The sequence below is a fragment of the Dipteris shenzhenensis genome, chromosome 20 (assembly GCF_047967505.1).
Source record: "Dipteris shenzhenensis isolate YYH24624 ecotype China chromosome 20, Dip_SZ_1.0, whole genome shotgun sequence".
Lineage (NCBI taxonomy): Eukaryota > Viridiplantae > Streptophyta > Polypodiopsida > Gleicheniales > Dipteridaceae > Dipteris > Dipteris shenzhenensis.
In genome coordinates this window covers 1,322,895-1,394,983 of record NC_141615.1, presented here as the reverse complement: position 1 = coordinate 1,394,983, position 72,089 = coordinate 1,322,895, and the positions used below count along the sequence as shown (strand labels likewise).

The window sequence follows — 72,089 nt, the reverse complement described above, 5'->3', positions numbered from 1 at the left end:
CACACCCGGCCATCACTATAATGCGACAATTGGAAGCTCTCCTGCTTAGCAAACTCTCGAGGTATGTGGAGGTAGCCCCAACGTTTCTCCATTATTTATAGAGGAGTGCGAGCCAGAACTATCCAAATTCGAACAACAGTCCTGATGCACACCACTGGGGCTTGCCAGAAAATGGACTAGCATAGAGCGACCACATCCTTGGCAACGGCCACCAAATGATAAGGGATTTCTGGAAAATTGTGACGTCTCTCGAAATGGTTTCATAACTGCCCCTCCACCAAAAAGAGCACTTGAATTGGGAAGGGCCTATTGTAAGATGCATGAGAGCATGATGGTTGATATGCAAATGTGAGTGTTGGCATTGCAATGAGAGACGTGGCAATAGAACTCAGATTGTCTCGCTCGAGTTTCAAAAATCATCAAAAGTGCAGTCTTCCAAGCCATCCGAGATACTCGGGATTATGAACATCGACGCTTACAGGTTGAAGTGGTTGTGGTTTGAGATTCTGCCCAGAAAGGAGGAGGAGCGCCATAGCAACTTTTGCTTCCGAGAAGGAACGGAGCAGAGGAGCCTACTGTGCTTGCTCTGATCCAAATTGCATGGCGAAATGGAGCCTCTCTCGGGAGCCCATGTCACAGAATGGTAGTCAACGTTTGTGAGCGGAGAATTCGGGTGGATCGCTCAGTCGTAGAAGTTCACCCCATAAACGGAGCATAAATTTTGGGTATGGAGGCTTTCAGGAAGGTAAGCTGCACCGAGTCTTGCAGGAATGAAGAATAGTCAGGGATCCTGTAAACAAATCCTGGAATCGGGAATTGAAGCAAACTGCGCTTCTTATGCATTTCTCTTACGGTGGTGTGGTAACACGAAGCCCTTGCTTTATAAGAAGCGCCCGTTTCATTAGGAGCGCGCTTGAGCGACAGCGAGTTCGCGAGAACCTCCTTGTGCGTACTTATAGCGAATGTAGAGCTCTCGAAGATGCATGTGCATTGTTTGTCAACTCGCATCAAGAAAAAACTGTCTCGTGGAATGTCCTTATCAGAGCCTATGGACGTTATGGAGAGGCTAAAAAGGCCCTTCATCTCTTCGAACAAATGCAGATACAAGGAGTACTTGCAGACGAGTTCACGTATGTCAGCTTGTTTTCTGTATGCGCCAGCAATAAAGCCCTATGTGAAGGCAAGATGACTCACGCCCTTATTACGGGCAGCAGGGTGGAGTCTGACGTTGTTGTAGGGAATTCTTTGGTCAACATGTATGGCAAATGTGGCAGCCTGGTGGACGCAAGGAAGGTGTTTGCAAAAATGTCCGTCAGGGATGTAGTGTCCTGGAATGGCCTCATTTCAGTGCATGCACAGAATGCGCAGGCTAAAGAGGCCCTTGAACATTTCTTTCAAATGCAGCTGGAGGGGGTGTTGCCAGACAAGTTCACATTTGTCAGCGTTCTTGATGCATGTGCCAGTCAGGCAGCCCACCTTTATGGCAAGCACATTGAGGCTGTCATTTCGGTCAATGGCTTTCATTCACATTTTATTTTGGGGACTGCCCTTGTGAACATGTATGGGAAATGTGGCAATCTGCAGGATTCAAGGAGGGTTTTTGATGGAATGCCTGAACGGGATGTGGTCTCTTGGAATGCTATGATAGCAGCTTATGGACAAAACGGGAAAGAGGAGGAGGCTATCGTCCTCTTTGTCCAGATGCAGCTGGAAGTGGTTCTGCCTAACAGAGTTACATTCATCAGTGTTCTTGAAACGTGCGCCTCTCAAGCTGCCTTGCTCAAAGGCAAGAGGATACATGCCCTCCTCGTCACCATTGGAATTGATTTAGATGTCGTCCTAGGAACTGCTCTTCTCAGCATGTATGCAAAGTGTGGCGGTCTAGAAGATGCATATACAACTTTTATTAACTTGGACAACCGGAATGTTGTCACATGGACAACTATGATCTGTTCGTATGCCCAGCATGGACAGGGCAAAGAGGCGCTTCGACTTTTTGTACAAATGCAGTGTGAAGGAATAAATCCAAATGAGGTGACCTTTGTCAGCATCCTCTCTGCCTGTAGCCATGCTGGTTTGGTGGATGAAGGTTGTCTCTTCTTTGTCTCCATGACTCGGGATCATCGTATTACACCTCTAGTAGATCATTACAACTGCATTATTGACCTTCTTGGAAGGGCAGGGCGACTAGATGATGCAGAATATTTGACCAACAACTTGCCACTCCCCCCGACTGTTGCATCTCAGATGGCGTTGCTGGGTGCCTGCAGATACCATGCTGATGTTGAGCGAGGACAGCGTGCTGCAAAACATGCGTCTGACCTGGAGCCAGAGAACTCTGCACCTTATGTATTGCTGTCGAATGTCTATGCTGCAGGTGGTAGGGTGGAAGATAGTTGTACTCTGGCAAACCAGGAATCTGGGTGCAGCTCAGAGTAGGACACTCGTAGGATGCATGCAATGGTTTAGCTAGCAAAGGTTCATTACAATTGTTAACTTAGAGATTGATGATTAATTGCATTGGACTACACCTAACATTCGGTACATCTAAGTCATACTAGTTCACTTCTATGTATAAGTGTGTTACGATGGGCATCTGTAGGTATAGGGAAGTAGTAACAGTATGTGAGAGATGCACTCGGGACTCAAGATGATGAGATACGGCTGAGCCTCAAAGGAGCCATTTAAGGTTTAGCTGGGCCCATTGCACCTTGTGCTGAATGAGGAGCTAAGGTGCAGGTGCTGTGATGCTGTGTGAGACATTAGCTGAAGGGAAGGGAGTGCTAGCTGAATTGTGTGTGTGTGTTGGGGGGGGGGCGGGGGGGCGGCTTCAAAGAAGAGCATACTGAATATATAAAAATGGCACGTAGCATGAATGCTTAGTGTTAGTGCTAGACCACCATGCCACGCAAGTATGTGGGATAATACCCATGGTGCATGACAGGTGGCAGTAGAACTAAGCAAACTATGGTACCAAGAGCGTATGTATCTGTGGGATAATTAAATTGCCTGGAACACATGGCAGTCTCCTACAGCACACCAATCTGTCATATCTTGGCCTATAGTGCTCTTATAGGACTAAGTTTGGGGATTTGATACTGGTGAAGGACTTCAGAGTTGCTTGGAGAGCTGGTGAGAGCTGGCGCATGCTTGACACCTTGTCGCCTCCCAGCCATGTCCCCTTTGCTCCATTGCATGGGGTAGGGGTGGGATTGTCTACGTAAACTGTGGTATGATTCAGTAGATAAGACAAGCTGTCTAAGCTAGGAGAAATTTGAGGTCTTCAATATGGAGGTGGTACAGGCTGTGAATGCAAGCCTGGAGGAAGGGGCCGTCCCAAGGCAAGTGAAAGTCCAGGACATCATATGCAGACAGGGTACGGGGCTTATTGGAAAACACGCCTAAGCACATGTCTCAAGCTCAGACACCGTTGTCAGGATAGCAATGGCCTTGCATAACTATAAACAAGTCATGTAATGTGAAAGATATGCCAGGACACTACAACCAGTTATTGCACTTCAATGTGTGCACACAAGTAGATAGAAGGCACTTCAGATCTAGGAGTGGGAAACTCACATGTACACCCAAAAGAAAAAATAAATAGATGTAGAAATCCCAAGTACAGAACCTGCCAGCAACTGTATGAACCTCTGTAGCAAAACATTGGCTGAGGTATGACACCCAAAATGGCAATGTATGCTGCAACAAACTGCTGTAAACTCTTCCTCTCTGCCATGTGCCCCTTTGTAGGATTCAGTAGCTGCTCAAGGACAAGCTCTTACTGTTCAATATGCTCATGTCTATGCACCCACAGTTGCTCTCCTATTGGCTGTAGGTATGCACAATATGGTGCCCTGGAATGGTAAAGAACTGCTGCAGAATGGACTGCTCAAGACCCCCACAATGGGGCCTTTTATAGGGCACAAGGCCCTTCTGTAAATGACTGATGGTCCAGCATATTGCTGACCACTTCTAGGGGCTGTTGACCGACACCCGACCCCCCTATGCTGCTGCCAACCGGTTCTACAGACTGGCCGCCCTTTCCAGGTCAACGAGGAGATGGTTTGGGTCCTATAAAAACCCCTCCGCTAGGTGCATTCTGCTGGGCATTGTCCAAGCCCATCTCCCCACTTTTAAAGGCCTAAGACTGGGCAGACAGTCCACAGAAGCATCTGTTGGTATCAATGGAGGCGGAAGTCAATGATACACCTAGTCAAGAAGGCAACAAGAAGAAACTTAATGAAGTTGTCAAGGATGGACACTCTTTTGAAGGGAGAGCAAGAAAAAGAAAAAGACGTGCTACTACTTTGATATGCTTGAACATTTGGTGGAGGATTGGTGGAAGGAAAAGGAGAATCAAAAGAAAAAGAGGAGGATCAATCCAAGGAAGATGACCATGGTAATCAGAAAGCAAACATGACTTGTTGAGGAGTTGTTCTTGGTGGCTACCCCTAGTAGCCCTGAGATTAGATATGTGGTAACAATGCTCATGTCTAATATTTAGCCATGGTCAAAAGATTCAATATCCTTTGTGAAGGTAAAGGAACAGCAGTTGTTTAGAACAAGGATGTGTCATTTTCTCTCTCCTTCTTGCGTATTTCTGTACACGCCACTTTCACAGATAGGTGAAGTTGAGACTAAAGGTTTCTCAAGGAGGACTAGAGACATGGTGCTTCATAGTGTTGGTGATCTAGTTGAAGACTTTGTTGGCAAGGTCACCTCCGCATCTGTAAGCCCCCATATGAGGAGAGCATGGGGGGGGTGAACCTAGGGTTTGAGAGACTGACACATGAGCAGCAGCATGGCTGCCATGTGGGCAAGAATCAAAGAGATGGAGGGTATCCAGAGCTAGGATGGATCTGCAGCAGCAAAAGGCGAAGCAGTAGCCAGCGCAAGGAACCCGGAATAAGAGGCGATCACATGGTGCTGACATCTGCAGGGTGTATGGCTCTGTACGGCCCTGGAAAAGGGCCTGGCGGATGCGCAGTTATGGCGGGATGTGCAGGTGCAGATGTGGAGCAGGTTTTGGGTCTGTTTGGAGGCCCTGGTTAGGGCTGGAGAATGGGCACCCAGGAGGGCAGGAGCAGCAGCAAATAGGGCTGCAAGGGACTGACCCTGGGAGGGCATATTTATAGCCCATATGGGACAGCCAGGCAGGCCTGCATAGGGACTGGGACCCTGCCTTGAAGTGAGGGCCAAAGCCCTAGTTTTGTAGGCCAGGGGCCCTGGTTATGAGAGCCCTTTTAGGGCAGTTTTATAGCAGCCTGGTTGGCCTGTTTGGGTCGGCCAGATTGAGGCTGCTGGTCAGTTTTTGGGGCAGCCCTTGTGCCCTATAAAGGAGAGGCATTTGGCCTCATAACACATCAATTGGAGCAGCCCTCAACCAGCAGATAGGAGCAGCAGAAGGACCTACCTTGGGCCTACATTGAGGAGGTGAAGGTGACCCAGAACAAACTGCAGACTAAGCTCGAGGTGCTGCCCACCTAGGCTGGCTTCCGGACAGCAAGGTGGAAGGGATCTAGACAGAGAGTCTACATATGCTCGAGGTGGAGCACGCGGGCTCAGAGATCTAGAAGTGTTTGGCGTCTAGTAGGAGAACCTGTTGGTCTTGTATCCTGTCCTACTTTGTGGACAGATGAAAATATAGAGAGTTGCTTCTATATTTGTCTCTAAGCATTGTCTATTTACTGGCTTGCACATCTATGCGCATAAGTTAAGAAGTTTGTGATTCCACACCCCACACGCACACTGTGTGAGCTCCTGGGCATTAATATCAGTCTTCTGTTGTGTGTACCTCTGTTGGGTAATTTCTAACAGACTTTGTGTGGGAGACGGCAGAGTCATATTATTGGAATTGAGATGCCTCCTACATGCCACTATGAGGGCAATAAAGCAAGCTACAAGATGCTGGATCAATTGTCAACAACTAGTGAGGTGTATGGGTGATAATTAAAGGATACATGTCCTACAAATATTATTAGGATAGGATTGTATATTATAAGTTTTATAATTTAAGGTTTTGAGGGGCCCACCAATCCCATGTCACTATGTGAGCCATCTTGGATTCGAGATTTCTCCTCTATGCTTTATAAACGAGTAAATGGGACATTTTTGTGATTCTAGCATCTATACTTGCATGTCATCTTGTGTTCTTGTTTTACGCTTTCAAGTTATAAGATATCAACAAAGGGGCTTTGAGGGGCCCACCAATCCCATGTCAATATGTGAGCCATCTAGGATTCAATAGCTTTCCTCAATGTTTTATAAAAGAGTAAATGGGACATTTTTGTGATTCCAGTAGTTCCTCTTGCATGCCATTTTGTGTTCTTGTTTTAGGGTTATAAGGTAATAACAACAGGAATTTCTTGAGTTGGTCTCCTAAGGATAGGCAATTGGTACTTGTTTAGGGTTGCAAGTGGGCAGCAAGGAGGCAAGATGCTTGGCAAAAAAGTTCTACATCAGCAGATTGCTCTAACTTGTGCAAGATTAGAGGCAAATAGGTGCTACATGAGGAGATGGCTCTCATTATTGGCACATCAGTCTGCTTGTGCAAGTTAGAGGAAATAGTATGATCAGGCTTTTGATAGGCTTGACATTGGAGCCTACATAAGACGCCATGAATTTAAGGGGAGTGGACAATATTTAAATACCAGGAAATTTGGACTATGACCAGGTACCGTTTATATACTAACCACTAGCCCCTTGCTTAGTTCTCAATGTAACTATACTTGCACAATTGTGAGGGGGCCATTGATCCGTTCCTCGAAAGCCTTCATCATGCTTTTACATTAGTAGCTAGGATTATAGCCTAATCATATAGGATATAAAGACTAGATGGCCATATTGTGCTTACTTGTAGAATTTGGAGCACTAGAGATACACATACTAGTGCTACTACCATACATCGTGTGACATGGGGATTTATAAAGGGAACCCAACCAACCCAACAAGAGGGAGAAGAGGGGAAGATGTCTATGGGATTATTACTTCAATGCCACATGACTTCACAACATTCTCGGATTAAGCCATGAAGTTTGCTTGGGTTGAATTTCTATTTCATTTGCATACATAGCTCTTGATAAAGTTATGTACTATCCTTCATAACACTTTCCAACCTTAGCTTTACAATCTCATAGGTCTTGTTGAGTCCAATATGACCACCCCTGTGTGGAGTATAACTCCTTTAACACCAATAGTTTGAAGGTTGAAGAGTGTGCTAGGAGTCTTCTATTCTTTTACCATATCAACCCAATTTTAAAGCAATACTTTGAAAATTTTGAGCTAGTAGATTCTCAAAGAGTTTGGGGTTGAAGAGTGTGCTAGGAGTCTTCTATTCTTTTACCATATCAACCCAATTTTAAAGCAATACTTTGAAAATTTTGAGCTGGTAGATTCTCAAAGAGTTTGGGGATTGTTGTACATTAACACTTACAAGACCAGATTATGCTTACCTTTCTTGTACTTTGTCATAATCATACCTTGCATGAAGATCAACAACCTTTCCTTGCTTGGGAGAGATAGTAGACTTAGGTAGCAAGAGAATTCTATGGCCATACAAGTTTTGTATTGATCAATGTCTAAGAAAAAGCAAGACTACTATTGGCACTAGATTGTTCCAAGATTTTATCAATCATTTGTTCGAAAGGTACAAGAGTTAAAATTTGTGAGCATCAAACCCTTGGTTGGTGAAAGTTTAAGAGAAATGGCAACCAACTCAACAAGGAGTATACACAACCAAAGAATTTTCAATGGATTATGTTTTTGTAAAGAGGCAATTGCCTGACACTAACATTCAGTATTTGAATTTAATAATGGAGTGGGGATATTCAAAAGCATCAAAATGTGAGCATTACTGCTCCAACCTATCAAACTCCACATTAGGACCCATATTAGTTATGTTTTTTTGAGAATAATTTCTCAAATATTCACCCAGATAAAAATAATAAAGCACCATATTTTTTTCATGTTGAACAATAGATGATAGTGATTTTAGTTTCCCATTTTCATTTATGATCATACATACCTTCGCTCGAATAGCTCTTGCCTTGCATTTTGATATATGGTCTAGTGCCTGCTTTTCCCCACACTAATAGCTATGACCACCTTGAAATGTCCAAGCTTCATCTTACCCATCTAGTCATGTGACTCACCAAGGTCACACACCAACATCATATGGCAAACTCCACCTGTACTATCTCATGTGGGATTGAGGGCTTATTACTCCAAATCATCTTGGATCCTATAATTAGTTGTAGCCACTCAATTTTCCTCCACTCTGTCCTCAAGAGATCGCCTTCCTAAAAGGGTGCTGCATACATGGCAGTTCGCCACTAAGTGTTGAAGAGCCAACCCTTCTTTGGTGGATCTACAAGATGTGCTTGGAAACACGGGCGAAAGCACTCTATCCTTGTGTGAATTGTGCCATGGCTGCCTGAGACATTGTGAAGATGGATCCTGTAAAAGTTGCTCCCATTGTGAAGATGGGTCCTTTGAAAGCTGCTCCCAGGTATATGTAGGACTACACCATCTCCACTGGATCACCTCGGTAAGTGAAGCTATGTCAACGAAGCATTGTGTTTGAGGTGTTGAAGATCATCGCCATTGTCTTCCCAAGGTTTACTGTCAGGTCTTTATCTCTGCAAAAAACCTCTCAGGCCTCTAAATGCCTCTGCAATCTTTGGTGAGTCTTGATTGCCAGTGGGCGCATTGTGCCCATTGTAGTTCGGCTTTTGACTGTGTTAGAGTGCACCATCTATGCCATCTTTCAGATAGTTACATTCATCCATAGAGTTTGGAACTTACCTCATTGGATACGTCTGTGAGCCACCTTGACCTGTAGTTGACTTTTGCTCTAAGGTGCCCACTTAGTTGCTCGGCTATCACAGTTCGCTCACACTTGCCTGACCATCCGATCCATCATGGTCTGGTGGCTGTCAATGAGGCAATTTGTTTGGGTGTTCATCGAGATCCTGGAGGAGAGGAACAAGTTGTTGGAGTTGAGCATACCGCTCTAACTTCGCATGTAGTCTCTCAGGATTATTTTGTTCCTTGCAATAGAAGCAAAGAAACAAAGGCCTTAAGATGCAATTTTGGGTTGTGTGAGCAATAAGAACGTGATGGAACTTGTCAAGACGTTGAAATATATGTTATAGGAAGGAAGGAAGGGGAAACCCATATACCTTTTGTTAATGTTACAATGCCCCTTCTTCCTTGTCTTGTTTATTGTCACCCCTCCCCCATGAGTTATTTTCCTCATCCCTTGCTCTGTGTATTACCCCACTCCTCCCTCATGATTTGTTATGAATTTTCTACCCCTTATGCTCTTAGTATTGTCTAATTTTTATTCCTCCCCTAGTATGAAGTTTCCTTGTATGGTTTTCATGTATATGAGCATATGCAATGCATCCAAGTACCTCTGAGATGCCCAATTTTTATTTTGGGACTCATATGGGTTTTGTAGGTAGCCTATTCAATAATTAGTTGGCTATCTTGATGATGGATTCTATCCAACAGTGAGATGGCATATGCTTTTCATTAAGCATTGCTCTAGTAATGCATATTAGTCTTTGTTTTTTCTTTTTATTCACCTCCTCTATTTGATTTGAGGACTTAATTTTTTTGCTTTGATTTTCTACCATTGCTTTCTATTGTTTGTTTGGTTTTCTACCTTGGCTTTGTATTCTCTAAATTTCTGAAGGACTTCTAACTTGGATATTAGAAAGTAGACCCAAAAATATCTACTGTAGTCCTCAATGAATGTTACATAATAAATTGGTCCATTCACACTTCTAGTCTGTGCATAACCCCATATATCATAGTGTATCAAGTTGAGTAACTCTTGCTCTCATTATGCTTCTGCTAAAGTTGGTCCCAGCTTGCTTTCCAAAACAATATGCTTCACAAAACTTTCTAAGAAAGCTTATCCTAATAATTCCAATTGCCATATTCTAATGTCTGACTTGTGTTAAAATTTTAAAATTGACATGTCCACATCTTTTATGAAATAATTTTGAAATTTGCATTCATTGATAATACTAACATTGCATGATGGTTTGGTATTGATGCTAGCATTCTTAATAATCTCCCTTCTTTAAGTATTGTTTCAACAAGTTGATATCCTTTAGATTTGTCTCTAATTATGCATTCATTTCCATAAAAATAACACTATACTTTTCCCCTATTATTTGTCCAATGGATCAAAGATTCTTGCTGAGTTTTGGGACATAAAGAACATAATTTACTAGTTCTTCATCTCCTATAAGATTTTCCATAGGTACCTTTCCTTTTCCTTAGATAGGAGATGGTGTATAATAAACTATATAGACCACATTCTTGCATCCTTTCGAAGGTTGCATTTTTGTAAACCATGCCTTATGTTCTATCATATGACATAATGTACCACTATCCTTTTCCTTAGATAGGATTTGGTGTATTGTCAACTATCTAGACCACATTCTTGGATCCTTCCAAAGGTTGCATTTTTTGTAAACCATGCCTTATGTTCTATTATATGACATAATGTACCACTGTCAACATACCATGGGACTTGACCATTTTCTTCTACATTATTGACATAATGATTGTATTCACTTTTTGATTCTATAGCAACTTGCATTTGTTCATCCATACTTTTAGTAATAATTAACATGTGTGCTTTTAGGTTAACCATACATGTCACTTTGTTGACTTGCATAATGACAATGGCTGCGTCTATAATATGAATTAGGGAGAAGTTGTAACTATGATATACTTCTTGAAATTCCCAATTTATCTCTTTTATACCTCTCAAAATTATACATTTAAGCCAATCATTGCATAGATCATGAAATTTTGAACTTTTTTTTTTCTAATAGCTCCTCAATCCAAGGTAAGGAGTAAAAGTTATGACCCCTTCTTTGTAGACCCTCCAAGGGTATTCCGCAAGTGGAATAGGGTTGGGGCAAGCTCGTCAAACCATGTTCCTCTAGTAGAATACACTTGGAGGCTCTATTAAAAAGCGATTATATCTTTTTCTTAGCTCAGCCTGAGGAACTATAAAGAGGAGATTTGCTCAAATTTTCATGATCTATCTAATGGTGGTGAAAGAAACAAAAGGGTATTTGAAAGTCATAAAATAAGTCACCACTTGGACATTATATATGGGCATCATATAAAGGTATATTTACATCTATCTCTATTCATCAATGCTTCATATGTACTTACATATTCCTTGAAAAAATTTGGAATTTTATGCTCCATGAAAATGACTTGAGACTATATATTTTGAACCTCCCACCTTTTGTATGCTCGTTGCTTGAGGGCTTTTACTTGATAGCGACTAGGCAAGCACAAGCTAACTACAATAGTAGGATAGTGAACATGCAAGAGCAAGCCAGTAGTGCAAGCTTCTATGACCAACATGCAACAATTCAAAAATTACTATGAGCAACATAACATAGCAAAGAAGAAAAATGCAATTAGCAAGGTCCCACATCATCATTAACACATGGCATTCCGCATCACCATCACTACCATGTATATTTCGGTTACTAGTGCCACCTAGGCACACAATGCCTTGCAGAGATACACTTGCCCTTCTAACAAATAACACACCATAGTGTCACCTCATCATTGTGCTTCAAAAGACACCCCTCCAGTAGCACACAATTGCATGTGTACACATGAATGCCACATCATCTGTTTCATGCACATATATACTTTGCATGCATTCTTTAATTTATTTGACACCAAATTGGGCCTCTAGGTCACTCCATAAAACCAAATCCACAAACTTCCAAATAGATACTTTGGGGCAACTAGTTTCTCAAATAAATATTGAGCAACATATGAGACATTAAAAAAAAGGGGTTTTAGGCTCTCAAAAGCCACATCCACCCATCTTGATAATTGAAGTCATACTTCTTTTGGAATCATTCTTAAGTACTTTTGACCACTTTTTGGGAATCATAAGTATGCGACATCAAATTTGAATACTATTTTGGTTAAATTTCACCATACCTTGCTCAATCTTGATCATAACGTAGCTCTATCTTCACCAATAGTTTTAGCAAGTCGAAAGTGACATTTTAAAGAAAATTTTGAGAATCTTGTATCTTTTTAGGTAGCATTATTCAAAAACATAACTTTTGGACTTGGTCACTTGTGTAATCTTAAGACTTCAATAAAGTTGGACAACTCAAATTATGGTCCTTGGAAATAAACAATGCAAGGAATTCTTGTTTTGCATTATAGATGGGAATATGGTAGTGGTACAATACCCATATCATCCAAGTTATCCATTGATACAATTACAGAAGCACAATATGAATGTGATGCGAAGGACAAATATGCTTAAGCAAAACATACAAGATGTTATGCATGGATAGTTAAATACAATTAAAACATCAAAAGAAGCATGCAACATGGTTGCAACTTTGCATGAATCAAATAATACTTCCAAGATTTGCATTGAGAAATCTAATCAATCAAAGCTTCTGACATAGCAATGAATCAAGACATACCTATGTACTAAGAGTTAAAGACATCAATACAAAGGTGCAGCTATAGGAGAGACTATGAAGTCTTTAAAAATTGTGACATCATCCTCAATGGAATCGGTGAAGGATATGAGAATTTAGTTCAAAACAAAGAAATTCAAAAGCATGTGCCAACATTGGAAGAACTACATTTTATTGGGTGATGAATTCAGGACACTAGCATTTCAATCCAAAAAAGGGTCAAACAATTCAAGATTTTGTAGCCTCTAAGAGAGGTAAAGGAAGAGGTAGATCAACATATAGAGGAAGTGGAAAAATGATGTTCGCTCTGTCCCAAAACTCAACAAGAACTTTGTTCCATCAACAATATCATCAAAATCAACATCAACAATATAATCAACATAAATAATAAAATAGAAACCATGACCATTATCAGCATCTACGAGGAAACAATTCCTACAAATGAAATATCCAAGGAGGGGAAATTCTTGAGCAACCATTCAATGTATCTATTGCCACAAATTTGAGCATTATGAAAGAGACTGCAAAAGGAAACAATTTTATCAAAGTGCTGAACACAACATCAAAAGAGAAACCTTTGAGTGAGAGGAAATGCTTATCAGTAGGGACCACATTTCCTTAACAGTACTTAGGTATGGAAAATTGAGAATATTTTAAAAATCTCTCCCTTGCCTTCCCATATTTGATAATATAGTAGAGATGAATTTATGATCGATTATAATGGCTTCAAGTATGAGGGTTTTCATTATCTCTTTCCTACTCATCCAAGGAATATGGTATACATTGTTACATGAGGGCTTCTCAATACTTTAAATATGGGATTGCTAAAGCTAAGGGAAACTCTTCCAAATCCATTAATTTACCATAATCCTCAAAAGAGAGTATGGTAGGGAGGGATTTATAAGAGTTTCTAAAGTGTTCACTATTTGTTCATATATAGATAATGTTCTCTAAAATGAAGGAATTAATGATAAATAAGTAAGTATATGGTTCCATATGAGAAATTGAGAAAGAATTACTTTGAGAAATATGCTAGCAAGGTTGGTGTCAGAAATTATCGCTTGGACTTTTTTGCTTGTAGGTTTTTGATGGAAACTATGCATATCCTTGTCTATTGCTTGTAGTAGGCCAGTTGCTATAGTATATTATGTTGTAGAAGGGAATCAGGACTTAGGTATTTCCTTAATACAAAACCTTAGTATGAGAAACTAAAGACTTTTGTAGATAAAAGTTGGAATTTGGCCAAAATACTAAGAAGAATTTGTTGAGAAATAGGACCTCTAATCACCCTCACATGCTCAGCAAAAAAATGTACTCATTAAAATCTCTCTCAGACCAAAGGACCTTCACAAAAACAATTCAACTCTCTCTCATACTCCCTCATAACACTTAGAACTTTAAAGATGTATAACATGGTCTCCAAATCTCTGATTTGGGAGCTTTTCAAACTAAAGGAAAGACCTTGTCACTTTCTACACAATGAAATATATATATTTTTTCAAAAGAAGTAAAATTCTATTAATGCTTGAAAACCATACAAACAACTTTCAAAAGGAGATGTCAATGAGAACAAAGGAAACATGTTTCCAGCTACTATAAGAACAAACACCGATTTTTGGATCTCATGGCTCATCACCTATAGAGATTCTAAAATAGCAACCATGATGGTGGTCTATACACCCAACAAATACTCCTCACGGGAAGGGTGTAGAATACTCCTGTCGGCCATGTGTGGCAAAAATGCTTCTACCTCTCGGTAGTTGTTCTCGAGCCTATAGTACCATGCTTATAGATGGCACATAGATTGAAGATGTTATCCTACCAAATGGCTACTAAAGTAGCTGTTAGAGAAATATCTAGCCTCCCTTCAATCGGCTGCATCGAGACACCCAGACATTCCAAGCAATAATGCTGGAAATGGTCTCCCACACACCATCCTATGAAAGAGGTGGAGTGGGAGGGCTGAACTGCATCATGAATCTCCATCTGAAAGACCTGCTAACCATGTATCCTGTAAGTCGAAGTGATAGGGTCGATCGCAAAGGCATGGACTGCCTCCGTGAGCCACGCTACCATCCCCCACGTGAAATCTTTGCTCATCCTCCGTGTGCTAGCAACAATCCTAAAGGACGCCAACCATGTCCATTGTGCGACTAGGTAGCCCCATTGATAGGGAGGGATCTTCTCCAAAACTCCATCCACACAGCCAGTGCTTCTGCCATCTCTTTGTATCTGCTCTAGCCTAGGCCCCCATGCACCAACAACCAGAAGAAGTAAGAAATCTTCCACGAGTGCGAACCTATCCAAAGCGGGGCCAAACGTGGCCTATGACCTCTAACCAATGGCATTCCCTTGGGGGGGGCCATGCTGCTACCTTAAGTTGGAAACTGCACCCAATGTGGGTAGTGTACAAGGAAAAGGAGAACTCCTCAACCCGGTCCGAATTCCCTATACGAGCGGGCCAAAACCACTCTCTTGGATCCCATTGAATGTCACATGTGGATCTGCCCTCCCAAATCCATAGGCACCACACTGATCCCTTCGGGGTCAATAAGACTATGGAGGGATCGATGTACCAAGTCTTGCCTAAGCGGCCCACATTCTTGACCCTCTGCCACTCTAGGTCCTCTAAGTCCACCTTTGTCTCCTTCTCCAACTCCGACTTAGCCTGCAGTGAGCCCTTGGTCCCACCCTATAGAAACGAGACTAGTGGGACCCAAGAGACTCTTGAAAGAAGCGTATCCAAAGTGGTACCCCCATCTGAGAGAATTGTCCTGACCAGCAACGGGGGTACCAAGGGCTTTGTAATCCCTCCCACTAAGAGATTGGGATCGCCTCCTCAATCTCTTGCATCATGGTTCCTTGGAGGTAAGAGAGGGCTTGTCTGTGGGCCTTTGTCTCTGTAGAAGTTGTCTCCCAGTCCCAAAGGATTTGGCTAGTCCCCTATCCCACTACACCATGCGAAATGAGTCCACTACCCGAGCATGCGCCCCTCCAAATCTTTGACCTCTGGATGCCAAATGAGTGGTTATCTCTCAAACTCCTCTCTGCATGACTACCTAGCATGTATGAGTCCTCCTGCCAATCTCAGCCACACTCTATAGAGGCTCTTCATCAATGAAGAACTCCTCCATGTTAGTGGAGTCTCAGAGAAGATCCATCTATGGGACTGCTACCACTACCCATCAGTGCGAGGCCTGTTCCCAAGAAGCCCTCGTTGGAGTAGGAGCTTCCAGGGTTTCACACCTTGGGTGAGGCCTCTCACTACCAGCTTGCCCAAAAGGGCTCTGCTCTACATCTCTGGATCAAAAATGCCCGGGGAAAAATCACTGTCTACTAGACCACCCTGGCTCTAGTGTCATCATAGCTTCCCAATGCAGCCTTGGTGAAAACACCAACAAGAAGCAATGCACTAGATGTGGCAAGGAGTACCTGGCTCACCACTAATGCTTGACCTCCAAGCAAGAGTTTAGAAGAGCTCCAAAAGCGACAATTCGAGAGGGGAATTTCATAAATTTTAACATTCTAGTGTGATGTTTTATGTTCAAAAAGTAGCATGCATTGCTTACTTTTATGGTGGTTGTCCTACCCATGATATTGTGTGAGTAATCAATTGTCTTATAGACAAACAACAATTTCTAAAAATGTTTGGCAATGTTTTTCAAGGGTCAACAACGGAGGGGTGGAAGAAAGGGGTCAAAGTATGTGTTTTTCTTGTGCAATTTCCATTTTCAAGGCAAAAAAATAATGGGAAGAGGATTCTCCCTAGAGGCCATGATATCGCGGCCTCTTGGGAGGCTCCTCTTGCCAATTTTATTTGGGCCATAACTTAGTCAATCGGACTCCAAATATGGTCATGTTTGTAGTCAAAACAATCGGAATGATATGAATGCATACATTTTTCATGTTAAAGTGTCAAAATTCTAGATATTTAGAAAGTTTATATTTATCTTTGTTTCATGAGAGCCGGACCTTATCAAACTCTATATTTAATTATGACCATGGATTTTTCTCATTTAGAGTTTGGTTCCTTGGTTTCCTCCCTCCATCCTAGAGGTGTATACATGGTTGACATAAGAAGGTGATCCATATTTAGTTAGCATCATCATGGTCATAAGGTGATCAATAATTTATTAGTTCCATAGTTTAAACATTTTATTCATGTGATCATTTGGTGTACAAAATGGATCAAATCATGTCGGTAGCATAAAAATCAATGAGCTACAAATAGCTGTTTGTGAGGGATTTTGCTAGAAGGAGCTTCTATATCATCGGTAGGAATATTGTTGCCATGTATGTAACTCCATAAAATAAAGAAACCCCTTCAACTCACATACTATCTTACATAATTCTGAGTGATCACCTCGAGGTGTAGACATTGTAGCATTTCCCCTTTTGTATCTATTGAATGATTGCTAACTTGCATGTATTTATTATTTATCGAATAATAGGTTTTCTTTTTGTATGTTGCCAAGAATTTTCCCTTTGGTATTCATTTAATGTTTGCTGACTTGCATGGATTTATGAGTTACCCAATAGTAAGTTTAATCTTTGTAAGTTGCCAAGAATCATACAAAAGATAATTAAAAACAATCTGTAATAGTGTCATGTAGATTCAACCATTTTTAGTAAAAATTTATTGCTCCTACAGGTTTAGACAAAGTTCCTCATAAGCATTGCTCAAACTTTAGGCTCGCTTGAACGTAGTCACTTGATGTTTTGACTTACCCAGTGAACTGCTACTATGTCGAAATGTCGATGCGCCTACCTAACCGCCCAAAGGTGTCTGGCCATCTCTCCTTTCAAGATCCATCAAAAGCCAAAATTTGCTCCCCAACCTTGAAAATCATGGCTCGCCTCCGTTCTTGTGAAGAAGCCAATAGATTTGGTAGGCTAACCGAAGTGGGGTGGAGATGTGCTCCTAGAAGTAGCGAAAAAAGGTCGGAGTCAAACCATACTCTCTTGGGCACTTTTGAGTTGGAAGAAGCTGTAAGGCCTCCTCCAGGCATTTGCTAAGACTCTGTGAAACAACTATGGGGACCTGCTCCCATACTGCATCTCTAGCCAGAAGAGTGGTGGGCAAGGCCTCTTCAGATTGAAAAAGCTGGCAATAAAAGGCTGTTGTCGTCTCAAGGACATTTCTTGGGGTCTGAGTGTATCTTCCCATGTGAGTCCTTGAGACACTATAAGTGGATCCCTACCGATCGTGGTCCTATGGTCTAGAGAAATTGTCTAGTCATCCTATCCCCCTATTGCACCCATCTGGCCCGAGAAGAGTGGTAAGAGAACTCTACTCTACGGGGACCTCCAAGTCCTATAGCTCCGAGTGTGTGCACTCTAGATGGTTCCTAAGCCACTGGGACCCCGTGTCCTGCTCCTTGAGTCTCTCGATGGATGCAAGATCTTGAGCCAAAGCTCGCTCCCGCTCTTGAAGAGCAGCTCTTCATCTCAGGCCTGGCCCTATAGCTCTTGACTGCTTTGCTAAATCCCCTCAGCCACCCATGTCACCCACCCCTCAATAAGATTGTCCTCAAGCTATCTCCAGAGCTCTACCATCAACTGTTGGACGTTCTCCTCCTATAAGAGACTATCTGGTATCAAACCCGGAGTCCATAGCGGGGCTGCTCCAAATAAAGAACTATTGGCGAGTGGTGTGACATCATAGTACGTGCTACTAGAATGCCAGTGGAGTCGCAACGGAGTAGATCCCAATCACCGATATAGAATCCATCCAGACGCTCTAGCAGCCCATCATGCCGTCGCTGGCCAAAGGAAAAGCACAGGCTGCTTGGAAGATTGGAAAACTTTGGCTTGCATCAAGGATCCCTACCACTGATTGAAAAAATGAATTGCTTCCAAGTACTCTCGCTAGCTGGCATCTTTGTGAAAGAGGCTCCTCCCTCCTTATCCTCCATGAGCTCAAGGTTATTGAAGTCTCCCCAACAATCCATGAGTCCACCTCTAGGAGGCAATCCATGAGCCGCCACCTAAAAGCTGGACGCTGTTGCCGGCAACAAGCAGGTGTGTACACATTCAGGATACCAATTCGGGCCTCTCCTACCTAAAGGCCCATCCACACCATGTAGCCTGGAATGAGCTCACCCTATGCAAAAACCCCTGAGGCTAGTGCTTGAGATATCAAAACGCATACTCTACCACTTCTACCAACTGTTGGGGACCAGATGTTCGTGGCCTTCCTAGGGAGAAGACAATCACAGCGTGTTATGTCTGCTATTACTAAGAACATGTGCTCCTGAATCAAGAGAAATCAATTGGTCTACCTACCAAAGCCCGTTGCAATTCTTAGCATAGTACTACGCGGCTGGCTACGCACACGGTCATGAAGCCAATGCACGTTCCTACTCACCACCATCAAACTCATGGAGATGGGACAATAGTAGTGAATAAGGCTCGCTTGGGCGTGAGAGCTTGTTCTAGGAAACCATATTTTGGTGACTTTTTCTAGGGTTTAGAGGGTCAATAATCTGTGTTCGTCGACGAACCAACATCGCCACTCACTCAATCCCAACCCTCAGAGCCCAATACTGCATGAAAGAGACATCTACACGAAAAAGGTCGGCGCACTAATGTAGCATCCAGTAGTGAAGTTGTGTGAAAACTGCCACTAGTGGCAAATGAATCACAACTATGGCCAAGCCTAACCCGGGCTTTATTCGAGAAAAGCCAAGCTAAAAATATGCAAAACTACCATGGGCCAACCAAAGATCCATACCCCGAGGTCCCATTCACTGGTATATCATCTAGTATACCTTGTGCTCCATCGTCGCTCAAAAAGCTCTGGATTCCACTTCTCCTCCATGTGGAGGCAAACTAGGTGGGTTCGAGATCCCACCATGCTGGTGCCCCCTTTTCGAGGTTGCAGGATCAATGGTTCGCTTTAGGGGCATAGGGTAATATCCAAGATCTCCAAATAGTCCCAAGGTCCCAGTCGCCAAAACTCCCTCAGCAAAGGTTGGCTTGATTGCATGCGGAGGTGTGAGGACTCAATCTCGGAGCCATTCTCCCTAGAAGTATGAGAAGAAGTTGTATCCTGTGTGCCCAAAGCACTGCCCAGCTGCTGCTGCCGAGGAGAGGTTGGCATAGAAGCCTTTGCCTTCCCCTTACTCACAAAAGAGGAGTCCACTGTCGGACCTAGTAGGTTTCCCGAGGAAGAGGCCTCAGGTGAGGCTACCGTTGTCTATGGGGAAGGAGAGGGGGTTGGCGAGGGGGGCTAGGTAAGGAGGGTAATCACCATAGGAGACAGAGGCGGCGAAGGTTGAGGTGGGGAAGGTGGGGGGAAGGTGGATCCAAGGAGGATGGGGAACGCGACCAGGCGAGGCCTATCACTCGCTGCAACAGTGGTACTTGCGATCTTTGTGGCTCCCTCTCCGATCTTTGAGGGAAGGGGCGAGGGCACTGGTGCTCTGGGAGTCTTTGATGCCCACTCCTGGTGTTGCGTGGTGTCCTGTGGTGGTAGGCGAGGAGTCTCTCCTCCAGAGGGATGTGAAGAATGTTCTGAAGTCAAAGGCTCTCTCTTTAGGTCTCGTGGTATGCCCATCCACGGGCCATAAACTTGATCTTCCTATGCCTGTGTTGCTACCTATGCTCGTCTCTTGAAGTTGATTCTTTCTAGCCCATTTGCTTTGCTTCTTTTTCCCTATGTTGGTTCACCTTCCCTTCGAAGTCTCAACCCATGGGGTTTGGGACCCTACCTACTACTACTGCTGTGTTATCCTTTCTCGTGTCAATATGTTGTCTCTGTGTCTCCTGTGAGGAGGGGTTCACCCTACTCAAGCCTCTTGTACAATGTTTGACTAGGTGCCCCTTCTACCTACACATCAAACACTATCCCATCTTGACCAGATGGAGTAAGGATAAGTGATGAGGATGGTTGCCACTCGATGCACCAAAAATGGGATGCTGGCTATTTGAACTCTTGGTGGCGAACTTGGCTCATGTGCGGGTCTCGAAGCTCAGCTATAGCCAGCCCTTGGGAGGCGGTTTGGTGTGTATGATAGCCACGACCCATGAGCTATGGCTACACCGAATGATGGTGTAGAGGGGCTATGATCTCAGCTCGCCTCTGTGTGGGGGTCTAGCGATGTGTAGCTCTTCGAGCACTCACGATGGCAAGGAGTAATAAGAAATCCTTAGCAAAAGGCACAACAAGGAAAAAATTTTCTAATATCATAATAATTTATGAAAAGGAATAAACAAACTCCAACAAAAGCCATAACAAAGAAACAATTCTCTAATATCTTTTATATGCGGCATACATGTTTAAACAGATCGCCCTATCAAAACTACATTTGAAATAGGAGTATAGAAGTTAAAGAGTATCCACATGAAATCCCAAAGTCTTGAAAGAACGAGGAGGATCATGCCCAAAGCATGTTTGAGAAAGCAAGTGAGCTCCCAAAGGTGCAATAACATTGAAAGATACTTAAAAGTGTTTAAAGACAATGAAAACATTGGGCATAAAACTATTTGCCTATTCTTTCTTGAGACCTCCTATCTATTATCTTAATGGACAACCAATCTCAAGATACTCATTTTAAAGGATGGTGTTCATGAGGAATTCCAACATTGTATGAAACTACATTGGTTTAAATTAGTAGAGGAATGCCACATGGCACATGTACTCAATGTGAGGATGAAAGATTAAATTATGTACAACTATATTGGTTTAATTTAGAAGAGGAATGCCACGTGGCAGCAAAACATTTAGGGGGGATATACTCAATGTGAGGATGAAAAAAGCATTTCAATGAGCATTTTCATTAGGATGCAAGCACATACTTGTGCTCCTCCATAAACATTCTCATAGCAACAAATACCTCATGCATCTAATGCCTTTTGTTCTTCTTCCAACAAATTCCCCTCACATGCTGGGTACCCTTCCCCAAGCTCTACAATACATGCATGCATCTCATCATGTAACATCGTGTCCTCTATACATTTAGGGAAATGTTCCACTTTAGAATAAAAGTAGAGTGGTTCCATTTGGGAAGAGCCTCTCCTTGGACTATTCGTGAATGATAGAGTCATCACACGAAACAATCTTGCATTGATATTTTAGAGCATTGCTTGTTAAATCATGTAGTTTTGTCTTCAAACTGCGAGTGGAATGACTTCTTACAACCCTTGATTTGAGCATGTTCCTAAAACATTCACACAATGGTATGTCTTCAACAAAATGACTTCTAAGGAAGCCAATCATGGTCCTCTAAGAGGTTCATGAATTTTTGGTGTGGATATTCTTGACGTATGTGGGTGACTTGCAAAGAGGAACATCTCTCTTAATCTATAATCAAGGGCTCAAAAGATTTTGACACACTTGCTATTCATTTTTCTAGATATGGGGTGATGCCTCTCTCTACTTTATTTTCATGTTTTTAAGTTAACATTGTACTATAAGTATGCTTGATATATTCCCTAATGGACACATAATAGTTCCCATGCTTTCACTAAAGGGGCTTATAATGCTTCCCATGATTTAGATAAACCTTTAGTGTTTCATGGGCACTTGGCTCAATGGTTTTAGCACCACTATGCTACCTTCCAAGCAAAAGGGCTCTACTAACACTTCTGAAAAAAAGTGTCCTCCCAATTAATTTTGGACATGCATGCCGCCATTAACTCTCTCTCTCTCTCTCTCTATCTCTCTCTCTCTCTCTCTCTCTCTCTCTCTCTCTCTCTCTCTCTCTCTCTCTCTCTCATGCACACACACGTGCATGCTCGCTCTCCACCCCCCCATAATAACTTTCAAACTACTCCATAAAAGCTAGAGAAAATGAAATAATGGAGGTAGCATTGTCGAGCACACCATGTGCTCTCTCGCTCATGGCCTATGCTAAAAGACAACAAGGTCCTTCCTCCAGTGGAATTGAACATAGGGAGCAAAGCCCCAAACCACTTGAGCTTCCATTGCACCATTAATGCTACGTAGATGTAGTGAAATCAACACTTTGGGTCTATAATGGTCAATCTAAGTTAATCAACTTACTCCACCATTGTCAAGGTCCAATTGTAATTTTGTACCAAACACATGCGTAAACAAAAAGCATATATATGTATGTATGATATACTAAATTGCGATATGCTTAGTAGGGCTTTCTCATATACCATAATTCTCAAGTCCAAACAGGGAGTTTAATCCATGTAAACTAAATATGCTTATACATCCTAAACACTAAACTAAAAGCAGATCAGCAGAAGTGTGTGCTAAAAAATGTGACATAGGCATTAATTAGAATCAGACATGTGGTAACTCTTGATGAAAAGTAGTGACAAAGTGCCAAGGAAGAAGCAAAAGAGTAACAAAATGTAAGAATTAAGAAGGCCAACAATGTGTCTAGAAGACCACACAAAACATCATATATGTTACTAATAAGCAAGGTGTTAAGGTGGCCTCTTTAGCCAACATGACATTGTGATAATTGCGACAAACACTAAGCATTTCTAAGATCTATGGCAAAACACAATCTAGATTGCTTGAGGGCATGACTCAAGAAAATGTTAAAACGCCTACACATTCACATGAGGCATATCTTTCACTTGTTTATAGAACATGGACAATATTGGTTGGATTTCTTGAGGGTTTTATTACCAAGTGTAAGGTGCTGCACCTCTCCCTTAGCTATGGGAGGTCTTGAGGTGACTCTGCATCCCTCAAACATAGCCAAGACTCATGTTGGATTCAGCCTGAATAACTCCCGTATGGAGTCCCAACATGGGCATCCATTGTCTTAACCTCAAAGAGCACGACGTGCCCATCGCAACGGTTCAAGAAGCTCCTTAATCAGAGTCCGAATGCAAAAGTTATGACAAAAAATGTACCCAGGGGCCTCCACGACCTACGTCCCCTTGTCCGCCGAGGTCTCACACCCGTCATGCCTCCCGTGACGCGTCCTGCACTTAAGCACCCAGGCACCTGATTGGACATTCACCCCATTCCTCCTCTCTTTCATGTGCGCTCAACCCACCCCGTGTGTGAGTGCCAACAAGAAAACCAAGGGAACAAAGAACGGTACAGAAGAATGCTTGTTTTCACAAAATGTGCCAAAATGTCCGCACGTGTTACACTGTCTGAGAGCTAAGACCGTCAGCCTCTCGTCTTGGTACTTCTATAGCACGGACATGAAAGTCAACACGTCCTATTTTGGTCATCCCCCGTTGGGTACCTATCAAAGTTGGGGAGCCAGTTCCACCTCAGGCTACCAATGGTGGTAACACAGACACGTCTCTTCAGGCAGGAGACATTCTTGTCCTGATTCCATGTGCAGATGAGACTGCTCCTGCCCCTTTAGGTGTTCATGTGTAGGAGCCCTCACCTAGGGAGAAGCTTTTGGCAGAGACCCGTGCCTTACTTGAGAACAATGCCAAAGTTGTGGCTGAGGCCATGAAGATTCACGTCGAGGCCATGTAGCATGCCGAGTTCTTGCAGCACCCCCCTCCCTCTCCTACACATTTGGCTAGATCTTACAGAGGTAAGGGGGTTATTGGCTCCACTCGTCCTTCTGCAAGGCTCCTTCGCACTCCTGCGCCAGAGGTACTTTGCAGGAACTCTTTTTCTATTCTAGCAGACTTGGTAGAGTTTGAGGTAGGGAGGAGTTTGTACCCTCTACACTTAGGGAGCACATCTTTCAGACATCCGTGGACAAAGTTTCCCCCTCAGCAGGTGTGGGTGTGCTTTCCCCAATTGACTTCCCTCCTCTTGATAGGAGGAACTTTTCGCAGGAGAGGGCTTTCTCCGCTACAAGGTCGGGTAAGATCTTCCATCAAGCATCCTTTCGCAGATGAGGATTGTCAATTGGAATGTTCAGGGCCTCGGGGGTGTACCTCACCACCGCTGTAGGCAACTGATTCGTAACCAACTTCATCCAGGTGTTACTGGGGGTCCCATGAACGTTTTGATGATTCAGGAACACAAATTGGATGTCAGGGATTGTGCCAAGTTGGGTAAGCTTCTTTCAGGCCATACCTTTTGGTCACCTGTCTTGGGTACCAAGGGAGGTACTTGCATCTTTATTTCTTCTTCTATACTCCCCTTGGTGATTGGACACGGGATCGTAGTCCCTTCCAGAGCTCAGTGGATTATACTTTTGATTGGTGGGCATAAGGTTGGTCTTTTAAACCTTTATGCACCCAATTCTAGAGGAGATCGTGTTCTTTTTTGGAAGGAACTGCTCTCTTGGTCACATATTGCAGATGCTTGGATTATAGGGGGTGATTTCAACATGGTTGAAATGCCCTCAAGCAAAAGGGGTGGTAGGGAAGGTGGCATTCATTCCCTAGAGAGGGAAGCGTGGGATGCCTTCCTTTTTCAGTACAGTGGTAGGGATGCTTGGCACGATGATGCTTTTCACACTCAACCATGTTCTCTCTCCTATTTTCTTGGTCAAACAGGAGATTATAGATGCCTATACATGCACGTATTGACAGATTTTATGTGGATGATTGGGCTCTTGACAGAGGTGGTACTGTTTGCATTGCAGCTAGGGTGTCCACTTCGAATCGTTTTCTAGTGGTTCTGATGGTCTCAGATCCTCATGTGAGGGGCCGCTCTACTAGTGTTAAGGATTCCAGATCCCGTTTATGCAAAGGAGGGCCTTACAGAGACAATGTTGAGGACCTAGGTATCTCATATGCAAGATGGGCAGCTTTCTCCTTCAGACTTTTAGCCACAGCCCTCTTAGCGACTTTTATCTTTTAGTTGCTCGTATCAGGAGGGGTGAGATCCTCAGGTGTGAGATGGGTATCCGCCAACAATGGGCTGCCCTCCAAAGGGAGGAGCAGAAGAGGCCTACAGATGCTTGGATCCAAGAGCGCCTTGCTACAGCAAGGGCTCAGTAGCAATCACTTTTAGATGAGAGAGCAGAGTATGCCTTTCATGCCACAGAGTCATTTTGGACTCAGACGGGAGGTAGGGTCAACAAGCAGTTCTTCTCTACTCTTGGCCCCAGACATAGTAGGGAGAGCATCTCACAGCTTGTTGACTCATGCCGAGTTCTTTAGGCACATCCAGATGCCGTCTTGCAGGTTGCCACCGATTTCTATGCCTCCCTGGTTATAGCAGATCCTGACACTCAGGCCACAAATGATGCTAGAGTGGTTATTTGGTGACACTTACCTGGGTTGGTGACAGGGGATATGACTGTCTCACTTGATGCACCCTTCACCAACATAGAGTTCAGAACTGCTCTCTCTGCCCTTCACAAGGGCAAGTGTCCTGGTTCAGATGAACTTACCCCTTTATTTTTTATTACTTTTTGGGATCAGATTAGGGATCACATTACTTGATCCCTACAGGGTGTATGGGACTCGGGTGAGATGCCAGACTCACTTACGGAGGGCCTCATCATTTGATTCCGAAAGGGGGTTGGAGGAATTTATTGACTTAGTGGAGACCGATTACCTTGTTGGGTACCTTGTATAAAATCCTAGCTAAATGGAGATCTCAAGGAGGAGGTATACGTGGAACAACCACTTGGTTTTGAGATCCCTGGTTCAGAAGGTAAAGTCTGCTATCAGCCTTCATCTCTGCAGCCCTTTCTCCCAAATCTTATCCATGATACACAGATGGGTTTTGTGCATGGCAAGAGTATCTTTGATAACATCTTCTCATTTTGGAAGGCTTCGGATTGGGCTATGCATAATGGCCACAGGTTGGCCATTCTACTCTTGGACTTTGAGAAAGCTTATGACAGGGTAGACTGGGGCTTTTTGGAGAGCACACTTACTCGCTTTGGTTTCTCAGATTCATGGATTAGATGGGTGTCAACCCTCTACAGATCAACCCACAGCCAGGTTCTTATTGGTGGAGTCAGGGGGGACGGGTTTGAGATTACCAGATCAGTTTGTCAGGGATTCCCCTTAGCCCCCTTTTTATTCCTTTTTGTGGCTGAGGCTATGAGCTATTACATTAGAGCTTAAGCTGGGATTGTAGGGCTCAGGCTTCCTCTGAGGCAGGAGGATGAGCTCTTAGACACTGAGTTGGCAGATGATATGGCCGTTTTTTTAGATGCCACTCCACAGACACTGACTTCATTCAGGATGGCAATGGATTTGTTTTGCATTACGGCAGGTGCACACATTAATTGGAACAAATCCAATGGCTTTTGGATCAGTAATGAGGACACTCCAGAATGAGAGAATGACATAGGGTTCACTTGGATTTAGAGGGGAGCCTTCGTCAGATATCTAGGATGCCAGGTTGGGGTGGGCATCTCTCCGACGCACAGCAGTTCGCTCCCGTGTTGGAGAGTATCAGGAGGAAACTTATCTTTTGGAGTTCAACCATACTTGACCTTGCATCCAGAGTTGTGGTTGTGAATCAGGAATTATTGGCCACTACTTGGTTCATTTGCTCATGTTGGTGTAGATCTAGAGGTTGTATCGCTCTGCTCATGAGACCTATCAAGAACTTCCTATGGAGCGGTTTAGATGGCACCTCAGATGTTGTAGCTAGGGTGGCTTGGGAGACCCTCATCCTCCCCATAGGAGAAGGAGGTCTCAATATTATTGACCCGAACTTGTAGTGTATGGCTTTGCTTTGCAAGTTCATAGTACGTGGATTGATGCCTGGCCAGGATTCTTGGAAAGATTTTTCTCACACGGCATTCAGTCTTGTACCCCTTCTCATGGAGGAGATTGGATGGACACTAGCAACAGATGGATCTTTACATCAGCCCATCTCAAAGCTCCCCCTTCCCCTCTCAAGGCTGCTATTCTGAAACCTTGGGGCTGCTTCTAAAACACTCTTCACAAAGTTCCACCCACCTCTCGTGAAGAAATTCACAAGTAGCCAATTATGTGGAATGACTTGATTTTGGATGACCATGGAAGGCCACTTGGTGTGTCACACTATATGCAGTGGTCTAGATGGAAGAGGGAACCTGCTTCTACATTAGGCGCTTGGCAGGCCTTTATGAGACTTCCAGAGGATTAGAGACTTTTAATAGTTGGCTACCTTAGAGGGAGTGCACTCAAGATACAACAGATACAGGCAGCCATTCCGCCAAAGTGGATTGAGACAAATGACATGCCGATCATAGAGTCCACGTCGTGTGGAGCATTTTTAGGAACGGGCATTCCGTTACATATTATTTTACTATAGGATGCACATGAGAATACCCTAGTCTTTGATGTTCAATCAAGAGGCATACCTATCAAGTCTTCTTATGATATTCTTTTGGAGGTTGCAGTTCAACCTATCAAGATTGCAGGTTTCATGGAGTGGGACAAGGGCTCACAATGGTATCTTGACCTCGATTCTATTCTCCTTGCGATGGGGTCTTGGAGACTCTAGCTTTATGATGGTTCCCCTATTAGGGTCTTGCAGTGGGACCCAGGGGAGTGGGAATGAATTGATGAGGGGCACCGAGAGAAGAGCTTCCCCTTCTTTCGCTACACAGTAAGAAATACCCGAAGGTTTCAGCTCAACAAAGAGATTGGAGGCTTCCACCCCATTGGGATGGTTTTCAGATTTTCACATTGTGTAGAAAAACTTCTGACGTAAGCTCTGGAAATCCCTCAAGAATAGAAAGATCACTCTTTTCTTTTGGCTTTCTATTCATGGAGGGATTGCAATGAATGTGTGAAAATCTAGGTTCAAGGCTAACCCTACATGTCCTCGTTGTCACATTGGAGCCGAGTCAGTATAACATTGCCTTTGGGAGTGTAGACAAACGAGGACAATCTAAAAAGGTGTTGCTAGGATTTTCAGTATCTTTCATATAACGCCTTTCTATATGACCTGGGGTTTAGTGACTTGGTTATCTCTTACTAGCCCTCAAGTGTTTTTCGAGAGACATGATCCAGAGCCACAACTCTCATTGTATGACGACAGTTAGTGGAGTCTTGTTCCCTCCAAGATGTTCCTTTCACTCCTTTTAGATCTGCTCATGTCTCAATAGACACGTCTTGGGAGATTCTTGCTAGCATTGCATGTTGGCATATTTGGAGAGCTAATTGTACAAAGGCAATGGAGGGTATCCAAGTCCACTCTTCCCAAGGTATGGCCAGTATTTAGACCAACACAATACATACTCTGATGGCCATATGTGCAAGCATGGTAGGATCCTCCAGAGCAACCACTACCAAGAGAGTTACTTTTTTCAAAGTTTGGGGAGGATCTTCCTTCTTCTCTGAGTCTCCCTCAAGGTTGAGATGGCATTTTCAACCTCCGCCTTGGTTTTTTATTAGCTCATTTTGAGCTGGTTTTTTTTCTCATGCATTGCATGATGTACTCCCGCATTTGAGCTTGCTCTTGCGGTTTTCATTCATACTTAATGAAGTAATTTTCTTGAAAAAAAAAAAGAGCATGCTTACACATTTTCACATAAGGGACACTTTTACGTACTTAACATATGTGCAATAGAAATCTAGTTGGGATAATGGAGAGTAGCAACCCAACATCTAGGAGCTCTTATACCCATTTCTACATAAAAACAAGAGGGAAGATCTAACATATCCTTTAGTAACTTTGCAAATACATCTTTTAAAAATGAACAAAACTGACATTCAATAGTTGTCAAAGAGTGTTTTCTATCCTATTTAGAATAGATTTCCTCAATTGTTGACTCCACAACTAGCAAAGGTGTGTATACATTTCACTGAGTGTAACCTTCTTAACACTACAATTTTGTGAAGTGCATAACTTGGACAAAGCCATCCTCTATCATGCTTACAAACCATTATGATTTGTTTGGTGCTTTGTGAAGTGCATAGCTTGGACAAAGCGATCCTCTATCATGCATACAAGCCATTATGATTTGTTTGGTGCATCTGCTAAGGAAGGAATAGAAGACATTGGTTTGTGCCATTATGATTTGTTATCAAGAACCTTGTGCATGAGGAATGAACACATTGGAATATATGAAACTTAAGGGCAATATATAAATAGGAATCAATTGGAGAGCAAATTTAAGTTTCTTGTAATTGAACTCTCTTGAGTAGCAAATTTAAGTTTCTTGTAATAGAACTCTCTTGTCCTGTGTTACATATCTTTATCACTCTTCCTTATGAACTCCTTTTACAAGTTTTTCATAAGAATGAATTTTTATTAACTCCTTTTACAAGTTTTTTCATAAGAATGAATTTTTTTTCTTCACTTTTTTGAGCTCCATTCCTTCAGAAATGTTGTTTTAAAAGCTTGAGCTTTCATAAGATTGTTTCATATTATTGGGCGAAGAGCATTGTCCCTTAAGGGTCCCTTGAACCACTTTCTAGCGTCCAATATCCACCACATCATGCTCGACAACATCACAAAACCCACCGCAATAGATGCATAGTTGAACGTGCCCCACCGAATGGGATACTCGGTTGGTAGAAGGAATGCTGTACAAGTGTACAGTACCCACATGAGAGAGATTGCACATATCACACGACTAGCCCTTCCCAGGTGGAAGGGCCCGGGCTTAAAGGCTCCTGTTGGGATAATCATGCGTGCAAAAAGAGGGACAGCGTAGGATCCCACCCAGCCTATCGTGCAGGCAGAACTTATCGCTGTGAAAACTACATTTAGTTTGAGGATTGGAAGGCCCATCAAGATTGCGATTGTCGTGCATGCCCACATTGCATTTGCTGGGACTTTGTGTCGAGGATGCAACTTGGACAAGGTTCTGGAGAAGGGGATGCCACCATCACGGGAGAAGGCATACACCTACAAAACAGCCCAATATCACTCAATTCTGTGACCCAAAAATGTCTTTTCCTGATTTTAATCGGAGGCCTTTGTACTCACCATACGTGCAGCACAGGTACTTGTTGAGAGCCCACCAAAGAAGAAGGAGCCCCAGATGATAATCAGCATGAATACTGCTCCTATCACATTATGATATCGCCCATGAAATGCATCAAATAAGATTTGAGCTGGTACAAAGCTTCCAGCAGTCTCATTGTTTGGATCATATAGATAGCGTGGGTCCTGAAAAGTTTCAAGGTGCTCACACATTTTGGAAGACCCGAACGGTAATCATATTTGCACACAAGCTTATGTCTGTTTCTCAGAAACTCATACTTTTAGTAAGCATACTCCAATCGAAAATATCCAAAGTTCAAATGCATGGTTATCTTATTTTAGCCAATGTTTGTGCATGCTCCAGCTTTTAAATCGTCGTTTGGAATAATTAAGACGTACTACAAAACTGACCGCATCATTGATTCGACAAGTTTCCACTCCGTGTCAGCTAGCCATTGGAACAATCCTACTCAGCTGTCATTCTTGATAGCACCTTCTCGTTCTGCTGCCCACCTTATCAGCCCTACCCTTGGATTAGGGTAAAGGGGTTGGTAAAGAGGCAGGTGCCTTTAAAATGTCAACAATTCCCCCAATAGGGAGGCAAGTGGCACCCAAATCTCAGCATGTTATTACCCAGTACCCCTCATAGAAAAAGATGGCTTGTCAAGCTCTCCTTTCACCATTTTTTTGACGAGCAGTGCCTTAGTACTGATCCTCACCTAACCTAAGCATTGGATCTCATAGTTTTCTATGTTCCAGAAGTTTTCGGAAAGTTTAAAAATAAAAATTAGCTCCATGTTACTACCTCATACCCGCAATAGCTTCAAATTTGAATCTCGAATTCATGTAGGTCATTTCCGCCATGGATTAGTGTTAAATAGTTAGCCCTCCATAGTACTGGCACCCTTACCCTACCTGTCCTTTGCATAATCCCTGGCCTCATCCAGGTGTTCCCCCACCCTGCCTGCTCTCTTGGTGCCCCGTTTGCACTCCTCTTTTTGTACTGTCTCTTTTCACTTTAAAACCTCCCTCTCCCTATCTCTTGCACTTGTCTTCCCTTGCTGCTTTTCAATTTTCTTATTCTCATCGTGTTAGGTGCCCCTATATTTTCGGAGCATCACAGTAGGCATAGAGAGACCTTCCACACTTGTGGAATTGGCCATCACATGGATATGATGATTCCCATTGGGCAATCAAAAAGCACAAGGCAAACTTGATAGAGACGCCTACCAATGGTCACATCATTTTTGTGTAAAAGGGTGCAATCATAGACCAATCCTCTACAAGGGCTTTTGAAATCAGTATTCCGTGAATGTTTGGGAACAAGTATCTTGACATCATGCTTTTACTAACGTGACTGGTTGAGTCTCTCTCCAAAAGGAGTGGTGCATTGTCACTAAGATCATCCGTTGCCTCTAGGATGGTGTCAAGCAAAGAAGTTCCAATTCCAATCCTTTGCATTGTAGATGTTGCTAGCAGGAGGACAAATAAAAGAGCCCCTTCAAATGACATGGCTCCCAGTCACCATATCTGCCTCTTTGTCTGAACAGCAGACTAGCTCTTTGTCTAAACAATTAGGAGACCATCCAAACTATGAACTAATGATTCACAGCCGAAGGATCCCTACACTAGCTAGAGAGATGGACAGGTTCAAGATCACAGCAATCAGAGGAGGGAGCGGTAGGTATAGACATCCAAAGCTTAAGGAGAGGTTGCCTTTTTATACCAACAATGCCTGCATTGCTTGATAGACTAGATTCAGATGGGGAGTTCGAAAGCATGCAGTCATCAAGTCTCCTTTTTTGAACTCTCTTGTGTTGAGCCCTCTTCATGAGACTTCTTCATTCTTTGTTGAAAGAGCTGACCTTAGAAGGTGTTTCTCAGCCTTGGGGACCAGTCCATAGAGATGGAGGATGGAGCTTGATGAACTAGAATTCACTAGGGGAAGCATGAATACCGGTTTACACAAAGGCATGGATGTAGAGGGTACTTTTGGGAGGTGCCTAGCTTGCTCCAATGGCAAGCAATATTAGACTAAGTTTCCATGGTTGTATAGTTAATATACTCTATCGGAGATTTCAGTAGATTTCTTAGGGATCATTGTTTGTCCAGGAATTCTCAGTTGGATGGAGAATGAAGGGCGAAAACCTTCCGTATATAATTGTGGAGGTTTTCAATGCCTGCTTCTACAAGATTACTCTTCAGATTATTGACAAAGACTTTGACAAGTTTGAGTTACTGATCAGTGGATGTGACCATGGGGGCTTCTTCAAGCAAACCTGTTGCATGATGCTACAAAGGTGAGGTGATGATCCTATCAAAGCCTTACTTGTGGAGACATGGACCTAAGAGATCAAAGGGTGACCATTGTGCCAATGGCAGACCACTAGGTGACTACCTGAGACAGTTGAAGGGGTTGCCACAAGTGGGGATCAATGTAGAGAAGCCACTAGGATCTCACTATGAAGGGAAGGGATGGTTTTGGTTTGATGATGAGCTGAAAGAAACTTAGTTTCCGTGGTACTTTGTAAGATTTGGTAGATGAATCTGTTGATGCCATGGGGATTTTAAAGACTCAGAGTGTTTGTGAAACCAGTAATTCTACCAGTGTTCCATATTGAATCCGGTTCATTGTGAGTGATACCGAGAAAAATGTGGAGATATAAGAAGGTGCGGGTTATACAGGCCAAACAACAAAGACATCCTCAACTTTTCCTAAAATTTTTGGCAAGGGAGCTAATGGAGCTGTTCTTTGACAGGGGGTATTGGACCACAATGTATGTTGAACCCCCAAACCAACGTCTCAAGTATTCGACTAACATCGAGAACGAATGGACAAGGGAGCAGAAGTTCCAAGGCTGTTTCGGTGATAATGTAAAGGCACCTACGCTTCTGACGGGTAGGTGCGAAGGATTGTAAATGCGGGTGAGTAGTACCAGCCACATATAGGTGAGGTCCTCGAAATCCCCACCTCATTTTTGCATGTATGATGACTTTATTTCCAACAAAACAACAGATGCAAGGACGCAACGCCGGCAAAGATATCAACAGCAAAGAGACAAGGGGATAGTCAGAATTGAAGCTTAGGCAAGAGGACCCTGGATGGTGACTGAAGAAGAGACTCAGACTTAAGGGAGTAAGCAAGCTGAGCAATTCACCAGATAGGACACCGAGTAGGAAGGAAGAAGGGAACGATCAAGAGAGTCAAGGACCCCAACCACTAGCAGATTCAAGCGAGTTTTGGGAAGCATTGGGTGCAACTATCATAAAGGCAAAATACGAATCTCGTAGTACAAGCCGAAATGGATATGTTTGGGCCAAGCCCATCACCGAATCCTCCCAGAGATGCTGAAGTGATAAGAGTACCAAATATGAGAACGAAATTCTAACAGCACATGGAATGAGAGAATCCCCAATGCCATCTAGACAGTTTTTCTGCAAATGGCAGCAATATTGCATGTCAGTATGAAGGAAGAGTACTGAGATGAAGATCAAATTGTTCTTTCCACAAACCCAATTGGTCGTGGTAGAATTCGTCCAGGTATCCACGAAGTGTCACCTCATGGGCCCAAATCCCAAAGAACTTTACACATCAAATGAGGATTAAAGGTGCAATTAGGCGGAATCATGATGGAGAGGAGCCCAAAATCGGTCCATGGACTCCTAGTAATGTGCCGCATTAAATGACCACACTACCCCGACGAGAGAGAATCTAATGATGGAAAGAAGAGGTGAGAAGAGGACAGTGAGGTAACAAATGGCAAAAAACCCTAAACACCCCAATATATTAGCCCTCCGACAATTTTGGGATCATTTTTCTCATTGGAGCCCTTTTGCTAAAGACGCTCTTGTTTCTCCACAACGCCCAAAACCCATAGCCTCCCAATGCTAAAACAAATGGCTTTGAATCAACTAATTTAAAGGCGGCCAGCAAGGGTGAAGGACCAACGTTGAAGAAGACAACACTAAGCCGAAAGGGCTTGAGATCCCACCACCAATTCATCAATGGCCATTAGCAACGATCAATTGGCTTTACCTCACAGGCCTCAAAAAAATTTGGAGCTTCCATGGAATGCAGCCTTCAACCACGAAGTGGGAATGGAAGCAATCATCTTCTGAAACCAGCCTCAACAACGTAAAGGGTGGTAGGATCCACTTAATTACAGCATACACAGTAAATTGGCAAAGAATTATGCACCACATATTAAATCACAAGGGAGCTAGAGCACTCCTACTCAGAAACAAGGACACTAATTGGCCCCGAACGTTGGCGCCCCTTGCGGTATTTATTTAACATTCATTTGAAGCCAAGCGGCTGATTACAAAGGTCTCTAGGAAGCTGCACCACAGACAAACCAACACCCACAGACTCCCCACCCAGCCCACCCTGTAATTCCTTGCTCAACTCCAAACGGTGAAATGGCATCCAATTACTAGACAATCCTGTATCCTCAGCCAACCAAAGCATGCAACAGAGACCCCAAAAGCATGCACTATCTGTGCCACACCTGCAATTGCACAACCAAGTGCCCAACCAGCCAGACACGGCTGATCAACTACAAGACAAAGCCCTCAACAGCCAAACTCTAGTGCAATCAATTGACAAAGCACTTCCAAACAGGTTGCCTCAATCTATAGCCTCTCTGGCCACTGCCTAACAACATAAATCAACCTTTCTTCGCGAGAAAAGAAACCCAAACGCAATAACTAGCCAGCAACCAATCAGGGAACGGCAAAAGCACACAAAAGCAAGCCTTCTTCTACCCAGTATCCACAGAAAATAGGTCACCGGGGCTGGAAAACCCTAGATCCTGCAGAGAAAATATGATTTTGCTCTGGCACAGCCCCAAAAGCAGCTTAGAAGAGAACACCCACCCCTAGAAAGTTACCAAGATCAGCAGCAACACCCAGAAAGATCCAAAAATCAATCGCAAGCTTCCCTGCAGAGCCTGGACAGCTTGGAAGCAAATCGCAATCTTCTGTAGCAGCCTAGACAGCCTGGAAACACCTGGAACAGCCCTAGAACAGGACACGTCACACAGTCCTTGGCACAGCCCGGAAGACATGTAGATGAATTCGCAATCTGGAAGAGACACCCTGGCTGAAATCGCAATCTGCAACAGGCTCCTGAATCAGGTGCGATTTCCTCTAGCAAGCTCTGGATGCATTGGAACTGGCCCTGGTTGATGGCAATTTTCCCTGGCAAGCTCTGGAAGCTCCTGACAGATGACGATTTGGCCTAGCAACACCTGGCAGGCTTGGCAGCTCACAACTAATGATCTGGCTCTTCTGGAACTGATTTTGGCCTTTTGCCCCCAAAAATAGGGCTCTGTGCTCTTTTCGGAGTCCTTTGCGAAAATTAGCAATTTTTAACTGCACCACTCTTTTGTCCTCCCTGTTGCACACTTTGGCCCTAGGAATTAATTGCCTGGTAATTGGGCACAGATTCACAATTTCCAAGGGCCCACTAGGGAATTTTAATTCCCAAGTCCCGCCCCATGGCCGGACCCTCGCACCCAGAGGCTCAAGGTAGTCACGCGCAAATTACGGGAGTCGCAAATCAAAAGTCCCATGATTTCACGTCCTCATGACACCTCCTACGACAAGTGGACATGCGAAGGGAAAGCACGTAACAACTCGACGAGGCCAAAGTAGTCTCTGTTTTCAAGCTCCCCAAAAAGGACAATAATTCCTTGGACCCTTCAACAACTGATTGCAACCTAATATTCAACAAAGATGCATGGTTGCAAGGGAAGGGGTATGTCAAAAGAAAAGCAAAGGAAGGGAGGCGAATATCTTCCATGAATCCAACTAAAGACCATTGGTGGTTGCGTGCTCATGATGCTAGTGCAGAAGGCACTCAAAGTGGTAGGGGAGGCCAAGGTCAACTGTACTAAGGATGGGTTCACACCGCCTGCCCGCCCGCCCATAAAAGGATCGTGGTCACACTTGGACCAATAGAGAGTGAGGGCCCAAACTCTCTCTCCAAAAAAATTTGTCCGACCATGGGAGACCGCCCGACTGCCCATCTACTTGGGCGGGTGGATTTTTTTCTAAACCCCAACAATATGATTCGAACTCATGCCGTTTGTCAGAGATTCAACCATTCTTCCACTCCACCAATGGACGTTTGGTGTGATTAAATGCGATGACTTTTGTTATAGCTTGTTCGTCAACCACCCACAATTGTCTGCCTCTCTTCCTACTTGGGTGGATGGGTGGTGTGAACCCGCCCTAATCTCATGCCCACACACTTCAACAAGCACTTCACGAAGCTGAAGTCCGGAAAGCAAAAACTAGAATGCTTGGCCAGCTGCTAAGTATATTGTAAGTAGCGAATAATAGGCCAGTTGATCTAACGGCTTAGAATGTGTCACATGGCTTCGTAGGATTTTAGAGTTTTATAAAACGCTCTAGTGCGGGCCAAGTAAAGAGGTTAGACATGGGCGCATCTGTGCCTCCTTGCACGGGGCAATGAAAAAATCTAGAGCAAGTGAGAGAACCTCTAGCCAAACAAACAGAGCAGCCCTCCAAATCCCTCAACAACCTTTGCAGTCCCAATAGCCAAGGCCTCAAGACAAAGGAAAGGGCACGGCTAACACTAAATGACCAACTGAAGTCCCTCTTGAAGTGGCAGAGTACAGGGCAAGGTGGACCATCGAGAAAAATCAGTGGCTACAAGCCACTTGCACTCAGTACGATGGGGATCAAAAGGAATGGTAGATGGAAACAACGAGGGTGGCCGAGGAGCATGCAGCACCCATTCGGGAAATATAGACAAAGCGAGGAAGGAGGCTAACGTGTTGAAGGATGAATTCAAGACGATAAAGCACCAAAGCAAGTGTCAAAAGAATAGGCAGTTGCTGTTTGTTGTGGTGGCTTTGGTAGTAAAGCAAAGAACATTGAATCAAAGACCTCTCTAAGGTTCAGGCACAACTGGCAAGCGATGGAACAAGCATCTTCGACTACAGGCGAAAGTAGAAGAGCTTTTACAGCTTTGACCCGACCAACGGAACCCACCAATCCAAAACCTTGACAAAAAGATGACACCGAAGCCAAAGGCAAAGCAAGAACAACGAGAGGGATGAATGCATCAATAAACCCAGGGACTTTATCCAAGGCGATGCCCATCGACAAAATCCAAGTGCTAGAATGAGCCATGGTAGAGAACAAGAGCAATAGAGGCAGAAAACAGAGGCGGAGAGCAACAACCGGTACAAGAGCTTCAAGAGCAGGAACAAATTCCAAGTGTCCCCAAGTAGAAACCCATGAAATTTGAGCCACCACCCACACCCATAGAGACAAGGAGCCAATAGCAGACCTTGCTCCATCACATCAATCAGAGCAGAGCAAAGTCCAAACTAGGGGAATAGTCTCTCCAAACTCCCTCACCATCTCATTGCACACCGAGCAAGCATGGTGAAAGACGATAAAGCTTCGAATTAAGGAGGCTAAGAAAGTTTGGGAGGTGGCGGTGAATCATAGGACAACACTACTGGATACCATTTCACAATTCGAGGAGCCACACAACCAACACGATGTAAGCTTGTTCAAAGCAAGCATAGGATTAGTACTACAACAACACTGTGTGTCCGAGCTAGAGGCCGTTCAAATCTTCCAACAACGCAGCCAGCCTTCAATACCCAAATGAAACCCCAGATAGACATCTTGGGGATTCCATGAAGGCTAGAACAAATCGACAAGGAGCAAGCAGCAAAGGATCGATGGAGGAGCGAAGAACAGGGAAAAATGAGTGGCGACCCCTTCATACAAGTCAGCGTTGTCTTCGGTGCATCGAATCCAAGGTAGGTGTTGTGTTAGACGACAAGGACCCGTAAGTATCAAGAGATTCGACAAGAGCCAAGACAAGAGCCAAAAGTGGCGATCACGTTCTAGCTGATTCCATAAGAGCCCGTTCTTGCTCCGGCAAAAATGCTATATCATAGCATTATTGTCAAAGTTTTGGATTGTTCTCACGACTTGCCGTGATAATTTCAATGCCAAATCGTAGCACTGCACTGCCGCAAGGAGACAGAAAAACGAGCTCCCCACCCAGGAATTTCGGGGCCTTGGCTCTTGCAGCCAATAGTATATGAGAATTGCAGTTTCTTGCGCTGACAGGAGCTATGTTTTTCTGCAGGTTTTCTTGGCAGGCAGAGCAGAGAGCAGGCAACGAGTGGGAACACTCTCTCCGAAATGCCCAGCAACGCTTGAGCAATGCTCCTTCAGCATTGAAGCACCATGAGTGGGAACGAGCTCTAAGAATCAGTAATGTGGGCATCACATTCTAGGTGATTTCATAACGATCCCTGAGGTTAAAAGTGTCAAGGTTGTTTCGGCAACGATGTAATGGCACCTACCCTTCTGATGGGTAGGTTCGAAGGATTGTAAATGTGGGTGGGTAATACCCATCCCATGGTGTTAAAACGTCATGTATAGGTCTTAGAGTCCTAGAAGCTAGGATCGTCTTTATTGCCAGAGCAATTCATGTGCATACAGTGCAACCAAAGTGCTGGGTTGTATCTTGACTGCTGATTTGGCCAAGTAATATAGAAGCTTATTTCCAAGTTGCCATGTATAGCCCTCATTGCTTTCCGTTTGTTTCTAAGTTGAGAGCTCCCCCTTGTCCTCCTATGCTTCTGCATTTGTTCGCACTCATTCGCTACACAAAGCAAATCATTCCCTCGCCATCTGGAAATGTCAATCTGCCCTGCATACCCAGACCAAACACAAAGGCAAAGCATGATGGGACAAAGCAAAGCGTCAGTAGCAACACCACGATTCGAGCATCAACAGTGTCATTGAGAGGGGATGTTAGACAAATTGGGTCAATGCCCGACTTGTTAGCCTCCAAATGAGGACTACAACGGGGCGTCATACCTGTAGTAATGTTGGTAAGCATTGTTTCATATGGGCATGTGAAGAGGCAGAGGGAGAGACTACCGCTTAGGCAACAAGCGACAAATCATCATTCTTGGGTTAAGTTTAGGGCAGCCTATGAGACCACTCTGGTCAGCAGATACGGCTGACAGTCAGCCTATAGGCTAAGCTGGTTATGGGCCTGTATATATATAGGCCAACCAAGTGTCCAGCAATGAGGCTATTGCGCTGGGGCAGGACAACACTGCATGGGGCTGGGCTAGGGCTAGTAATAGGCCCTAGTACTGGTCAGCAGTCTAGGGAGGACTGCAAAGGAGCAGCAGGCTTTGCATGTACACATGGCAGGCACAACCAGCAGCAGAGCAGTCGGGTACAGCACCAGGAGATTACATAGGCGTCTAGTGGGCTGCGCGGATGCAGATAGGCACAAATTGTGTCGGTTGGAGCTGACTCAGTAGTTGGTTGATTTAGGTCGGCCTTCTGGATGCTGATCGGCCAGACCTAAGGGCCCAGAATGCACAGTCATTCTGCAGAAGTCTCTGTACCATCCACAAGCACGCAAAGAGGCAGACCTACTTGCTGTAGAAGAGCCAGATCGTGGTGCACAAGAGGACCAACAAGAAGATCAAAGCAAACTCTATTAGAGTAGCCATTGAAGTCTATAGGGGGCACGCGGTGATCTAGGAGAGGCCTACATCACTAGGAGAACAGCAAACAACGTCTGAGTTTGGTGCCCTACCTCAGGAAATGTTGATGGTACAGATTTGACAAGATTTGTACTTGGATCTGTTATCTATGTATGAGATTGTTTGGTTATGCATCTGTGTACTCGCTCTCTATCTATAGTGTTCTCTCAGTATACATACAAGCACATGTAGTAAGTTGGCATTTGAGGTTTTCATTGTGAGATCTTGAGACTTCGTTTATTCTGTTGTGTAGGAAGTTGGCTTCAGGGAGATCCGGCCAAGAGGCAATCCAATAAGCCACTAGGCAGGGAGTGTTCTTGATGAGTGGGAATAAACTACACAGAAAGGGAGGAGGAGACACCATGCTGAAAGTGACAATGATTGATGGAGGAGTTTCGAGTGTTGTTGTGGAGTGAGAGAAGAAGGCAAGAGCTTTTTCCAAACATGCTGGAATTCTCTGCATGGAGCTTAGTCTTATTCCATTTGAGTCTTCTCTAGTCTATTCTATGGAGATTCTACTATTGCACACGTGGTTCCTTTCCATCTATTTTAGAAGTGATATCTGAGGTACATGAATCCTCCTTATGCAGAGTGTCCCAATGCGAGCAGTAATACTTTTGCAAACACACACAACCTCAACATCTATGGATGTTTCAACTAAGTGGCCTTTATGACCTACTCAGCACATAAAGAAACATTTTATCCCTGCATGGCTTAGTGCCCCATTTGGTTGATTATTTTGTTTTGTAAAGTTCGCTTGCTAACAACTCTGTTGCTGGCTCTTTCTTGTTAGTCTTGCTTGTCAACACGCTGTTCTTGGCTCTGCCTTAAGAACTTGTAAATACTAAAAATTCAAATTCAAGTGCAGGCAAGGTTTAGGAGGGCACACCTGGATGCTGAAAGTCAAAGCTAGCACAACAGCCCAGCCAAGAACTGAAACAATACCAAGGCTATACAGAATGGCAATAGGGCCATTGATGTCTGCTCCTTTTGTCTCTTCTGTCAAATGTGCTGCAGCATCATAACCAAATAATGAATATTGACTAACAAGAAAGGAAAGGACGATTGCATATGCTTTGCTGGGTACGGTTCCAAAATTTGGAAATTTCTGAAACTGTCGGAATACAAAGGATGCTGTTTGGGTTCTTGGAGCCACAAATGGAACGTACAGCACAGTCAATATGCCTCCAATGACCTGTCAATAAGTATCGATGAAAGCTGGATGTCAAGAAATACCACAAATTAAGCTGGATGTCAAGAAATACAACAAATTTTGTAGGCATGAAAGCACTCCCTTACACTGATCATCCTTACTACGGCTAACACATGCCTAGCAATATTTTTGGAAGACAGAGCCCCCCTAGGAGATAACTTCTGGGTATGTTACCTTTGGACATTACATCCCCTTTTTCTTTTCTTTTATTTATTTTTTCCTTCTTTTTTTTTTCTTTTCTTTGTTTTTGTTTTTTGTTTTGTTTTGTTTTTTTTTGGGGGGGGGGGGGGGAGGTGTTTTGTTTACCTCTAGTCTTTTAATGTGAAAGCTCAAAACTAATCTTTCAAGATGTAAGCGTACAGTTTGAAGTTTGCACGACAGCTCCTGGATACAGCCATAATATCTTATGCACACAAGAAAGGACTCAGCAGAAGCTAGAATGGCCCACACTAAACTTGATACGTGCACAAAGAAGACACCCAATGAACTTGTCAATAAATGCTCCACATTTACTATTCCGATTTCCTACAGTTCTTGCTGCAAATTTTTGCAACTATACTAAAGTTTCATTGGTGGAAGCATCAGCAAGTATCAGCATTCGATTCAAAATATATTCTGCTCGACCAAAAAGTTACAATGGATGGAAAGTCCTTAAATGATTTAGGTGAAAGAGAGGGTTTGAAATTGGGGAAAGGGGGGCGGGGGGGTTTTGTTATTACAATCAGAAAATAGTGGCATCAAGAAAAACACAGACCTAAAGACCATTAACATGAAGCTATAAATCAATACTAATTACAACATTTCAGGAAACAGTGGCATCAAGCAAAACACAGACCTAAAAACCATTAACCTGAAGCTATAAATCAATACTAATTACAACATTCATCTTGAAACCATCAAGAGAACAAGGTAAAAAGGTTCATGAGAATGTGGAACAAGAGGGAATAAGTTCAGCCTGGTAAAACAGGATACCCCTTTGCTCCCTGAAGGCCTTGGAAAATGCGCTTCACGGTTTCCCAAAGTCTACAGGAAGTGACTGAAAACTGACTACCATAAATTGCTTGTCATCTTTGTACTAAGCCCTTTCCTTTGCATGGAAATTTGGAGATCCAAATGCATAGAGGTCTTAGAAGACTCCAGATGTTTGCCTCCCACTCACTTTCAGTGATTTGGCAGGATATTATGCATACCCTCATGGCTACTTGAAGCAAGATTCAGAGCTCCTCATACACAGCAAAGGCCACGCAAGCCTGCTGTAGGAGAGAGTGGGATCATGGTTTATGTTTCACATATTCACCGACAGAGCCTTCATATTATCCACAATAGGCTCCTTTCTTTGCATGATTATGTATAAGGGCTTTCACAGATTCTATCCTGAATCTATGTATTGGGGGAACCGTTTCTTTGCTTTGTGGTCTTTATAATCAAATCAAAATGTTTGAAAGGAGTAGCTTGCAACATGAGTTCTCTCTCTTCTCTCTCCATAGGGTTGGAGTAGACTCGAGCTAAAGTGCACACAGAGAAGAGATTGGAGGTACCAAGGAGGGATGGATTTCCATTGTGAATAAGGAACCGTCAAGGCCAATGGTATCCATGAACCAAAGAGCATCTAAGTGGTCGTCTTAAATGGCACTACAGCCTTTTCTTGAAAAGCTACATGATAGATGGTTCACCAGTTGAGGAGGCAGCTAGGGGATGCTTATTGAGGATGCAACTAGGGGATGGTCCCTATACATGAAAGTGAACATACAACCACTAGAAGCCAATATGCACTAGAAAGGAGTTGATGTTGAGTGGAGTCCTAAGGACACGAAGTTAAGGGATGATCTCAATCTTGGTGGGATCTCATGGTCTCCTCAAGTCTAAGAGCAAGCACTGTTGGCGTTGAGGTAAGTGTCACGAGGGCGTGATTTCTGGCGCATGCATGTTGGCCTGCATGTGGGCAAGACCTTGGGAAAACAAGGGGTGAGGTCAAGGGTTACTCGATGTGCTAGAACCCCTAGCATTTGTGCCTTGGGGGAAAATGAAAGGTCTAGGGCCAAGAGGGGCCCAAAGAACCTTAGGCTTTTAAGTTGGTCATTGGTGGGCTTTTAAAAAGGGGGGGCCTAAGGGCAATTGAAGGCCCTTGGGGGCAACCCAAGGCATGGTCTAACACGTGGCAAGCCCATGCAGCCCCCTTTTGGAAAGGAAGGCCAAGGAAGGCCTTGGGCAAAAAATTGGACGGGAAAAAGGAACGCGGGGCAGCATCACAGAAAAACAAGTTGAATGATTTTTGCCATTCATAAGGCCTGCCCAAAAGGTAATTGGTGGAGGAATTTCCAAGAACTAGAGGCGAAAGCAGCAGCAAACGAGTTGGAGACAATCGAGGAGCAACGGCATAGAGGTAGGGAAGCTTGAGAGAGAGAGAGAGAGAGAGAGAGAGAGAGGACTGAAATAGTAAATTGAACTACACTAATAGTGAATAGGAAAGTCTAACTTGGACCAATAGTAGTGGGACAAAAATGGAGACCAAAAGAATTTCAAAAAACATGAATTTCGCTTTGCCAAGCTTGTTACTTAGGCTTCCACTTGAAACGTGGCAGGCCAAAAAGGAGGTTGACGCCGAAAATGAATGTGGGGGCTGGAATCCAGAAAGGGACAGAAGCCTTCAAGGAGCCTGTGAGCACGGAAGAGCCTTGAAGGGGGCTGGCAGTATTGTACGGAGCCGTAATGGAAGTTGCTGATGTATGAAGACTGTTGTACGAAGTGGGTAAACAGTACAGACTGTGGGCTGCCCACATTAATGACTGCACAGACTACCGTACATGGTTGTACGTTGAGCGTAGCTGCTGGTGTATGTACAATTGTATGGCTAGTTGTACGGTGAGCGTACCTGCTGGCTATACGGATGGATTCCAAACAGTTCTCTGCCAAGCTGGGTATCGAGTGGCTGATGTACGGGCTGCAGATATGTCAATAGAGCATGCTTGTACGGTCATTGTACCGTAGCCAACCGTGGCTGGCTGTACGGAGAGCTACTTGAGTTTATAGAGGCCCAAGTTCAGTGGAAGTCCTTCAACTAATGATTCTTTCCCCTTTGCTAAGTTCTTGATGATGTTGGCTGTGTATAAATGCCTTTTCTTTCTCTGTGGAGCAGATAAGTCTTCAAGCAGGTACTTAAGGCAGGAGTGGGGGATTATGTGACCGAGTATTGGTTGTTGGGAATGGTCCTAATCTGAGTACAAGTGCTCTCGAGAGAATTGCTTGGCAGGATGATTACAATAAATGCTTGCAGAGGTTGTTCGTGCTTCTGATCACCGTGGGTGGTTCAGTGATGCTATCACCCGTATTCCAGTGAGTCCATGGACACTTGTGATTGTCAAGGGAGCGTGTGGCCTTGTGTGGGCTGCTAGTAAACACTCTCGGGTTAAATGCAGGTGTTTGCACTGAGAATGGATGCCTATGGTCACATGGGTGTGATAGCAGAGCCCCTCAGGGCTAATGTGTTGTTAACTGATGCCTCTGAGTGAGGGAAGAGCATTGAATGCGTGTAAGTTGGTACTCATTGTGTATCCTTTTTGCTGGCTTTGGCAAGTAACATGTTCTGTGTGGGAATATGTTTTTGGTTTCTCTAGGAGATGGATCACTTGCAGGCAGTGGTTGCTAGGTAGATGGCACATCTTTGGTACAGCCTCGTTGCTGAGTAGGCAAGGGTCAGGAAATCCATGCTTAGAATGGGAAGTATCCCTGGAACCCTGAGAGGGATGGTACAGGTGTGACTGCCATAGTGTTTGTTGTGTTGTGATGATAGATCTCTTTTGGGAAACAAGTTATTGTATCATGATATGTGCGACCCATAGGGTGAGAGACTAATGGTCATGGCAATTGTGGACAATGGAGAAAGCTCTTGTATGCTTTCTTTCCCTGCTTTGAGCAAATGGATGAGTAATTGGGCACTAGTGATAGCTGTGGGGAACTGAGTGGCTGAGTGGGCTGCTAGTAACAGTTATGGGCTGTGTGCAAGCTTCCTGGACTAAAGACGGAGACCTACTACCAGAAGTGGTGAGAGTAGTGAACAGTAAAGGCTAGGCAAGGTATGTGGATGCCCACTGTGATGTGGAATGCCACAGTTGTAAGAAGGAATGTATCCTTTATGTAGCCTGGATTTCAGGGCCTCTCAATTAATTAAAGAAATACCGAAAGAGGCGCCAAGGTTTGGGGCCAATCTGTGTCTTTGTCTTGATGCAAGGGCACTCTAGCTCCCAACCTGCTGGTCATACTTTTGCTGAATTGTTAATGTAATAGTGTTAACTGGTTACTTGTTAGTTTTACTGCCCTTTGAATTTATTGAAGGCCGGTTTCATGGTTCCATTGCCGGGACATGAGCAACTTTCTCAAGGGGATGAGTCTGTGGTTGCTTTGGTGAGGAGGCATCACCATCTTCTTTAAGGAGGTCAGGCTGTGGTTGTCTCTAGTGCAAGTATTGCTTGCTGTAATTGAATTGCAGCAAGGAGAATTCAGCAAGTATGTCACACGGTGTTGAGGATTGGGATACTGGACACGAGTCTTCCCAAGATGGGCCATCTTTGTTTGAAGGAGCTTCTGTTGAAGATGATCAGAATGCCGATAGGCAGCCTTATGGACCTATGCCATTGAATGGACAGCCAATAGTTGTGCCAAATGGACGGTGCCCCATTGCAACAGTTTCTTCATGGTCCTAGTGTTGATTTGCATGGCGAATGCAATGGTTTTCAGCATGCAAATCAAGGACAGCAAGTCCTTCCACATCCCTTACTGCTTGCAGGATATTTTCATGGTGGTTCTATGTTTCAAGCAGTGGCTGGCCAAGTTGGGAATGGTCAAGGAATGCTTGAAAATCACCCTATTGATTTTCAGCTTGGAATGCAAGGTATGCAAGGGTTTATGCTTGGGGCTATGCAAGTCGGAATGCAAAGAGTTATGAATGGAAACACTAGCATGCAGCCAGGAATGCATGGCATTTTGGGAGCCCTGTAAGCATGCTTGGTATGCAGGGAACTGGGGCTGGTAGAGCAAACCCTGCTATGGGTAATGGCAATGTTAGTCAGGTTTATGCTGCGCACTGTGATGTATGTGAGAATAGCATTGGCGCAATCCTCATGCAGAATGCACGGGTTGTTGCCTACGAGAGTAGAATGTTGCAGGATGCTGAAAGAAATTTGCAAGTATATGAGAGCTGCTGACTGTGGCTCTTGCTCTTTCTACGTGGGAGCATTACTTGCTAGGGGCTGATTTCACTGAACAGACAGATCATTAGACCTTGAGATATTTTCCTCACTCAGACTAGGTTGTCTAAGAAGCATATGCGTTGAGTCCTAAGTTGGATGCAATGAAGGACTAGTATGCAGAGGATGGGGAGTCCGCAGGGTTCTAGGATCAGTTGTCTGATGGACAGCAGCATTTGCATTACACTTTCAGAGATGGATTCCTTCAGATGCATGGTCGTCTCCGGTGTTACAAGCAATTTGGGCTTAGCGTGCAGGGCATCGATGTAACTGATGCTTTAGTGAAAGCAGTGCAGACTTTCTTTAGCTTTGTGACAAGAGATGGATGCTTTTGTAGGGATTTGCATCGTATGTTAGCAGATCAGTGATGCAGCTTACTGTTTGAAGCTACCAGATCTTTGAAGAATTCATAATGTTTGAAATGTGAATCTTCTCAAACCTTTCCGAGAGCTGTGCCAGAGGATATGCCTTCTGTGTGTAGCCAGAGTTTGCGAACTTCAAAATATATTAGTTCTAAAGCTGGTAAAGTTTCTCTCGTTTGTATGCAAAGTGGCTGGAAGAGGGTGATCTGGCAGATACACCTCAGTTGTTTCAGCTTTACTTGGAAGCTTTTTAGCGTGAGCCAACTTCAGTTGTGGCTCCTTCAGGCTCAGCAGAGCGTAGGTCTGCAGTATTGCCTGATGCTAAGAGAGGGGTAGTACCTCTGTCTCTGAACAATCATATATGCCATGCAAGTTTCTGATACATGCTTTAAAGATGGTATATTCACATGTATTTAAGAATGCAATTGAGGACACTTGCAATGTTTTAAGAGAGGGGTATGTCACGAGGGCGTGATTTCTGGCGCATGCATGTTGGCTTGTGTGTGCGCAGGACCCTGGGAAAACAAGGGGTGAGGTCAAGGGTTACTCAATGTGCTAGAACCCCTAGCATTTGTGCCTTGGGGGCAAATGAAAGGTCTAGGGCGAAGAGGGGCCCAAAGAACCTTTGGCTTTTTAGTTGGTCATTGGTGGACTTTTAAAAAGGGGGGGCCTAGGGGCAATTGAGGGCCCTTGGGGGCAACCCAAGCCATGGTCTGCCACGTGGCAAGCCCATGCAGCCCCCTTTTGGAAAGCAAGGCCAATGGATGGGAAAAAGGAATGCATGGTAGAATCACGGAAAAAAAGAAGGTTGACACCGAAAAAGAACGCGGGGATTGGAATCCGGAGAAGGGACGGAAGCCTTCAGGGAGCCTAGTGCAGCCGTGAGCACGTAAGAGCCTTGAAGGGGGCTGGCAGTATTGTACGGAGCGGTAATGGCAGTTGCTGATGTACGTACGGGGTTATTGAAGACGGTTGTACGGAGTGGGTAAATAGTATGGACTATGGGCTGCCCACATTAATGACTGCACGGACTACCGTACATGGTTGTACGGTGAGCATAGCTGTTGGTGTGCGTACAGTTGTATGGCTGGTTGTACGGTGGGTGTACCTACTGGCTATATGGATGGATTCCGAACAGCTTGTCTGCCAGGCTGGGTATAGAGTGGCTGATGTACGGGCACGGGCAGCACATACATCAATAGAGCATGCTTGTACAGTCATTGTACCGTAGCCAATCGTGGCTGGCTGTACGGAGAGCAGCTAACTGAGTTTATAGAGGCCCAAGTTCAGTGGAAGTCCTTCAACTGATGATCCTATCTCTTTTGCTAAGTTCTTGATGATGTTGGTTGTGTATAAATGCATTTTCTTTCTGTGTGGAGCAGATAAGTTGTCAAGTAGGTACTTGAGGCAGCTGTGGGGGGTTATGTGACCAAGTATTGGTTGTTGGGAATGGTCCTAAGCTGAGTACAAGTGCTCTCAAGAAAATTGCTTGGCAGGATGATTACAATGAATGCTAGCAGAGGTTGTTTGTGCTTCTGATCACCGTGGGTGGTTCAATGATGCTATCACCCATTGTTTGGGTATTCCAATGAGTCCATGGACACTTGTGATTGTCAGGGGAGCGTGTGGCCTTGTGTGGACTGCTGGTAAACACTCTCGGGTTAAATGCAGGAGTTTGCACTGAGAATGGATGCCTATGGTCACATGGGTGTGATAGCAAACCCCCGCAAGGCTAATGTGTTGTTAACTGATGCCTCTGAGTGAGGGAAGATCATTGAATGCGTGTGAGTTGGTACTCATTGTGTATCCTTTTTGCTGGCACATCTTTGGTACAGCCTTGTTGCTGAGTAGGCAAGGGTAGGGAAATCCATGCTTGGAATGGGAAGTATCCTTGGAACCCCGAGAGGGGGTACAGGTGTGACTGCCATAATGTTTGTTGTGTTGTGATGCTAGATCTCTTTTGGGAAACAAGTTATTGTATCATGATATGTGCGACCCATAGGGTGAGAGACTATTGGTCATGGCAGTCCTGGAGAGTGGAGAAAGCTCTTGTATGCTTTCTTTCCCTGCTTTGAGCAGATGGATGACTAATTGGGCACTAGTGACAGCTGTGGGGAACTGAGTGGCTGAGTGAGCTGCTAGTAACAGTTATGGGCTGTCTGCAAGCTTCCTGGACTAGGGATGGAGACCTACTGCCAAGAGTGGTGAGAGCAATGAACAGTAAAGGCTATGTAGGGTATGTGGATGCCCACTAGGATGTGGAATGCCACAGTTGTAAGAAGGAATGTATCCTTTATGTAGCCTGGATTTCAGGGCCTCTCAATTAATTAAAGAAATACCAAAAGGGGCGCCAAGGTATGGGGCCAATCTGTGTCTTTGTCTTGATGCAGGGGCACTCTAGCTCCCAACCTGCTGGTCATACTTTTGCTGAATTGTTAACGTAATGTTAACTAGTTACTTGTTAGTTTTACTGCCCTTTGAATTTATTTTAGGCCAGTTTCAGCAAGGTTGTGCTTCTCTGCATTTATCTAACCCAACTTACTTTTTTGACATGCTTCACATGTTTGTGAGGATCCCTATAGGGACCGCTTTTGGTTTTATGCTCAAGCTGAGGTAACATGATCTTGGAAGGAATAAGTTGGCATTTTCCGTTAAGAGGACCGATAATTGTAATGTGTATTGCGCTTTACATATATGGCCAAGGGATTTAGTGTCAAGGTTGTCAATGAGGGTGATTTGTATGAGTGGGTGGGTCCAAAGGCCAAAGGCCTAGGTGCTCCTACTTGTAAATTGTGCCTAGGGGCAATTGAGTAAAAAGGTATCCCTACTAGGGGTAAAGGGACAATCTAAGGAAGGCTTTAAAAAATGGATATGTGGCATTCTAGGCCCATCTGGGACAAAAGCCACGTGAAATGAAACGTGTTAGATTTGAAATCATGAGAGTGTGGCATGTGGTACAGAGCGAGGCTGGGAGGACCCGTAAATCACCAATGATTCTCCTGCTTGTCGTTTGTCAGTTGGTATCAGAGCGACTCGGGTGTGATCTATCGCTCATTGCAAGGAAAGTTTGGTGTAGAGCTTAATGTATGTGACAACACAGTTGGTCAAGGGAGTGCAATTGGTAGGTGTCTTTGCAGTAAGTCGCTCCAAGATTAAAATGGTCTATGCTGGGCACTTCAAATACTTGTGCTCAGGATGTAGTGTGTTACACTCCGTTGGAGGCTGGTCTGGCTCGCTGAAGGTTTGGGCAATGGTTTACTAATGCTTGCATCATCGAAACCCATGCAATGATTGAATGACCTGCCTATGTGTGACATCTGATGCTGATGAGTTGAAGGGATTCTTCAATGTCTAGTTTTGGTCTCTTGACACAAGTAATGCACACATGACCTATTGATATAGTCTATGCAAAAGTTTGCAATGATGAAGGTGTAACATAATTCATCAGATAACGCTGAAGTTCATAAGCACTTTAGGGAAGCAGTAGAAATCTCAATTGACATCCAAAAGGGATTTCTACTCCTCTAAGTATCATTTTCAATAGAGTTTTAAAGTATCTTTGATTTCTAGTTACAGTTTAACCGATTGCAAGTTATTCTAAGATTGCAAGTACTTTCCTAATAGGTAACCCCACATGGATTTTGGGGCCTATTAAGTAGTTAACACTTACGCGGAGAGATGCGATTAAGGTAAGCAATATGATGGTGAAATGGGGGGGACCAGGGGGGGGGGGGGGGGGGGCGAAGCTTCTTGGAGAATCCTTTCTCTAGAACATTCTGCAAGTGAGTATATATATGAGGGCAGGCTGAAGGAGAGGAGAAGGGGGGCTTGTGAAGGCTCTCCAAGATTGTATAGGAGAACAGGGAGAGGGAGAGGGGAGGGCTGAGTGGAGGGAGAGAAAAAGAGAGAGAGAAAAGAAAGAAAGAAAAGAAATTTTATTAGAGTCTTCGGAAGACCGATGGGTCTATGAGACTGAAAGAAAACCTGATACAAATCACAGTAAGGGTGGAGCTATTGAAACGAGCATCATCACCCGTGTTGAATCCTAAGTCTGATCATACATAATCAAATACGTTTTGATGTAACAATGAAAAGAAAAGGACTGGTGGAGCGGAGCGGAATCCTTCTTATGTCATGTCCCCCTGGCTGGTGCATAGCTGGTGATGGGACGCTGGTGCCCGTCAAGGCGTGCCGTGCATCTCGATCTCCTGGACGAGGCTCGACGCAAGACCAGAGCCACCATGACTCCCATGGGACGTATCTCGGGTCTAAACAATGATGGGAGGTCCCCCAGAGTAATCTGTGTGTCCCCTCGATGTCTCGTGTGTTGTGCTGCGATCGTCGGGTCGAGGTCTCTGTCACGTCGGCGGCTAGAGACTGGACGATCAATGTCACTCGATGGAAAGAACTCTGTGATCCTGCTCTGAGAGGTGTCTGATGATGTGACCAAGCCCCGTCGCCTGAGTAAGTACTCTCTATGTCGGATTCCCTCGTGAATGAAGGCCACAAGGCATCTCTGATTTGGGTAGGCGAGGAATCTCGAAAGGAGCCCAGAGCCGTCTCTGAAGAGGCAGTGGTAGCGACCTCGGATCTCGTAGTACACTGGGCACCTGAAAATAAAATGCTCCTCCGACTCAACCTCCTGACAGTCGCTCAGTATGCATAAGCGATGCTCCCTAGGAATCCCCTCTGCTCTGCCGCTCTCTATGCGGAGGCGGTGTGATGATACCCGAAACTGTCCGATGGAGATCCGTAGTGAGTGAGGCATATGAAGCTCAGTGTACCCCAGTGGTGTGATGAATCCCTCCTCCGAAATGCGAAGACAGTAATCTCTGTAGAAACTCAGCTTCACTGGAAGCTCCCTCAGCTCCAACCAGGTCCTAAAGGTATGTAGCTGCAGGAGATCCTCTTGAAGGACCAAGTTGGTATGTGGCCCAATTGGGATGGTGGGTGGGAGTACCGGAGGGGCATCTAAACTGTACTAAAAAGAAGATATCCTATCGATGTGGAGCCCTAGTCTCACAAACCATCTGTGAGTCCGTGCATACCAGCATCACTCGCCTCCCTCTGCTGCCAACCTCATGGAGGAATCGAGAGCCAACCACGACAACCTCTGTCTCCCTGATGTGCAGTCCCCATATGATCTAACTCGGTGTAGATATGTGATGGTCTGAAAGGCTGCATCGAGCTGGAGTGGAGAAGCGCCAAACTTGGCCTGAATGATGTGATGTGGTACAGACGGTTTCCCCCGGATCATCCGTGAGAGCATGAGGATCTGCAAGCGCTCCACCCATGTCCACTCTATCTCTGACATGTCAGGCCCCCAACAAGGGCTACCATATATACCGGCTGGTCGGACCAAGGAGTCGAAGAGAAGAGCCTTGGTCCGAGGGTCCTGGAAGTGAGAGAGAGAGACCAGGCTGAGGGCGGGAAGCGAGGGGTGAAATAATGGAGCGAAGGGAGGTGAAATAATAGACGCAGGTGAAATAATCAATGCAGAAGAAAGCACAATTGAGAGTTGGGGAGGTGAGGGAAGAGGTGAATTAATACAAATTAGAGGTGAATTTGCAGTTTGCAGTTTTGGAGCTGAAAACCGTTTGGAATATTTGGGATTATGCATGTATAGCAATAATCTGGCTTATTGCCAACTAAATTTCAGCTTCGGGATAGTGTGTGGGGGCAAAACAAAACAAAAACAAATAAACCAACCCAAACTTTTTGGATTCAAGAGTTGAGACATACGGATAAGGGAAAAGCGATTGCAATGAAAGTTGAGGAAGAAAACTCACGGGTGGATCCCATAGAATCTGGAGTCCGGCCGACACAATAGGTATCACGCCATGCGGCCCATATATTAGTTACGGCTGCTATAGGGAGTGACAAGTGTCTAAATGGGGCAAAATGTGATAGAGCAACTTAAAGCCAAGTCATCCAATCACTCCATGATCAATACTCCATGTATGGTTCTATCGATCATTGAGAGACTAATATCACAATAATGGAGACATATTTTCTATATCCCAGTCTAGAGGATGTCAATTCCCTTTTGGCTCCACTTCTTCCACAAAGGATGCCATCCTTTTCATGAAACTCTATGTAAATGTGGGCGTCCAATGCTTCACTTGTGACATAACTTTGAGAGGTCTGGTTCCAATGTCCTTTGATCCTTTGCTTATACACCCATCATCCAGGATCTTGTGGATCCAATAGCATGAATCGGATTGGAGCCTTCGGTTTTCATTGACTTTTCTCGAGTCAAATGAGATCTTCTAGAGTGGAGTTCAATTCGGCACAATCACCATTGTATGCTTATGCTATTATCCTTTTAAGTATCATTCATAAATATTAAGAAAAATTGGCTCACCCAATTAGAGGCATTGCTCTTGGATAGAAAGGATGAGAAAACGTCCCTTGTGTCAGTGTTGCTTTTTTGAGTTTACGCACTTGTCAATAGTCTCTTGAAGCCAGCTCACGGTCAACTGAGCCGTACGATTGGACCTTTGCTTGTTTACAACGGCCAATAGTAGACTTGACACTCAATGGATTACTTGATCCAGTCATCCTTCAAATACCTATCCAAATTTGATTTTATGATGATTGCAGAATCTGGTGCTCCAACTGTTGTATGTCACTAGTCTCAGACAGGAATTTTGTCACAGATTTGATGAGATCATACACGCTATGGAGCCAGTGGGACGTCTTTTTGGTGACTTCTAGCCTGCCATTAACAGTGCATAGAGACTTCTTAGAGGGTGACAAGGCTGCATCTTCTTTCCCTGATCAAATTATTGTATGAATTGGCATAACACACCTTTACCCTGGTTCTTCATGGATATTCTTCAATATAGATACCATCCCTCGTTGGCTCTCTCATGCACCATACGTTTTTTATAGATTTGGGTTGAGGCACTTTGCATTCCCCTATAATTCATAGGGAGTTTGATTTGTGCGTTTAGGTTTTCTCTTTGTTTCCAGAAGAGGACTAAGGAATAATCCTTATTCCTTGACAATTAAAGGAAAAAGCAGTACAAACCATGATGAAAAATGACTTGTCTTTCCAAACGACTTTAGATTAACCTGACAATGGTCAACCAACACCTAATATCTCATTAGTTATTTCTCTAAATGGTATGCATAATTCGTTCTGTGAGATGGGTGCATCTATTAAAGAATTAAAATGCTCAAATTTGCAGGCACAGCTACAATAGCAGTGCTAAATTCCTGATATCATTTGAACACATACCTGCCACCATGTTGATAGAATGCCAAGGTAAGCTACCACATTCAAAGAGAATGTGTTTAGAATTGCCCACGTGAGTGCCATACATATGTACATAATCAAAAATACCCATGGGGGTGCCAAATAGCCACCATTTTTGTGAGTTCCTGTGCTGAGAAGTATGATATTTTGCATCACTTGTGATCCTGCATATGCCTTACAACCACCTTAGGTATTTCAGATACAAAGACATATATTATAAGAAATATTCATCTTCTCATTATTGCAAAATACCCCTCTCTATTGAAATGCATAACAGTTTAGGATGTGAATTCTTCTTGGAGATCAACTAGTGATGGCATACATAACAGCAGTTGTGCTTTGAAATTAGCTTGCAAAGAAAGAGAAATAGCACCTGGGTCGCTATTCCTACGATCGTGCCAACTAGCTCAAGCCATGCACAACACCATGAGGCAAATGGTCCCCATTTTGGTCCAGCAAGATGAGCAGACCAGAAATACAATGATCCTGTGGTCTGCAAGAAATTAACTAGAACTCTTAAAGATAGCTAAAGCAGAAAAAGACTCATCCATTTCTGAGAGTAATTGGGATTCAATTTAAAATGTTCAATTAAGGTTATACATCCCCAAGCAGATCTCCTTCAAACAATGCAATATGTAGTAGAAATCTACTTTGAGTGGAAAGGCAATACGATTCTGAGTGTACGTAGATGACTGAAATGTATACCTTGATTTTCATAAATATCTTGGGACTTAAATCAACATGATTCCCTGGATATCACCAACTTCTTGTCTGAAAGAGCTCATCGAAGAGACAGGTATGTGTCCTGTGCATAAACATACACATTTTTGCATACCCGTAGAATGTGGAGAACAAGACATAGAAGAGGCTGACAATAGAAAAAATCCATAGAGTGCAGTGTCAAACAAGAAAGAGAGGAGGCCGAGTATAGAAAATATCATAAAAGCAGAGCAGGGTTGGCAGCAAAAGAGTAATAAACCTGTTGGGCTAGTAGCAGCTCTATTCACTTCAGGCTACGATTCGTCCTGCAGGAATGTGTGCAAAAAGGAAGACCAGGTTCCTTAACCCAAGCATCCAACCTCAAAACAATTTCAAATCAAATCATTCCAGGAGTTTTGTGTTGGCAAGGTCACCTCCCCATCTGTAAGCCCCCAAATGAGGAAAGCGTGGGGGAGGGAGACCTAGGGCAGAAGATGCCCAAAGAAGAGAGAGAAAGAGGGGGCAGCCACATGGGCAGCACCTCACAGCAACCGGAGCTTCAGAAGGTGCATCAAAGGAGTTGATGTGCAGGAGAGATGGCAGGGCATTAAGCCTGGTACGAGGCAATGGAAGAGCAGCAGAGGAGCAAAGGCATAGGGCCTGGCAGCAGCACAAACAAAGGACCAGGTGTTGCAGGGAAGGGAGGGGCTGCAGTGGGCGGCACCCTGCCCTTATATAGGGCCAAGAGGATGAGCTGGTCACCCATTCTGGTCAGCCACATAGGCCAGCCCACAGCCCCATGCATAGCGGGAGTGGGGGGAGCTGGCACACACTACAAAGGGGGGCTGGACCCCCACTTAAAGGTACAGGGCACACAGCCCAAAGAGAGCTGCCCACAGCCCAAGATAAAGGGCTGGTGGGGGCAGGTTATGGCAGCAAAAGTCGGCTGAGGGGGGGCACAAAGTCGGCCACTTTCCCCCCTGCAGTCGGTTGGTTTTGGGAGGGCTCAGCCCCTATAAAAAGAGGCACTTGGGCCTCATAACTACATCCAGCAGGAGAGCAGCAATTCAGCAGCAGATTGCAGCAGGAGGAGGCCAGCCAGACAGGCTTTCACAAGCCCCAGGAAGGTGTCCAGGACCTGTAGACAAAGAGCTTGGAAGAGGCTTCACACTTGGCTGTCATCTTGGACAGCAAAGTGCAAGGATCACGGACGGAGAGTCTACATATGCTTGAGGTGGAGCACGCGGGCTCAAGTTCTAGAAATATCCTGCAGATAGTAGAAGTACGTGGTGGTAAGATCAAAGGACCACGCTCTGGTGGGACTTTGGATCTATCTCTCTTTGTATTGTGTCCATAGCTTTGGACGGAAATATATATTCTTTTGGTAGCTTCTATATCTGGCTGGATCATTGTCTATTGATGAGTTTGCACATCTACTTGAAGCACATAAGTATAAGAAGTTTGTGATTCCACTCCCCACAGACACTGTGTGAGCTCCTGGGCTATTCTATCAATCTTCCGCTATGCGTACCCTCTGTTGGTCAGAGGCTCACAAGTGTCGGAGCCTAAAGGCAGGGACTTTGTTGAAGGACGACCCTAATTCAGAGGCTCTTGGAATCGACTTCCACGACTGGAGGACAATGCCCTTGCAAGGAGGGTGACTCAGGTTCAGTCAAGTGCGTACAAAGTTCTTGTCTACAAAAGGTTGAGTTTGCTTTTCGATTTTGCTGTGTGGTTTTGCAGCAGAGATGGCAATTTCAGAAGCAAAAGCTTCTTCAACCCCTTCTCGCTTCCTCCTACCCCAATCGAGTTCTTTCTTTCACCATCCCTAACTTTGGAGAGTCTGGGAAACTAGATGGACTAAGTATCCTATTTGGAAGGTGAAGATCCAGAGTCATTTAGTGGCTCGAAAACTGTGGAAACTGACAACGGGAACGAAGGAGAAGCTGGAGGATGTGGTGGACAAGTAGATGGAGAGGAGCTCGAAGCTTGGGAAGATAGAGATGCCCATGCCCTGGCATTGACCATAGAGACTACGGCGGACTCTTTGCTTCCTCACATCGAGATGATCGACATGTCAATAGAGGCATGGGCCATTTTGAAGGATCTGTACAAGACAGATAACACACCAAGGATCTTGCTTCTTTAGCATCATGGTTGTAAGACACGTTAGACACGCTTCAGACACGAGTGTCTAAAGTGTCTTAAAGATAAGACACGTAAGACACGCCATTGTGGTTATAATAATAAATATTTAATTAATATATGTATAAGTATACAAATGTACAACTTGCTAGCATAGCTAGCTGCTAGATTCTAGAAGTACAATAAGCTACACTTAAATAATGCAAGAAGAAACAATGCACTTGTACAATGTAGTTAAGAGTCAAGACTCATCACTCAAGACTTAAAAGTTAGAGTTAAGACTCACGACTGAAGAGCTCACTTAAAGGTTGAAACTAACAATTGAATCTTGTCACATGTGACATGAATGAAAACTGCATCTCGATACATATAATTGAAAGGAAGCTTTCGACTCTCAAGACTCAAATCTCTGAATTCATCCTAATCTAAATCTATGAGGTCACTGCCACTGCTAGATCCAAAGTCACCATCAATGATAGCATGGCTAAGTCAAACTCAATGTGTGTTGTTACTCCCCACCCACCAAAAAAAAAAAAAACGCAAGAGTGTCTTAAGGTAAGACATGTGTCTTAAGTGTCTTATCATAAGACACGAGTGTCTTAACAACCATGTTCAGCATCAGCTCTACAACTTGGATATGGATGAGGGAGATTCTGTACATGACCACTTGACGAAGGTCAAGGTGGTAAGAAATCAACTAGCATCGGTTGGTCAGAAGGTAGACTCGTGCCAGTTGGCCTTGATGATACCGAGGAGGCTACCTCGGGTTTCAAAAGCTTCATTACGACTATGACTGCAGGACAGAGGACCAAACCTCTGACTTTTGAGGAGTTGGGTCCATTATTGCTCCAAGAAGAAGCTAGGGAGCTATACAACAACGACCACGATGATGACAAGGCGATGCTGGCAAAGGAAGGGCAAGCCTAACCGTGGCAAGCCCAAGAAGGATGACTCTGGAGATGACGAGGACACTTCCAAGAAAAGGAAGCAAAAGAAAAAGGGTTTCTATTGTGACACGCCAGGCCATTTTGCAAAGGATTGCAGAAAGAAGAAGGCAGATCAGGAAAACAAGGAGGAGTATGACTCAAATTCAGATGGTAATAAAAAAGCCAAAGCTAATGTGGCAATCAAAGAACTATTCTTAGTCACATCTCCGTGTGTTACTAATTGCTGGAAGGTGATGGACAAGGTGTACTAAAGCCAAAAGAGTACCTACTTAAGAGCTCAGTGAGAGTTCGTGGTCCAGGTTATTTGGAAATATTCTTGGGATTGCATTTCTCGAGATGGTTCTTTTGTTGCGGACCTTGGCAAAGGAAGGATGGGTTGAGACAAACCCTCAGAGCATGGTGCCTGGAAGACTCCAGCTTGTTCACTCATTATGAGGGGGACAACTAGAAGATCATGGCATTTGGATTGCTCGAATTCGAAGGCAGGAACGTGACTGAAGGTGGTGGTGCCAACGGGTGCTACCATGGATGGACCTGTGTACCAGGATGGTTTGCTTGTGCAGGACCGGACCTAGAGGAGCAGGAGCCAATGGTTGAAACACTAGGAACTGGAATTGACACTGGATTGTGCCATAGGGTTTCATCATAGGAGCTACTGGGGCAACGTCATCGATGTGTCGGCATTGGGCCGAGATGTGTCGGTGAGAGGGGGTGTTGGCAAGGTCACCTCCCGATCTGTAAGCCCAGGAGGGATACCTAGAGCAGAAGATGCCCAAAGAAGAGAGAGAAAGAGGGGGCCGCCACATGCACAGCACCTCACAGCAAACTGAAGCTTCAGAAGGCGCATCAAAGGAGCTGATGTGCAGGAGAGATGGCAGGGCATCAAGCCTTAGATCTAGCCTGGCACGAGGCAACGGAAGAGCAGTAGAGAAGCAAAGGCACAGGGCCTGGCAGCAGCACAAACAAAGGACCAGGTGTTGCAGCTTCTCACAGGTACTAGGGATGTAACAAGTAAGCTACGTTATTCTGTCACAAAGTCTGCACAGCTACTAAACTGAGTGCAGAAGAGTAGATAAAGTGAAACCTTATTCTGTCACAAAGTCCACACAGCTACTAAACTGAGTGCAGACGAGTAGATAAAGTGAAACCTTTTTCTGTCACAAAGTCTGCACAGCTACTAAACTGAGTGCAGAAGAGTAGATAAAGATTTTATGTCTGCCCTAATAAAAATTAAGATGTATAGGTGTTGGAGACCTTAGGGTATGTGCGAAGGGTGTCATTCTCATATGGCATACTAAAAATGATCAGGTGGATGGTGACATCTAGGAGTTGAAAGACTCTTACCTCCACTCATGTGGTGTTCACCTCATGCATTAGCTTCAAACATCCTGTCACGAGTACTAACTAGCTAACTCTGAACTATGACTAAAGAGCCATCACCATACTGGAAAATGGTAAAAATGTAACCATGTTGAAGATGGTATAAATATAACCATACTGATGGTGATCAACCATGACGACGTGACACCAAGTGAATTGAATAAAACAAGTGCACTCTGGAGCATCTAAAACCACTTGCCTCGGTCCCACTCCAATCTCTATAATGGCCTCCTCTCTCATACCCAAAAGCTCCAATCTATGTCTTGTGTGGTGAGGGGGTTCGGATCTATGTACCACCTCCTCTGATACAGAGCTATCATCTGCACTCTCTAAAGCAGGAACTTTCTCAGAGATTTCTATCAGATTTTTGGCAGAGGCTATGCGACAATTTGAGGCCAAGAAGATCTCTCTCTCTCTTTGGTTGATACCTCAAAGCCCTGGGCACATTGCCTGGGATATGGATGCAGACAGGTGGCTTGTTCTAGATGTGGCTTTGGAGAGAATTTAAAAAGGCATTACATCTGGGATTTCCGACATGCACAGGAGGTCTGGAGGCGAGTCTCGAGATTGATCTCTTCTGACACCCAGGGAAGATGGTGGTGACCTGGGACGCAGTTGCCTAAGTGATGGACAGAGGACCCCATTGTGGCTGTGACGATTTTCAGGGGACCATTGCTATAGGCCTCACAGGAAAGGAGATCACACCTATGCACACCAGTGACAGTGGACTCATCTTCAGTGCCACAGATGGGAGCTCATTGCTAGCATCATTGTGTATTATATATGGACAGCCAGGTGCAGACAAGCCATTGATCAGGAGAGGACTTCTATCCTCGAGATCCTCAATTGTATCTGGCAGGACATCCATCTTGCTACAACCGTGTCATGTTTTGAAGTCTAGAAATGTTATATACATATCTACAAACGATTGGACCCACACAGGTGCGGGCCTTCAAATGAAAGAAAAACCAAATCCACAAGTTCAGCAAAACCCTTTCGCAAGACTTCTTGGCTGATTTGTTATGCATTTTTGCTTTTTATAACATTAGGAAATGCCTTATGGAGCACACAGTCCAGAACATTGGATTTCAACTTTATACTCTTCAGCTCGCAGAGCAATGACGAGATACATAGGGGTCCAATGTAGACACATGGGGATCCAAGGAAGACAAGGGTCTTTTGAGTGTAGTACTCTCTTGCACTGTTCAATAGGATTGTCCATTGCCTGCCTATCTTTTCCGTTGCTTGCTAAAGGCCATGGGACATCTTCTTCACGCTTTGGAGGACAGGTGACGAGGTTTATGTCTTGGAGTTTCACTACAAAGGGTTACCTTGAAAGAAGTTCATGCAACACAGCTTGCTGCGATCTACACTTGTAGCTCTAAAACAAAAAGAAGCTTCCCTCCGTTTTCAAACTTGCAAATAGGACAGCACATCCAGCGTTTGCAGTTAATAAAATATGCAGCATAGACCCTACAAATTTCGAGAGCTTAAGTTGACACGCATTGAACAACAAAGGAAGATGTAAAGTTCAGCACGGATTCTGGACGGTGACTCAAAAGGATTTTTTCGATTGCTGTGATTGGATGCTGGATTAGTAGCTTTCCAGCGGCCAATTGATTGCAGTTGAGAGACAAAACGTTGAGCACGTCATGTTCACAGAGTCTTATGGATGAGAAGGGCATAAATTTGCCCGAAAGGATAAATTTGCCCGAAAGGATATTTACATGGGGCAAGTTTTCGGTTACATTTGTTCTTCACTGAACCTAGGCGTAGGGGTGATTCTAGCTCATAAGAGGTTCAAGTATTCTTGGTTGACCCTCTTTCCTCCCAAAACTTATTTTGGAAAGTTTTGGGAGGTATTGGATATCCATCTCCCGCCCCCTCTCCATGTCCTTTCCTCACCCCCCCCCCCCAAAAAGAAAAGAAAGAAAAAGCATAGTGGAGGAGCCAATGGAAAGGGTTGGTGGAGAAAGCAATTGAGCATTGGAAGTACAAAAATAAGGGTAGAGGCGGGGGTAGGTAGTAAAGGAGACAATTGATGGGGGGGAACATGTTGGACAGCTCATATAGAGGACCTTAGGTAAGTTCTCTCTTTAAATGTTTTCAACAAAGAGAATAGGATAAGACCCGTGCAACCAAAATGCTAAACCAAAAAATCATTTAAATTTTCAAGCATGCAAAGACACAAACTAACAAGATATTATGTTAACTTGTCTTAGGGAAGGAGAAAGACATTAAGTTGCTCCACACATCTTGAATGAATTATCTCTATGAAAGCTTCACATTCCTTAATGATTAGCGCTCCCACAAAATTTATGAGTAAACTTCTATGGCTGAAGGGACCAGGCCCTACTAAGAGTACTTGAATAGGCCCCTCGTTTGTTTAAGTGAATTATGAGCATGAAGTTCTAAGATAAAGGCCTTCAAACACATGTATTAGAGAAATAATGCTCATAAAACTTGGGCAAGATTCTCACACATAGGCGACTTTCACAACAATGGGAAGACATTTGGACCATGAAATGGTGTTTGTTCACGTGTGCATTTCACACACGACCGAACATTGTTGCAAATGAACACCATTTAATTAGACCAACATGTAGATGGGGTCATTGAACTTTCACAACTTTTGCTTTGTCTGCGCCTTGGGTGACGACTTAATGTCGAACAAGATTTCAAGCAGTGGATAGGTGGGTACTTTTTGGCCCTCAAATGGGATCCCACTCTCACCCCTGTAGTGTGCACTCGTCCACCTACATGTGAAACTTGCCTTAGTAATTCAGGACCATCATATAAAAAATAAGGCCGTTATGATGCTTTATATTGTGAGTGTACACACCCGAACATACATAGCTTTGTAATTAGGGTCCCTCATATTAAAAGTTCGTCAAGTATTTTTAGAGAGTGTGAGTCACTCATATACACATGAATGCACATGTATAACACATTTCCAAACACTCATGGGTGCGCGATGCATGAGTGGATGCACAATTGTGTAAAGTTAAAAAAGTAGTGCTTTACAACCAATCTTCAATATGTTAAAAACGCAAGATGAGGATATATCATTCTAATAAAAAGGAAAGATTACAAAAGCATGGTGATGGAATTTTGAGCATTTTGGAAACCATAACTATAAATTGCGCATTGATCAAGTTATTCTCTTCCATTGCTTTTGTAAAAGGTGCCTATCATTTTATTTATGATTAAAGTTTGAATCATAAATGTTTTAGAGAGTAGAAACTCATTCTAAGGGTCTCTTTATAGCATTCTAACCACATATTTATGCAAGTTCAAACACATTTTCTAAGACAATTTTGTGTGTTGGCATGGCTTCTACATCTTTAACTAATTTCACAGATGTTCAATGTGCTACAAGACATTTGCTTTATGATAAAATGCTTGTTGTGGTTATAATTATAGTACTTCATCCATTTTTCCATGTTTGCATAGGTGTAGTTGCTCCAAATTGGACTTTAATATTCATGACTTGATTTCATAGTACATCCTTCCTCCCTTTAAAGGGAATCTCATTCCTAAATAAGTGTTCATTGTATTGCCTCAACCCTTGCTTGAAAACGGTCCATCATACTTGTCCATGAGGTATCCTTATTTGTTTAACGCTACCAAGAATATTCTAGTGGTTCATTATGGAATATAAAGCTCCCCGTGTATATTTACAAAAACTAATTAGATAAGTACTTTTTAGTGAGCGAAATGCAATTCCCCCAACTTTTAAAAAAATTGACTGTAAATTAATGTGCAATGAAGTGTTTATGAGGCAATCCTTGTGGGATTGACCTTATTCATTTGTGTGACATGGGAGCTTTCCATAGGAGGAAGCTTGTAGATGACCAATGACTCCATCTAGGAAGCCTCAATGTAACATTGAGATTCAACGTCTCCTTAAAACCTTAATCTATCTTCACTTTCTTGCAAACAATCTAAAAAGTAGTGAATCAAGCCTTGACAAGTGTGTAACTATTACCGGTTAACAATAAGATCCGCTCCATTGGGTCTCGCGTTCATTTCAAGGAATACAATTTAGTCTTTATGTATAAATATCAACAGGAGCTTAATATGGTAACTTTCAATTGGCATCTACATCAAAAAAATGGGATGCTTGAAGAAGGGGATAAAGACTTTGAAGGGACTTCAACCACTTTCTAAAGCTTATCATGACCTAACTCTAGCAATATTTGAATATAGTTGTTTGAAGTCTTTAGGGAAGGCCCATCCTCTTCAATACACCTTCCTTTGGAAGCCTTTTCTAATATCAAACACTATATGATCAAGGCTTGTCATGATAAAAAAGCTACCTTGTAGAGGTGCTCAGAGTAATGTCCTTAGGCAACAATGATTATTGAAGAAGTGGATAAACAGTTATTTCTCTTTCTAAAAGTTTATACTTACAGACTAACAGATCCACATCCACATCCACATCCACATCCACACACACACACACACACACTCTTTTTTGAGTGAAATACACACACCCTCACTCGCGCGCGCACACACACACCTGACTTTTTTTTGAGTGAAATACACACACCCTCACTCGCGCGCGCACACACACACGGTGTGTGTGTGCGCGCGCGAGTGAGGGTGTGTGTATTTCACTCAAAAAAAAGTGTGTGTGTGGATGTGGATGTGGATTGTGTGTGTGTGGATGTGGATGTGGATCTGTTAGTCTGTACGTATAAACTTTTAGAAACCACTAACTATTGCACATCATCCAATCCACGTTGTCTTGCATAAAGCTTGCCCAGTGTTGTGCTGCGCAGCTGCATTTTGCAGTCGTCTGCCAGCTGGCGCAGTTTGTGGTCACACTACAGCCTGCTGTCGCCCGAAACTACAGTGCCATGTGGCAAAGTTTTCGCTGTGCCATCTGGCAAGTCTCAGTCGCGCAAAACTGCAAGTCTGCAGTCCACCTGAGCCGTGGCACGTGTCACGTCTGCCTCGTGGCTCTACCCGCAACACTATTCTACCCCTATGTGCCGTGCTTCCACGTGGCACCCTTCTGGCTCTCCCTCTACTCTTGCCACATGGAGCCCTCTTTAGTCCCTCCAACTCTCTCCTCTCGAGACACGTGGCCTTTTCTCAAGGCTTCCCCCAAAACCTGTGCTTAAAGGAATAGAGAGATAGAGAGATTGGAGGTGGGCGGACGACGCTCTCTCTCTCGTATTTGCCGATATGCACCACATATCAGACTACCATTTAGCTAGCTGCGCTACTCGTTATTTTGCTAGTCGCACACGTTTCTGCTACATTTCTATTTTTTGGTCTCAGGCTGTATTCGGCCTCCAGCAGATGTTAAAATCATCATCACCATCTCTCTCTCTGTCTCTCTCTCACACACACACAGAGGTGTGCTTATCTGCTCTCCGTCTCTCTGTCTATGTTTGGTAGAGAAGCTACGGTGTCCTATTTCCCTCCGTATGAATTTCTAAGCATTATGAACCCATTACGAAGCTATCACTTTGGAAATTGGCATGTCAGATCTCTTCATGTTCTAAGATGACTGACATTCAAAACTGCACCATGAGAAAGTACGGGCTGCTTATGTTTCGAGTGTCGAGACATCCTTTCCCAAGCATTGGATTGAATGATGAGCGCGCAAACAAATCCCCTCCACACATTTAGTCTACTATTGCCAACTGGTATCGTTGAAAGCTCCGTACTCAACTAATCAGACGAAAGAGTTGCAAAAGAACTCACCGGAAAAGAAGAGCAGATCTCAGCCAGTGCTATCGCCACGAACCACGTGAAGAAGCAAACGATAACCCAGCCCCAAACCACCCCAGCAGGGCCCGTAAAAGAGAGACTGAAGCCGTAAAGTGGTATGATCCCCGTGAAGAGGGTTATCGAAGAGAAAGAGATACCCAGAGCCTTCGTGAGAGTCTGTCATTTCCAAAAGTGGGATGAGGAAAATACGAATAAATGGAACGTGTAGCACTCTAACTTCATAGCAAAGCGCGCAGCTTTCAATTATAGCTCAATGCTCACCATGCTTCTTCGAAGCTCTTGCTTGTAGCCCAGCTCGTTGAGTCGCCGCTCAGCGGCATCGGCGGGCGGATTTGGCATGGCTTGTTCATCGGTAATTGGGTGAAGCTGATCGATCTGCAGCGAGGGAGCCATGAGTGAGGACTGAGGAGCGGGCTGCGAGTGAGCAACACATCGATGAAGGCTGATGAAGCACGTCTTTATCTCTTGTCCGGAGTCGAAAGATTCAACGTTTTGACTCGGAAATGTCCTGAATATTCAAACATGTTGTCTGAATGCATCGAAAAGGGTGACGAATTTTTCTCCGATGGTCCTGTGGCTTGCTTTTTGTGTATGTGTATCCCTTTTTCCACTCTTTAGTTGACATGTGGCCACCCCAACCCCCCTCCGCAACTGGTGAAACATTTTCCATCTTCTTAGTGATACAACTTTTTTTAATGTAAACACTCGTGAGTGCTAATAGGGCCCAGTTTTTGAAAATGTAAACACTCTTGCTCCCTATAATGGTATAGTTCCCTTGCTTGGGGCCCATGCAATGAGAAAATGGATCACCCTCTCCACTCCATTGGGAGACAAAGCCACCTTTTAAGAAAATGTGGGTGGAAGTTAGTATCTTCATTTGAAAGAATGCCTCTTTAACAAAGGAACCATGATGTTGCTTGATTCAATTGTCAAGACCGTTACTCTTCTCTTATTCTCATTTGAAGATTCTATAGGGTATTGTTAATATCCAAAAAATCCATAACCCGATAAACAAGCATTTCACAACAAGGCCATTGTTAATATCCAAAAAATCCATAACCCGATAAACAAGCATTTCACAACAAGGCCATCGTTTTTCTTTTTAATGTTCAATATCATTTTAATATTGTGCACTAGCAAAGCATCAATAGATTTATAAATTCAATGACTTTTTAATTGTACTATTGTATATATGGTCCAAGAGCTTGCAAACTGTATGGTATTGTTCAAGAGCATGCAAAGTGTCCAAAATTCCTTATATTGTATACTACTTGACAAAATGCAAACATGTGCAAGCTTGAAAAACACCTTTAATTTGCCAAAACTTTAAGCTACTCTACATGAAGAAGTGTCCCACCATGCCTATACATTTACTTGACGGCATGTTGAGTAGGAATTATGAAATCTTGTCCATTGTTCATTTTAGACACGTAGCTAGCTTTTTCTAAAATTAAGAAAAGCATGTATCTATTATCTATCTTTTGATGCTAGCTTGGGGGCACTTCCCAATTATCTATGCCATATAGAGGAGGCATGGTGGGTACTTATAATAAATTACACATCCCCGAGGTCACCTAGCATCTATGGATATCTCATTCTAATGCTAAAGTGTATGCTTAAGGATGTATGCATTGCAATAATTGGGTCTTACTTAAGAATGACATTCATCACGGTCAAGATGGAAAATGAACATAGATACCCCATGTAGTTGGGCAGGCTATGGCTGAAAGGCATAAAAATTGTACCAAACTAAAAACAAAGGCAAGGAAGTGTAAATAGCGATGGGAAACTGCACAACTCTAAAAGAATACAAGCCTAACTGCTTAGAAGTAGAGGAATATTTTCCATGGACATAGACTATAAGCTACTTGCAATGGGCTTGCAATGAACATTGTGCAAATAGTTACCATTTATTCCATGAGAGTAGCAACATAGTTGTTAGTGGATGAGGGAGCTAAAATTGGTATTTCCAAAGGGGTTCACTGAAGACAAAAAAGGAGAGAGGGAAATCAAAGAGGAAACCATGAATCACATTAGCCAAATCAATGGGAATGTTTGAATCATTGAAGGGAAAGAAATCAAAGCACTCAATTTGGGTTCAAAAGAAGAGCCAAAGATGATGCAACTCAATGAGGATCTTCCCAACAAATTCATGAGCAAGCCTAGGTCCTGCAACACTTTTTGCAATACAAAAATGCCTTTGCATGGTAATACAAAGACCTAAAGGGTGTACTGCCAACTTTGATTCAACACCAAGTCCCCTTGATCATATGAAAATCTTATCAAACGGTACCAAATGAATCCCAACTATGCAAAGTTGGTCAAAGCTAAAATTGATTAGCTATTAAGGGCAAGATTCACCTATGTAGTGAAGAAGATTGTCTTCCATCATCATTGTGCCCAAAAAGAATAGAGAGATGAGGGTGTGTGGACTATAGGAAGTTGTATGAACAAACCATTGAAGAGCCTTTTCCATTACCTTTCACTAATATCATTCTAGAAAAAATGGTAGGGCATGAGATGCATTTCATTCATGGATGGATACAATGGGTACAATTAGGTCATAATAGCTGAAGAAGACAAAGAAAAGACGACCTTCATCACTGAATGGGAGGCATACTCAAGCAAGGTGATTCCCTTTGAGTTGAGGAATGGATCAGCTATGTTTCAATGATTAATGATTGAAAAACATTGAAACCTTTTAGAAGTGCATTGACAAACTCCTAATCATTTTCCTAGATGATTTTTCAATGTGTAGTATGAAGCTAATGCCCTTAGAGTGCCTAAAGAAGGTGTTTTGGAAATTTAAGGAAACCTAAATCTTCCTCAACCGATGCAAATGCATATTTTGTGTCTTCTTTAAAGTCTTTTTGGGCACATGATTTCAAATGAAGCCATAGTGATACAGAAATTAAAGATTGATGCCAAGCAATGTCAAACAAGTTTGCTCATTCATTGGATTCCTGAAGCTTTTATTGGGAGATTCATCAAGAAATTTGTTGGAGTGTCAGAACCTCTACATCATCTTACAAGGCAGGGAACAAAGCTTGAATGGAACAACAAACGAGCCACATCATTTTAGAGTCAATAAGAGATGGTGTTGCAAGTGCTAATACTTTGAAAGCCATGGTAGAATAAAAATTTTCATGTGCATATATTGATGCATTAAGGATGTCAATTGGGTCCCTTTTGGCTCAATCTAAAGGGAACATGGATTTTGGCATCTTCTATGTGAGTCAAACATTCTCAATGTAAGAAAAATATTACTTCGCCATAGAAAAGGTAGGCCCTAGGAATGACTCTATTTAATCAACCAAACCATGAAATCAAGGGCTAAGATGGATGCTTCTATTATAGGAATTAATTTCATTAACAAGATCATTCATAAACCCCACTTGTCTGTAGATTATAATTTATCTTGCACTAAAGAACAAAGATCCAAAGAGATGAGCTACCCAATGTTGATGTAGATTACTTGTCTCACATTAAGAGTGAGGTAACCAATGCTAGATTTTTCATTGTGTCAATGTATGAAGATAAGCACAACATGGTATCAACTTTCATAGGGTGTGAACCAAAGAAAACCTTTGCCTTCTAAAGCCATTGAGTGCCAGACATTTCCATGTAGATCCAATTGCAATAGCTGAAATGGATAGGGTCCTTACTACAACACTTTAGGAGTTCGATGTGCCATGCTTACAAAAATGGGCCCAAACGCATATCATCATCCAATCACTGGACACACGTTCTCTATAGTTGTATCATCTAAATGTGAGTGCAAATTACAATATCCAAGAATCAGATTCACTTTGTCTGAATGAATCTCGGACACCAAACCCGTCAAAATACATCAACACAAAGAGATTTGCTGCAATCACGACATTTAGTAAGATAGATTGAGGATTCATATAAACATCATGTTGATATTGTGTGCAAAACTAAAACAAGAGTGCTAAAAAGCAAAAAGCGTTGAAAACCCTAACTCTAAAGGGCTTTGTACACATTCTTGCCCTCATTTGCTAAAGTCATGGATGAGGATAAGGCCAACCATGGTAATGTGTGTTTTCCGAGGGTCAAGGAGGCATAATCCCTGACTTAAAAGAGGTATTTGGTTACTTGGAATGCTACATCAAGCTATTCTTGAGATGATGATGTGGGACCGATAGCTTATTGTGGATCATCCATGACAATAAGAGAAATTGGAGAGAGAGAGAGAGAGAGAGAGAGAGAGAGAGTTTTTTACTTCATAGGAACAATCCCAAGGAGCCAAATCTGACTCATCCGAAGTCGATCACAAAGGATCGAACACCACACACAACGACACAAACCAGAGCCTCAACCACCAAGACCCACGCGAGTTTTACAAAACTTGATGGGGGGAGAGAGAAAGAGAGAGAGAGAGAGAGAGAGAGAGAGAGAGAGAGAGAGAGAGAGAGAGAGAGATTCACACCTTTGGTAGGCCTCATAGGCCTATGATTATGGTTAAAAATGTCACCAATTAGATCCAAGACTAGAGATGAATATATTAGGCACCATCATTGATAGCCTTATTCCTATTTATCTCTTTGAGTTCCTATAGCAACAAAATAGGACATTAAAATACAAGGATCATTTCTTTAAACAATCAAAGTTTGACTAAACTTGATGCAGAACAAGAAAAGTCAAACGCAAACTTAAACAATGCAAAAATCCATCCAACAAAGAAATTGCCAACAAAGCAACCATTGGGGACAACCTAGGTTCAAGTGACCATTCAGATTGAAAATTTCCACCATATTATTAAGATAGGATAATTTGTCCTTGGAGTATCAAGAGGGAACTATGATAGAAAATCTACAAGTATAGCAAGATAGAACAAATGTTGCAAAAATTATGGGAATAAGAGCCAGTGGGAGAGCTCAATAGAGACCTCATTCCTAAGGAAGTTCAATTTCTCAACAGATCTGATGGGAAAACATGAGCTTTAGTACTCTTATCTTGGCTCATACAGTTCGAGAGTTATTTTGCAGGAGAACTAGTCAGAGAGGTTCTATAGGTACAATGACTCTATTCATTTTGGTAGCGGCAACTTGGTCAATATGTGGTTGTCAAGCTCAATCTCCAAACAGAAGAGGTAGCCAAGGTGCTCAAGCTTCACAATGCATTCAGGCATCCTCAACAACAACCAGCAGCACAAGATGTGCATCGCATCACGGCCCCAAAGCAATAGCCAGTTGGCGAGGACTGTACCATTACCGTGCAGTATGCAGATGGAATGTCCTGGGTGCTTGATATCGCCCCTGGAGCTTACCCGCATATCGTTGGAGTTCATGGACGTCAATTAACCTAGAGATGGGATATGGTAGTATAAACCTGGCAGATTGGAAACCTTCAGTCAGGTGTCGGCCGTTCAGTCCACCGTGTCCAGCTCTCTATTCCAGCAAGTATTTTAGTAAAGTCTGCAGACCTGTCCTCTGTTCTAGTTTCAATGCCACAGGCATCCAACTGCCCATGGCCATCTGCTTGAATAGATCCTTAGGTTCTATCACCCTCAGCCAAGGTTAGAACACTAGCAAAGGTCCTTGTGGCTTCCATGCCGGCTTCCATGTCATCTAAAGAAGTGTCTAGCAGCAACAGGACAGCATACAATGTCATATAGCCACATCAGCCAGCATAGGACAGAACAGCAGCAATCAACCAGGCAATTAGGCCCAGAACAACAGCAGGGATGTGCGGAAGCCTTTCATAGATTTAGATCTAGTCTATAAACTCAGTCCTAGTTGGGTCTGTGGACAATGTTTCAATCTGTAAAAATGGCATTTGCAGATCAATCTATGAATGGCAGTTATAGGAGCTTTCAGGACTATAAAAGGAGGCCAAAGCCTCATTCTTCCAGCATCAACTAGTGCAGTACTTCAGCCAAGTGCCTCAGCAGCGATGAGCCCCTTACACGTACTCAGCCAGCAGCCTCAGCAGCCATCAGCCCCTGCCCTTCAGCGACCACAACCCTGCATATCCAGCCTCTCCATTGAGAAACCAGATGTTGCATTCAGCCCCCTGCATTGAGGGAATCCTTCAGAGTATTCAATGGCTCTTGTCTTGGTCTGATTGCTCAATGATCTGTTCTACTTTTCCTTTCCCTGGATAGAAACTTCCATCGTACAAATCCTGAGGCTAAGGACCCCATGGATCCAAAATTATCAGTCAACTAAAAGGTGGTGCAAGCATAAGCATTGCTTTCGCTCACTATATATTCAAGGCCATATGAATGTGACCTTTCATTGAGGATAGTGTGATGGCGGCTAGGTTGTATTTGTGGGTTAGTAGCCATTATCAGAGGAATTATGAGCCTTTTGCATGAAGTAGCCAAAGTCCCCTCAAATCTACGTTCAGATATGCTGGTGGATATAAATTTGTGTTGGCATGGAGATGCATATTACTGATGGAAATTTACGTGTTGACCATGCGTTAAATGCTTCAGATTCTTAAGTGTGCTAGTACATGCTAGAGTCACATGATTAGGCTACCATTGATAATTGCTCAACAACATGATCAAATGAACCTTGAATGAGTATCCACAGTTTAAGTGTGTGAAGGGCAAAAACTTAAATCAGCAATAACATGTTTGGGTGAGATATGAGTTTGTATCGACTAAAAGGAGAACACCAGGTCCTTCACCTCCTGAATAATCGTGCTAGTGTGTGGTTGTCGTCGGGATGTGGATAAGGGGAGACTTTTATCGTCCCTAAGAAGCACCTATGAATATTTAAAACCCTCAAGGTTGCTAAAATGTTTAGGTTGGGTGACCTGTTTGTCCCCATCGTTTACTAACATCATCAAACTGGACCTTCTGAGAAAGTGCTCATCTGAAGACTTGAATACTTCATTATATCAAGGGTATAGCAAACATGCATAGCGTGAGAGGTGCTGAATATTAGCTTCATCTTTTATTTCGTGGAGCTGAGCATATTTTAAGGATGGACGATCAAGTAATTTGTTCTCTTTTTGCTACACTATTCATTCCAGTTGTTTGGTCAGAAAAAAACCTAACAAAATTTCTCTCTTTCTTTCATCATCATCAACGTTGGACTCTTGTAGCTATGACTCTTCCATCTTTGCTTTGTTCCGGTGTACCCTTTTCTTCCTGGCTTCATATTCCCTAGTATGATGCACTAGTCCCGAGGACAATGGGTGGATCCTGAGGATGCAGGGATAGAGCATTTGCACAAATGATGATCCCTATAGTTTGTTGAAATCAATCCAAGCTATGGTTCTGCTTTGTTGAACAAAGTATGTGCTTCAAATATTG

At 43.6% G+C, this 72,089-nt stretch overlaps 2 protein-coding genes across 4 annotated transcripts; one reads left to right on the top strand and one right to left on the bottom strand.

The window, feature by feature from the left end:
• The first annotated feature begins 382 nt into the window (after nt 1–382).
• On the top strand, nt 383–2,652 carry LOC147889110 (pentatricopeptide repeat-containing protein At2g13600-like). 2 transcript variants are annotated; one of them, XM_087391833.1, is made up of 2 exons: nt 383–2,089; nt 2,271–2,652. In XM_087391833.1, the coding sequence occupies exons 1-2, from the start codon at nt 838–840 to the stop codon at nt 2,471–2,473; spliced, it is 1,455 nt and encodes a 484-aa protein (XP_087247959.1). In that variant the 5' UTR covers nt 383–837; the 3' UTR covers nt 2,474–2,652. The 2 variants fall into 2 exon arrangements, with proteins under 2 accessions (XP_087247959.1, XP_087247958.1); XM_087391832.1 differs by having other exon boundaries at nt 383–2,652.
• Nucleotides 2,653–29,588: 26,936 nt separating this feature from the next.
• LOC147889109 (amino-acid permease BAT1 homolog) lies at nt 29,589–65,220 on the bottom strand. 2 transcript variants are annotated; one of them, XM_087391556.1, is made up of 7 exons: nt 65,063–65,220; nt 64,775–64,957; nt 54,259–54,378; nt 53,868–54,059; nt 40,696–41,001; nt 30,244–30,426; nt 29,589–30,162 (listed from the first exon to the last, which is right to left on the bottom strand). In XM_087391556.1, exons 1-7 carry the CDS (start codon nt 65,192–65,194, stop codon nt 29,674–29,676), a joined length of 1,605 nt encoding a protein of 534 aa, XP_087247682.1. In that variant the 5' UTR covers nt 65,195–65,220; the 3' UTR covers nt 29,589–29,673. The 2 variants fall into 2 exon arrangements, with proteins under 2 accessions (XP_087247682.1, XP_087247683.1); XM_087391557.1 differs by lacking the exons at nt 53,868–54,059; nt 54,259–54,378.
• Nucleotides 65,221–72,089: the final 6,869 nt, after the last annotated feature.

Bases quoted from the DNA above. Each gene is read 5' to 3' on its own strand.
- LOC147889110 (XM_087391832.1), top strand. From the start codon at position 838: ATGCATTTCTCTTACGGTGGTGTGGTAACACGAAGCCCTTGCTTTATA.
- LOC147889109 (XM_087391556.1), bottom strand. From the start codon at position 65,194: ATGGCTCCCTCGCTGCAGATCGATCAGCTTCACCCAATTACCGATGAA. The intron at 54,060-54,258 runs GTGCTATTTCTC...GGTGGTTGTAAG, and splicing joins TCGTAGGAATAGCGACCCAG to GCATATGCAGGATCACAAGT. The intron at 30,163-30,243 runs GTGAGTACAAAG...GCTGTTTTGTAG, and splicing joins GTACCTGTGCTGCACGTATG to GTGTATGCCTTCTCCCGTGA.